This window comes from Artibeus jamaicensis, unplaced genomic scaffold, assembly GCF_021234435.1.
Source record: "Artibeus jamaicensis isolate MK-2021 breed Jamaican fruit bat unplaced genomic scaffold, CSHL_Jam_final contig_415, whole genome shotgun sequence".
NCBI classification, from domain to species: Eukaryota; Metazoa; Chordata; class Mammalia; order Chiroptera; family Phyllostomidae; genus Artibeus; species Artibeus jamaicensis.
The window spans coordinates 36,953,380-37,024,299 of NW_026521823.1; the positions used below are offsets into that span (position 1 = coordinate 36,953,380).

Consider the following 70,920-nt stretch of genomic DNA (forward strand, 5'->3'; position numbering starts at 1 on the left):
TGGAAATCCTCGGGACCCTCTGGTGAAGCTGAGAACAGAGAGGCAGCCCCGCTTCAGAGGCTGTGGGCTGATCGCTACCTGAGCTGTCTCCGGGACAGGAAGTAATACTTTCAGAGTTTTAGCCCCAAAACCTCAGAAACTTTTTGATGATGCACTAAATGTCAAGTATATTGTCGACAGGAGGGAAGAAAAAAACCAGGTATCAGGCTGTGTGACTGAGATGACTGGAGATACTGGGTAATATCACAGGAAGTCATGCTGTCGAAATACAGAGAGGGCAGCAGCCAGGGGACCACACCTTCCAACAGCCTGCGAACGGGGCTTCCACGTGCGCCTTCCCAGCAGGAGCTGGAGGTGGGGGGGCAGGCAGGTGCGGCATTTTGGCTGTGCATCGCCAAGCCCAGCGTTGAACTGAACAACTGCCTCATGGTAGAGGCTCCATCCATGGCTGCTGGGCGAACAAAACACTCACAAGCCACCGCGCTTCCTGCCTGCAAACGCCGAGCCACTGCTGAAAAAGCCAGCAGAGCTGTTCCAGGACACGCCCGCGTCTTTGAAAATAAAAGGGTCTCATTTCATCTGCTCACCGTCAGGACAGGTGCCGCGGCAGCATTTTCTGCTTTGAACCTCTCCCAGTGGGCACGTGCTCCGCCACATGGTGACTGGAGAGCCCCTTGTCACTCACTAAGGAGGAAGCCCAGCCACGCCTACAGGGAGCCCAGGGCTCCCAGGGGGCTTGGAAGGACGACTGTGGGCCCCTGCCCTACTGCCACCACTCACTGGGCTACCATGTCCCCACTGCCCCTGAGGAGGGACAGACTCTCGCAGCTTTCCTGGGCTGTCCCCTGCCTCCCACCTCCATGCTGAGCACAGGAACCACGGTGGCCGGGATGTGGCTTTCTTACAGGACCTCTCTGTGCCTGCTGAGTGGCTCTCAAGCATCCCTGGTGTTACAAGTCCCTGAGGGATCTCCAGCCTCGTGTGGGGACCTTGGGCCGGGGCCATGAGTGTGACAGAGCTGCATGTGCTCCGGGGGAGCGGCAGCCACCTGTGCTCTTGTCTGCGTCCCTCAGGGTGGCAGTGAGGCCACCGCCTGCCGGACACGCCCCATCCCACAGGGTGCACCTCCTACCGGGTGCTGTGTACTCCTTCAAGTTTTCACCCATGAAGCAGGTTTTTCAGCCCTGTTATAGACGGAGGGGACTGTGGTTTAGAGAAGGTCTGGGACCTGTGTGCAGACCCACATCGGGCACGCGGGGTCCAGTGGCCCACAGGCCTGGGTCTGTCTCCCTGCCACACCCACAGTGTCGCCTTCGCTGCTGCCGGCACCTCGGGGCTCCCCAGACACGGGGTTTGCTCTGCTCCAGCCAGGGCAGCCCAGGCGACCTGCGGTGGTGGGTCCCCCACCTGCCAGGCAGGCACGTGAGAGCCAGGCCTAGTCTAGGTTTGGGATAAAAGAAAAAACGGATCCCTTTTGTTTTATTTTGTTTCCTTTCCGGGGTCTTTGCTAATCAGCTTTTATGAGGCCTGTGCTTTTCTGTTGTCATTTGTGTCCAAAAGGCACTTGATATTAAATGCCGATGTCCGAAGTTCGGTTGGACCGGCCTGCAATCCCAAGCTCGTTTGAGTTGGGAATGTTACTTTCTGACGACAGGAAGGATTGCAAGGTTGACTTTGCATTTGTTTCCTTATGTTTTCCAGTCATGCCTCTGTCGTCTTTGCTTCCTGGGATAATCAGCCAAGTCTTGGGCAACTTTGAAATGATTTCCCGCAGCCCAGGCAGATCTCGGGGTCAAACGTTAAGAGCAGCAAAACCGTCAGCAGCCTGGTGCCGAGACAGCCGGAGGCAGGAGTGCCGGGTCCCGCTGGGTCTTATCTGAGGGCGGCCCCAGGGGGGTGGGCAGGAAGCCTGTGCCTGGGCGTCCCCAGAGCTCCCTGTGAGTCTCCCCTCCTGAGGAGGCCAGAACCTAGGGCTCCTCTATTTCCACTTTGGCTCCTTACAACCTTTTCTGGGACCACCCACAACTGCTGAGCCATTTTTGGCCCAGGAAGCTCAGCCACGCCTGTCCCCTCAGCCGTGCCTCCTTCTCCACCTGCTCTAGCCTCCGACGAAGTGGCCTGTGTGACCCGGATGGTTTCTCCGGGGTTAACATCACCGACCTCGTTGGTGGCCCACGGGCTGTACTCCAGTTCAACGGTTCAAGAAATTGTGTAGCTAAAAGGTAAACGGATGAAGACATTCTAGTTAATTAGTGAGGAAAAAGTTAAAAGGTTAGAGGAATCCCCTCGGCTTTTAATTTTTTAACTGAGCAACCGGATCAGTGTCCCTCCTACAGGCAGTGATGCTGCCCCTAAACAACCCCTGGGAGCGTGGTCCCCACGCACCCCAGGCTGCCCCACGTACCTGAACTCCAAACACCTGCGGGCTGCCCTGCCGTGCCCCGCAGTCAGAACCACAGCCACCTGAACAAGGAAGAGGCCCCGAGGCCGCCCCCAGGTTCCCCAGCCATCTCCTTGCCTTTCAGGTTTAAAGCAAGCTCCTCAGTGAGTTAACTGCTAGCCATTTCTAGAAGACTGAGTTGTTGGCATCTTCAACTCAATTCAACCTTGTCTTTCCAACTCTGCCCTGGCCCCTGTGTTCCTGTCGCAGGTGTCTGCCCTTGCTCTCCGCACCCCCCCCCCCGGCCGCCCCTGACCCACCATCGATTCAGAGACCTTGAAGCCACCTTCCTCCTGTGCCCCTCCTCGCTTCCTCCTTTCCATCCCCACTGGCCTGGCCTTCAGGCCCCAGCATCCTCCCTGGCTCATGGCGAGGCTCCTAACGGTGGTGCTGTGCGTGTTTCTCTGCAGCCAGGCCTCCCAGTGTCGTCCTGAGACGCAGGTCAGATTCCAGCACCCTCCCCGACCTCAGCGGCATGGGTCCGCACCTGGTTTGCGTGGCCTCCCAGGCTCGGCCCCTGCTCCGCCCTGGACTCTGTCACACTGCAGGTTCTCCTGACTCCTGGTCGGCTGGCCTGTGCGTTTCCCTCACCCTGCAGCTCTAGGAAATCTGGCCCATCAGCACGAATCGGCTCTGCGAGGCCTTCTTGGGCTCACGAAACCCATGAACTGCCCTGGCCCCTGTGCCCACTGGTACTGCTCTCTCCCTCTTTAGTCGCCTCTGCTGTGCGTTACTGTTAGTCTCTCCAGGGCCCGGCTTGGAGGCTCCCGGGAGGGAAGGGGCTGTGCCCGCTCAGGGCGCGCCTGCGTGTGGGCTGCGCAGTTCTGTGTGCAAATAGGCCTGCCCCTGGCTTTGCTAATTTCGATACAACGTGCGGGAGGCCTTGATCTCCCCTTAAAGGGTGTTGGGGTTTCCCTAGAAACTGTCACTTCAAAGCCATTCAGAAAAAAAAAATAGAGCTAAATTAGGCAACATTGTTTACTTCTTAAGAAGATGCTTTGGTGTTCCTTCCTGCACCTGTCAGAAGCCTCCAGTTCTGCAACAGAGCTGTTAAAAGCCCGCCCGGAGGGTGTGTGAGTGTGCCCAGGCGGGGGTGGGGAAATGTGGGGTGGGGGCTGACCTCCGCAGGACCGCTGCCACTGCACTCCAGCCTCGGGGAAGGGGTGATGGATCCCGAGTGGATGCCCAGGCACCCCTTTCTGAACTTGTTGGCCCGGGGAGGCTGTTTGTGAGTCTTCCACCCAGAGGGTCGTCTTCTTCTAGTTCCCAGCAGGTCTGCTGCCTTCTGCAAATGACCACACAATCCTTCTGCTCCCGAACTGTCGGCAATGAGTGCCCTGGGCTGCTTGCCACCCGAGCGGGAATCTTCCCCTTGACCCTCCACTCTGGGTGTGCACATTTTCACAAGGGCCCTTTGTGGTAGTCCTTCAAATGACCTTGAATAACACTGCCCCCTGCACCCTTTCTGGCTGCCACAGGAAGAGGCATGGCCATTCTGAATCCAGGACCTTGAAACCAGTTTAGACTCAGCAGGGAAAGTAAACAGAGGGGTGAGGTGTCTGCCCTTGAGTTCTCGCGGTTATTATGCACCCGGCTCTGGCGGTCGTGGGTGAAGCCTTCAGGACTTGGGTGTGCAGTAGTCGGTCAACTGATTAAACAAGAGGGCTTTATGGGGCCCCACACAAGGGCCCGTGTCTCCTAGGCCTATTATACGGAGGGAAAAACTGAGTGACCACAGAGAACTTGCACTTGACTGGAGCCAAACACGACCTGGGCTGCCCCACAGGTCCTTCTGGATCTGAATTATGGAGCCTTCTTGCTGCCCCCAGCAAAGGAAAACTGTCTCCTGTGGTCAGTGGATTTTTACTGCTTCCTCCCTTTACTTCCTCGACTCTGGCGGATCTGAGTTCTGGCCTGGCCACTCCCGTGGGGCCTACAGTCACGGAACTGCGGGCCCTGGGGGAGAGACCAGAAGGACTGCGGAGCAGCCTAGTCGGGCTTTCTGGGTGACAGGGCACAGAAGGACAGGGCCTGTGTCCTTTTCTCAGCCATTATGTATCAGTCGGAAGGCGTGTGTCTTAACGCGTGGCTGCATGTCAGGAGAGGGGCCCCGACAAACAGTCTTCATTCACCGGGCTCTGCCGCCAGCTCCCTCACCGGGTGCCCCGGGGGCCGGTGAGAAGGGCAGGGGCGCCACCAGGGAGGCCTGTCCCGGGGCTTTCTCCCCGCAGCGCTGTTCCCAGCGCTTGCCAAGTCCCACGAGTCAGCGAGCTGGGGAGGCGTTTTTCAAAGCAAGGCCTTTGCCCTCCTTGGCAGGCTCCTCAAAGCTGCCTGGCTCCCCCTGCGCCCGGGGCACCGCAGAAGGCGCTTTTTGTTCCCGCGTCTCAATGGGGACATCCTCAGGGAGCCTTGGAGAGGCCGTGCGAGCCCAGGACACTGGAGGCAGGGCCACTTGGGTGGGCGGCAGGGGGGCGGGGCCAGGCGGGGGGCGGGGCCAGGCGGGGGGGGCGGGGAGGGGAGCTGCCCTTGGGGAGGGCGGGGGAGGGAAGGCGGCTGGAAAACACGGGCGCAGCTCACGGGAATCAGGCTTAGGAACTGGGACACATGGCCGGCCGGGAGGTACTTTCAGAGGCTGGAGCGCAGAGAGCTCGTCCTTTATACTTTCCTGTTGTTAAATTTTCATATTTTTAGTCGCACTGCAGTGTTTGATATACAGATGGTACCTCAGGTCTGTGGGGACAGGTGCTGAGGAATAGACAGGAAGAGAATTTGCCTTGGGATTTGGTGACTCCAAGACACAGTGTGTTTTTTTTAAGAAAATAACTGCCAAACCTCAACTGATAATTTTTCACAGGAAGGCACGTTGGCCATCAGCCCTGAAACAAAGGCCCCCTGTGTCTCGTGTGAGTGTGATTAATACCCACGTTCGTCTGGGAAACCTTGAGTGAAGGCCCACGAAACACAATCCAATGCAAGCGCCACTTCTGCTCATAGAAACCCAGACTCCTGCCACCGGGACGCTGCCCCAGGCCCCTCCCACTCTGTCTCTGGTCAACGCCTTCAATCGAAATCTCCTAGTAGGGCGCCTGGTGTCTCTCTAATTCAGTTACGTTCCTCTGAAGCTGCCTTGACTTAGGCTGTTCGTAACAACTGATTGTAAAACACCATTGAACTAGTTGGGGGTTTGTATGTATGTTTTCTTTTCTTTTTTTAAACTTTTTTTTGGTTGTTGTTCAAGCACACTCGTCTCCATTCCCTCCCCACCCCAACCTGTATGTTTTCTATAAATAAAAAGTGAATTTCATTTGGAGCTGCTGAAAGGTGAATTAACAATTTATTCCCTAAGTCCAGCAAGAATGTGGAAGAAGAAAATGAGTAATTTTTCTCTTGAATAATTCTTGGTAAACTTCTTTCCCCTGCCTCCAAAAAAAAAAAAATCAACAAACTAAACTAAATAACAGTGAGAATTGACCTTTGCAGTACTGTGCTTAGACCAGTTTGTACGAAGTTCATACCTGGTTTTATGACCCATCTGGTCCCCATTGTTGACGTGCATTTGAACATTATCGTTTAAACAGGCCATTCCCAAGGAAAGCCGGAGTCGTTTGCTTTGCAGCGCACGCACACAGCAGGCTGTACAGCTGGTGCGCAAGCAAAACAGAGGTTCTTGAAAGACATGCACCTTCCTTCCGGAGGCAGATATTTCAGGATTGGGGAAGCGGGGCTTCCGGTTCTCACAGCCGCTGAGATGGAGGCACCGGGCCCCGCCGTCGGAGGGCGCGGAGCCTGCACTGGGGGGCGGCAGCTGTTTCGCGCGCCGCGCCCCCTGCTACTGTGCGAGGCAGGCACAGCCAGAGGCTGAATGTGGACAGGACATGATGTGGGTGGGCCGGGATCTGGAGCCCGTGATACCGCGCGTTTGCAGCACAGCCAGGGGAGTGTGGGGGCTTCCCCTCCCCCTCTGCCCACCCCCACGGCGCCAGTTTTCCACAGGTGCCCCGGTTTCACCTCTGTCCTCTCGTACACCTCGTTCTGGAAATGTTGTTTATGTGAGGTGTTCTCCTTTCTACATTCCACGAAAGCCCAGTGACGGGTGGGTAAAGCTTGCTTTTTGTTTATTCCCCCCTCCCCCACTCAGTTCCCCTGCATCTGCGCTCCACCCCTTTCTGCATCCGGGCTCCTGTGGCCTAGGAAGCCTAGTGAATGAATGAAAGGGATTTGAACATTTAATTCATCCAGAAATGCTCTTGTGTCGTAACTGCGGCCTCTGCCACACATTTATGTGTTTAAAGAGATCCATGAACGGAAAACACCCCAACAACCCAGGAACTACCCATGTAAACAAAGCAATCATAACAATGAAGGTGCCAAAATAGTCCTAAGGAAGGAAAAAACCCAATAACATAACAACACAAAGTTTATGTTTTTTTGGAGGGGGTAGGCATAAATGGAGAGAAAATGGAGGGTGGGATTATAAGATCATTAATTTTCTTATCTTTCTTAGTTGGGAGATAATAGATACTATTTGATATCTGAAATTAAGAAATAGATGTTTAAGCATCTTGTTGAAAATAGAACTATTGCCACTATTAGAACTAAAATTGAGACCATACAGGAAAAGAAACCAAAGGGAATATAAATGAAACATTAAAAATGAAAAATATATGATAGTATTGTGATCATGTCTAATAATAAATGTAAATGAGATCAACTTATTTACTAGAAGAAATAAATAAGCTCATGGAATGGGTAAAAAAGCTTACACACAACTATTTGTTGTCTTTAAAAAATGTACGTATGTATATATGGTCTTTCTGGGAAAAGTCCAGCCATGGTTAATATAACAAGAACGGTTTGCACAACATCGATGTAACCTGGCAGCCAAGGAGAGTGGACTGGAATGCACATGCGTGAACAGTGACGACTTCACTGTACTGGTCAGTGGGGGCAGTAGATGCCATTGAGTGAGCATGTGTACTGTGTGGCTGTCACATTCAAAATGACTGAACAAGTACAGCAATGAACCTGCATCAAATTTTATGTTAACCTTGAACATTCCTCCCTGGAAACTACTTGGATGATTCAGAAGGCCACCACTGTGGGCAACTGGTGATTGACATCCTGACAATGTGTCTGCTCGTGCATCACGTCTCGTACAGAGGTTTTTAAAGAAATATCAAATCACCCAGGTAAGTCAGCCCCCTACAGCCCCGATTTGACGCCCTGTGACTTCTGGCTTTTCCCAAAACTAAAATCACTTTTGAAAGGGAAGAGATTTTAGACCGTTGACAAAATTCAGGAAAACATGATGGGGCAGCTGATGTCGACTGGGAGAACTGTGTGAGGTCCCAAGGCGCCTGCTGTAAAGGGGACTGAGGTGTCACTGTCCTGAGTACAATGTTTCTTACATCTTGTACCAACTTCAATACATGCCTGCATTTTTTTATAGTACATGGCTGGATATTTTCTGGTTTTGTACCTAAAACCAAGTGACTGAGAGTCAGAGAGAGTGCCTGCACTCCCAGAAATCTCTCATGGTGGAATTCCAGGCACAGTGACTTCTGGGTGGGACGGATATTTTTGGACTGAGTTTCCTTGGCCTCTAAAATCAGCCTGTGTGGTTGCCAGCTCCTGCGGCCCGCCCTGTGTGCATCAGAGTTTGCTCTAGATTGCTGAGCAGTGGCTGTGCCTGGCTGTGTTTAATACCAGGCATTGCAGAGGACCGCATGAGGACACGCTTTACAATGTGGTGGGTGGGTGAGAAGCACTCTTATCATCGGCCCCTCAGGGCAGAGCGACTCTGGGGAAGTCGTCAGAAGGCTGCTGTGACTATTTTGGGGCTTTGGGTGTGCGTGCTACTTGATACCTCTGAGCATAGCATTCGTGTTGAATGGGACAAGGCTCGCGTTATTGAAGTTCCCCTCTGTGTCACGATTTCTGGGAGGCAAAGTGAGACAGGCCCAGATTAGAATTCCAGCTCTTCCACTTCCCCGCTGGAAGAACCTGGGAAAAGCACCGATACCCTCTGACCCTTAGTGACCTCATCTGTATGATTCATTCCTTCAACAATTATTGGCTGAAAGCTTACTATATGGCAGTCTCTATTCTGGATGCAGCGGACACAAAATCTCTGCATTCATGGAGCTTATATACATATAAACTTTTCAGTTGCCATTGGCATACAATATTAGTGTCAGGCATGTGACGGAGTTGTTATACAGTTATGTAACCTACAAAGTGTTCCCCTGAATAAGTCTAGTACTCACCTGGCAGCACCTGTAGTTGTCACAATATTACTGACTGTATGTCCTATGCTGTACTTGACACCCTGTGACTGTTTTTATAACTGGCAATCGGCACATCTTCATCCCCTCCCCTTTTTCACCCGCTCCCTGGTTCAACCCCCAAACAGGGCTCCTCCCATTTGGTAGCCACCAATTTGTTCTCCATATCTATGAGTTTGGTTTTGCTTTCTGTGTTCATTTTTTTTTAAGTTCTATGTATAAGTGAAATCATATGATTTCGTCTCGGATGTAGTTCACTGAGCATGATACCCTCTAGGTCTGTCCATGTTGTTGTGAATGGTAAGATCTCATTCTTTTTTTGGTTGACTAATATTCCGTCGTTTATATGTGCCACGGCTTCTTTATCCACTCGCCTATTAATGGATGAATCGGGTTGCTTCCATACCTTGGCCATTGCTGCCATGAACACAGGGGTACATGTATCTTTTTAAATCAGTGTTTTTGGTTTCTTTGGGTGAACGCCCAGAAGTGGAACTGCCGGGTCACATGGTAGCTCTACTTTTAATGTTTTGAGGACTCTCCATGCTGTTTCCACATCACGATGCTTCTGTGTGAGTGGACTGGGACAGAAGGGAAGCAGCAACAGCGCACATCCGGAACAAAAATAAACTCAGACTGAATGTAAGCTGTAATTGAGAAACAAAATTTAATTTACAAATAACAATGGTCAGCAAATGAATTCATAATACACGGGGGGATGAGTGATACGAAAAAGCCAGGTGTGTCGGCAGAGAGAAGGATGGCGATGCGTGTGCGTGTGCGTGTGTGCACACGGTGCTGTTTTGGAAAGCAGGTTCCAGGAAGTTTGCCTGAGGAGGGGCCTGCGATCCCCCAATCCACTGGAACAGTGACCTGAGGAAGAGCAGAGACCTGGGGAAAGGCTTCCTGGTGGAGGGGACAGGGCAGAGACCGACGTGGGGGGGAAGACAGCTGCAACGGGGCCAGTGGGGGGAGCAGTAGGACTTGGGGACACAGCTGCTGGAAGCCGCGTTCAATGGTCTGCATCGTGGTGGGGACTTTGGATCTGTCCCAAGTCCTGGTTCTAGCCAGCTTGGAACTCGTGGAGGGCTTTGAATGGAGCAGGGACACAACCTGATTGGTAGTTTAAAAGCATTGCTTTGGCTTGTGAGTTGAGAGTAGACTGGATCGTCAGACATGTCGGCACACGCACACGCATGCACACACACACACATGAGAGGTGTTGGCGCCAGTCAGGAAAGGCACTGGAGTTTTCAAGCAGTGTCCAGCAGTGGAGATGGCAGGACATGGTTGACTCCGGGTCTGTTTTAAAGGCGGCGTTGACACGACTTCCAGGGTGTTGGATGAGGGAAAAGAATAAATGGAGTCAAGGGTGACCCCAGGTTTTGTCGTCTGAGCACCAGCCAGCGCAGAGCTGCTCTGGGCTGGGGCAGGGGAGGAGCCGGCGGAGGGTGGAGCATTCTGTGTCCGCCACAGAAAGTGCCTGTTGAGTTTGCAAGTGGGGGTGTGGAGTTGGGAGTTGGAGGGAAGACATGGGGACTCAGGGGTGGAGTTGGGAAGGAGATAGAGAGATGAAGGAAGTAAAACCTTGGGGTCAGGTGGCATCGGACCCGGGACGACAGGGCTAGAGAGTAGCTGCGCCCTGTGCCCTTGGTCCCTGGACACTGAGGGGTCGGAGGGATGAGGAGGGACCGGTCCTGGAGCAGTGAGTGGGGTTGCAGGGAAGACAAGACAGGGTGGGTGGGAGGGCGGGGACACTGAGGGAAGAGAAATTCAAAGGGGGTGCCTTCTGCTGTGTCAGAAGAGGCCGCCGGTGGTCGAGTGAGATGACGTGGACCTGGCGATGTTGTAAGTGGGGACGATGTCTGAATAATGTTGGAATGGGCCCCGCCCAAACCTGGGAAAGGGGGCCCCTGGGAGGGGCCTCCTCCTCTGTCCTTCTCTGTTTCTGCTGCCCCGTAGCCAATTGCTTAGCAAGTTCTGACGGCTCTACTTTCTTTTCAAACTTTTAAAAACTGTATCTAAAACCTTTGCACGTTCCCTGAGATATAACTGACCTGTAACAGTGTATTGGTGTAAAACGTACGACACGATGACTAGACTGAGGCATGTACTGTGGCATGGTGCCCACGGTCTATTTGGTGAGCATCCGTCATCTCTCATAGTTAACGTTTGAGATCTACTCTCTTAGCAGGTTTTCAACATGAAAAACCGTGTCTGTTAACTGCTCTCAGGATGTTGCCCAAACGGGACCCTTAGGCATTACTCCCAGCAGGGCTGCTTTTGCATTAATTAAACATCAGCTGACGCCAGCAAATTAGACTCCAGCCTGTAAATGCCTCAAGGTCGCAAAGTCAAAGCCAACGCACAGTCAGTCCCAAACCAGGCTCCGAGCTGCAGCTGCTCAGTAACGTCCTTGCTTTGCTCCCCCCTCTTCTCTGTGAACATGTCTCCCCAGCACCTTGGGAGGGGTCCTCCGAACTACTTCCAGGTAGATTTTTGCTAAAATTATTGTTGTGTTGGTTTCAGTGTGTCTTTTTTAACTTTAAATGTGTAATGTGTATTATATGTTTCCATTCCCATTTCTCCCCCTCACTCTCTGCCCCCCATGTCAGTGTGTCTCCAATGCTCCTCTAACCTGAGTGGTATTTACTTCCTGTTTGGTTCACTTATTGGTCTCTTCATTGGTCACCCTGTCCCCAAGAGCAAGCTTTTCAACCTGTCAGATCATATTAGTCCCTTTCACTCAAAACACACGTACGTGCACACACACGCACTCGTCCACCTTCCCCTGGGCCTCCGGGCCCCACGCAGCCTGCACCTTGCTGGCCTGCCCTCCCCACTCCGGTCTTTTTTCTGCTCACTCCGCCTGAGCCGTTCTGACCTTCCTGTCTTTGAGCACCGGGCTCCATCCTGGCTCTTTCTCTTACCTGTCTCAGGAAGGCCCCGCCTCCAGGTTCTGACTTGGCTGGCTCCTTCTGGTTTTTTTTTTTTTTTTTTGCGTAGAAATGGAAGAATTGCATGGAGTCCACCCTGATGTCCACGGGCCCTTTGAGGGGACTTCATTCTGCCCTGGCCTTCCCTCTCGTCTGGTACCATCTGGGGCCCCATCAGGGAGACTGAAGGAATGAAAGTGCAGGCACGGTCAGTGTGCTCCTTAATCTCCTCGTTTCATTTGTCTCCTCAGTCTCAGAGTTCCTTCTTTTTTCTTCCTTCCTTCCTTCCTTCCTTCCTTCCTTCCTTCCTTCCTTCCTTCCTTCCTTCCTTCCTTCCTTCCTTCCTTCCCTTTCCTGCCTGGTTCCAAATTGAGTTCCAAGAATCAGTCCATCTGACAAAGACTGTCAAATATGATTTATTGCAAAGAGTGCCTTTTCTCCTTGGGGAAGTTAAATTTGGGCTGTGTGTTGCTGCTGCTGTAGATTCCTGCATTGGTGGGAACCTTTGTGAGCTGCCTCCAGCCTTGTGATCGATTTCTGTCCCTCCAAGGTGACAAGGGCTCGTGTCAGGGAGCAGGCTGCCGAGTCAGCTGCGTGTGGAGAGCTGATGTGCCGTCTTCACCGTGGAGTCGAGGCTGGCTTCTGACTCAGAGGGGCCTCCTGACGACGATTTCCCTGAGTTTCAGAAAGACACGGAGCAGCTCCTAGAAGCTGGGAGGGACCCTTGTCAACATCTAGCCTAGTATGGAAACATTTTCTTTTTTTAAAAACAGATTTTATGTATTCATTTTTAGAGAGAAGGGAAGGGAGGGAGAAAGAAAGGGAGAGAAACATTGATGTTTGTGAGAGATACATTATAATCGGTTGCCTCTCGCACGCCCCCAACTAGGGACCTGGCTGCACACCAGAAACGTGCCCTGGCGACCTTTGGGTTTGCAAGCCAGTGTTCAATCCACTGAGTCACACCAGCCAGGGCATAAAATTTCTTTGATAAATATATGAAAAGGGAGCTTTTTGCTCTACAGGTGTGCGGAAGGTCATCTCCTTCCTTGGGCTTCTGTGAAATAATGCTCACCTACTGGTAGGGCTCAGCGCCACCGCAGGACTGGGGCCAGCCCTATGGGCCGTGGTAGAACCAGACCCCGCCCTCCACCCAGGGGGAGGCAGCTGGAAGCACTGTAAGGCCAAAGAGGAAGAAAGAAGAGGGGAGACCAGCGCAGGGAGAGAGTGGGGAGGGTGCTGGACGGGAAGGGCTGGGGGGAGCAGAGGGGCAGGGAGGCCTTTGCCCCATGAATTTCAGATCCCAAAGCACAACCTGCCTCAGGATGGAGAGAGCTTTGGCAAGAGCCTGGCTCTTGAAGATCTAAGATAGTAGCTGCCTGCCTCTTGGCATTTTAGGCTACATTTCTTTGCTCTCTTATCGTCTTCATTGCACAACCAACAATGGGCTATTGACGGAGCTGTCACAGCCGGGAGGGTTCTCAGAGGAAGGCCAGCCAAGGCTCCAGCACCCACCCCCAGCTTTTGCTCCAGATCCTGAGTGGGGCTCCGTAGGTCAGAAACAGGAACCTTGGAGTTTTCCTCCTCCTCACTTCTCAGCCTCGGGGCAGCTGGAGGGGTGTGTGCATGTGTGCGTGTGAGCCTGCGCTTGTGCCTGGAGGTGTGAGTGTGTGCGTGCATGTGTGTCCAGGCGTTGGCGGCGGGCACCTGTGAGAGGATCGGCTGTGGAACTGCGGACAGTCTCCTTGTGGAGTAGCTGATTCCGGAGGCCAAATTCAAAGAAGAAGAGTTTCTTGGAAGCGACAGCGGATGCTCTGCTGTCTCCGGAAGGTGGTCCTAGAAGTGACCGGCAGGTGGTTAGAGGCCACCGAGTGGCCAAAGCACTTTCTAGCTGTTGAGTAGCCTGACAGGTGGCTGGTTTAAGAATCATTATTATTTAAAAAATTGACAGTGATACAATCTTTATTACAGGATATGTTTATGAAATCGCTGTCTGTAGTCTTGGAAACAATGTGCTGGAAGGAGCCTGATTTCAGAGTTTTGGTGTTTGCCACTAAAGTACAGGTGACAAACACGAGGCCCGCGGCCTGAATCCCGCCCTCCACCTGTTTTATCTGGCACGGCACCTGGTTTCTACCCAGTGGCAGCGCTGACTTCCTTGCCCCTAGTTAAGGAGTGGTTACGTTTATACAGTCCTGTAATTACACCCGGCCCTTTGGAAGCAAAGTCGAGGCTGATGTGGCCCCCGGTGAAGATGAGTTTGACACCCCTGCTCCAGGGGAACAGCGGGAGTGTGATGCAGCGCTCCCCTTCATTCAGTTTTGAGAATCTGAAGTACCTGCAAATTCCCAAGACTACCTTTACTGCAGATCAGAACAGGAAGTTTGATAACCAACACCTTCCTAAGAAATGTCTTATAAATTAAAACACATTTAAAATAGCTTTAAAAGCATTCTTTATCACTAATCCAGCATCTGTTTTTTGTATCATATTCTCTTATGCTTAAGAATTCTGATGGAACTATGGGAAACCTCTCATTCATGCAATCTACAAGGATAACATTCAAGTTGAAGAGGAAAAAAATCACACTCTTCTTATTCCTTTAAGCATTCATATATAATCATCTGCTTCATAGATGAGGAGACCCGGGAAGTTTCCCACACATCAGATATGTATTTTCAGTTCATCGGGAGCACCTGGTATCTACAGCTAATTTGTAATTAGATGGCATTTCAGTAAAACCAGAAGGAGCCTTGCAAGTTCCTCTAGACAACAGCGCTCAGTGGTCTCAGGACAGTCAGTAGTTAATGCGGGTTAACACCAGAGGTGATCATTTTATATTAAGTTATATGTAATTCCATTGAAATTCTTCACCCAAGTATAACAGTCTGTCCACCAGCCAAAAAATAACATAAAATAAAATAAATAAAATAAAATAAAATTCCAAAAACCAAAACACGGACCCATTTAAAAATATGAGTTATTTTTTTAATGTAACAGAGTCCATAGGCTACTCTTGGAAACAGGATCTTGTTCAGTCCAATCCCTTCGTTTGGCGACTTCTTGCATCACGCCCCGGGCCAGGTCTTCTGCGTGTTGTTCTAAGAGCTCCCCAACACATAGGCCGTGTGGTAGAGGCAGTGAAAGACGGCTAGAAGGTAAAGGCCAGTGTGCACCACCCTTCCTCCTGACAGCATGCTAGCGATCCTCGTGAGATGGGAAACACAGGTGGTGAGCCCCGGGACCACCACAGCTCGCCGCTGGGCGAGCAAGCCCAGACTGTGCATAGGAAGGGGCAGCACGGGAGGAGCCCAGCGACGCCCCAAGGTGAAGAGATGGAACTGGGTGCCCAGGAAGTACAAGCTCACCAGGCAGCGGCCACAGCACAGAGGACGAGAGGAAGGCACTGCAGAGCGAGAGAGGGACGTTTGGAGAGCTGCAGACCTACACAAGACCAAGGCGAGAACCACATGAGGGATTAGCGGGGACAGGGTCCACGACACTCAGCAGGGCTGGGAATAGCGCCCGTCTCCACCAAGCAGGAAAGTCTCCTCCTGCGTGAGGTGCTGGGGAAAGGACGCAGAAGGGTCTTGCCTTGGACTTCAACACAATTCATAGCTTCTTCTAGTGGAAAGACATTGTTTAGAGAATGAAAAGACAAGCCAGGGAGTGGGAGAAAAATATTTGTAAAGCATATGTTTAATAAAGGACTTGTGTAAAGAATGAAGAACTCTCACATTGAATGTTTAAAAAAAAACAACCCCATTAAAAAATAACAGGCAAATGATTTTAACAGATGCCTCACTAAAAAAGATGCTCAACATCGTTGGCCATGCAGGCAATGCAAATAAAACCACGGTGCGGCACCACTGCCTCCGCTTCGGGCGGCTCAAATTAGGAAGCGTGATGCCACCAAGAGCTGGCAGAGATGGGGACGCGTCAGACCCTCGTGCCCTGCTGGTGGGGATGCAGAAAGACGTGAGCCCTTCGGAAAATGGCAGCTTCTTAAGCATCAAGTGTACACTTACCACCACGTGCGAGAGCTCACCCAGGCCCAGGTGTTCAGTCGGGAGAACACACAGTGGTTACCACCGGGGTGTGGGATGTGGGGGTGATCGATGGGATTCGGGGGGTCAAAGATGTGGTGACGGAAGGAAACTAGCTTTTGGGCTTTTGGACGGTGAGCACACAATGTACAGATGATGTATTATGGAATTATATATTCGAAAGTTATATCTCATTAAACCAAAGTCATCCCAGTGCAATTAATTAAAAAAAAAAAAAGAACCTGGTGTTAGTCACACCCTTTCGGCTGCCAGGTGACGCATCCTCGGGGTTGGGGATCAGGGTGTGGACACCACTCGTGCACACACGCCCGAAACTTGTCAGCCGTACACTTTCCTGCGTGCACTTCGTGGCGGGTCAGTTACGTGTCCATGAAGCTGTTTTAAAAACATCCCCAAACTGAGCCTCGTCAATGACTTAATTAAAAAACGCCAGCAGAGTCGGATCCTGGCGGCAGCTAGCGGCTCTCGTCTTTTCGGGGTCCCCCTGTCATCTCCTTTTCGCTTCTGGTGTGGGTGTCGCGATGGAGTCGTCAGCGTGTTCAGTGACACGAAGGTGCGTGGGCCCTTGACCCCAGAGGGGGTGAAGAAGCACCCGAAGGCTGTGCTGAGCGAAGACCGGGAGAGCCTGGTGCTGGTGGAGGGCGTCCGAGCCTGTGACGTGGGCCAGACCAAGGAGCGCAAGAAGGAGGGCCTCGTGTTGGTCTTCCAGTCCCTGAAGAACAAAATGACCTACGTCGAGAAGAAGCTGACGACTGCTCCAAGGAGGCCGAGGGCCCTGCCTTCCAGCAGGAAGGCCACGGGGTGGGGGGTTGCCATCTCCCTAGAGGGCAAGCCACTGTGAGCCCCTCCAGCCCCCTGCCTGGGGCATCTGGCAGCTTAGACCTGCCTCTGGGGTTACAGGCTGCCCCCTTCCTGCCAGAGTGAAGGGGCTGCGGGCATCCCAGTAGGGGAGAGCAGTCTCTCACCCAGTTGCCAAACAGCCCCCCGCCCCTGACGGTTCTGGCCTTCCCAAACCACTTTTGATCTTCTGATTCCTCTGGGGTTGAGGCAGACCAAGCACCCACAGGCACCCGCTTTGGGGGAGCCTGTATTTTATTAACGACACCCCAGTTCCTCACCTGTTCCTCCCCTTTCCCATGCTGCCAACTTCTAACTGCAACAGTGCCTCTGTGCTTGTCAGTTTAGTTCCTGTATAAATGGAATATTGTGGAGAAGCCCTCCCATGCCCCCTGGTTCTCCTCCCCTTTTCCACCTGGTGGTGACCACTCAGGGAAGCAGGACCAGTAAGGGACTATCAATAAAAAACAAAACAAAACAGAACAGCGAAAATGCAACAGGTGCCTGCTGCCTTCTCTCAGCTCGCCAGCTGTCTTTGGACTCTTCCCAGTCATTGCCGAGATGAGCAAAGATTGCTCTGGAAAGTTAGGGCTCCTCGAAGGGAATGTGCCTCGGTTTCCGGGTGCGGATGTGGGGTGTGCTCGCCAGTCTGCCCCTTGCATGTTTATGCTGACGGATCAAGGTAAAGGGCGATGTGATAGTCAGTGAAGGGTGGCGGTGTGTTCTACACCCGGTCCCCTGGTCCACAGGTATTTGTTCCAGTGGGCTTTTCCGGTCATACGTCCTGCTTCCCCTGGGCCACCACTGACAGACCCTGGAGTCAGAGCAGCTGAAGGAGCGGCTCCTGGTCGTATCATCAGGAAGAAAAGAGTAAGGGCATGAGGCATCAGTTTTCTGTCCCCAAACCTTGTGATCACTCCATGGCCATGTCCACGGGAGGAGGTCAGGAGCCCGAGGGTGTGGTGCCCGGCCGAGAGAGAGGGGTCTCCGTAAAGCCCTCCCAGAAGTCACCTCCTTCTCGGGTGACTCCTGGGGGGCCGCTGTCAGCAGGAGGGCCCTGCAGACACCTCTGCCTGCAACCAGCTCGATTTCTGGAGAAGAGGGAAGGATCCTACCCGTGTGTTCAAGTCTGCATGTGGCAGAGATTTAGAAACTTGCCAGCTCGCTTTCTTTTGTTTTTTTTAAATGGAGATATAATGTGCATATAACATTATATCAGTTTCAGGAGCACAACATAATGATATTTTTTTATTGTTGTTCAAGTACAGTTGTCCCCCTCCCACCCTCAATCCTACCCCCCTTGGCTTTGTCCATGGGTCCTTGATACATGTTCTTTGACGGCCCTTCCCCATTTTCCCTGGTTCTGTTTTGCTTGCTTGTTTGTTTTGTTGATTAGTTTCCACTTACAGGTGTAAGTATTGCACAATGTTCACTCAGTAAGTTTAGTTAACAGCTACCGTCACACATAGTTACGAATAGTTACGAATTTTGTTTTTCTTGGGGCGAGAGCTTCTAAGGTCTACTCTCTCAGCAACTTTCAAACAGGAGCACACAGTCAGTAACTACGGCCACCCTGCTGCACACTTCATCCCCAGGACTTATTTTATAACTGGAAGTTTGCACCTTTTGACTCCCTTCCCCCAACCCCTCCCCTTTTTGTAACGTATTCTCTTTATCTTTCTCCCCTGCTTCCTTCCTCCCTCCCTCCCTCCTGCCTTCTTTCCTTCCTTCTTTCTTTTGTTGTTATTTATCTTTTCCGTTGTCACAGGCGGGCTGTCGTGAACTACACTACCTAGAAGGCAGTGAGGAGGGGACTTGTGACTCTGAGGTCAATGTGGCAGCTGAAGCTGTGACGTGAATTCGGAGAATGACTCCACCAGACCCGGTGAGCCGGCCGCGCCCTCCCTCCCAGCTGCCTCCCTGTGCGTGAGCGAGCACGATGGCACTTCTTTGTGCCGGGGAAGGAGTGCTTTGTCGGCTCCACCCCAAACTCAGTAGCTTTCAGGAGATGAGAACCTCTTTGGTTCTGGCCCTAAAATTCATTTGACAGACATGCCCGTGTTCTCTTCCCTTTGCAGAGGAACTTGTGCTCCCCTGGGCGGGGGGAAGGACATACCTTTTCCTGTTGAGAAATGGCCGCTGTCCACTCCCTGTGTTTTAGGGCCGTCCTGGCTGCAGCTGCCACTCTGATCTTGGTCGCCCGCAGCTGGAATAGCTTTCTTGCTCCCTGGCAGGTGGAGGGAGAGAGGGAGGGTGTGTGTGTATGTGAGCTCGCAGGCTGGGAGGCTGGAGCCGAGAGGGGGCGTAACAAAGTTCCTTGAGTAAAAGGCTCCACTGTGGTCTGCCTGGACTGGTAGACCCTGGCAGCTGCGAGGCGACTGGCCATGCACGTCCTGGGTCCCTAGGCTGATGTCCCTGTGAGGAGGGAGGCCCAGCAACCTTCCCTCCACTCCCCACCTGGATACCCTGCCTGGGGGCAGAGAGACCCTGTATTGGCTTATGCATGAGGCGTATACACCATACGTGTCTTCATGTGCGGAAGGAAGGGATTCTGGCTGGAAAACGTTCTTTCGTGAACAGAGACAGCACTTGTAAAGGAGATGGCACGGTTGGCCAAACTACGGCTCCAGAAGAAAATAGAACAGAGAGGCTGCAAGGAACCCGCGTTCCAACATCGGCAGGTATGAAACGTTCAGGAACTTGCATGCGAACGTCTTATTGCCAGAGCAGAATTGAATTAAGCTGGGTCTGGGGTGGTGAGCATGGGACCGGAGCTTGCTGATGGGCGTGACCGCTCTGACGTTCGCACGAGAAGCCAGGCAGAGTGTGACCTGCGAACATCAGGGACCTAGGGGCGGGGCTTCTGCTTTCAAAAATTGATGCTGGAACTTACCTGCTACGAGTCTCGGAGGTGCCAAGGAGCTGTCAGAAAAGAAACGGAATCTCCTTCCGTTCCACAACTCGACCACGGGCAGAGCAGGAATTAAGTCTATTTAAAAATATTTGTTGAGCAGACGACTGTCCTAAGCATCCAGGGAGGGGACGGCCCCGCCTGTCTCACACACAGGGTCTGCAGTCTGCAGGTGTGAGTGCGCCCGGCCAGGCCCACAGGCGGTGGGAGCGGACGCCGCGTGGGGGTGTCAGAGGGCTGCTGGAGCCCCGGCCTGTGTGGCTCAGTCGTTGGGGCATCGTCCCGCAGACCGAAGGGAGGGCTGTGGATTTGATTTCCGGTCGGAACACATGTGGGCTGGGCTGGGCCTGGAAGTTCTTCCTCCGATCACCAAAGCGCACCAAAGTGCACGCTTTCCTAGTGGCCGTTTGCCTGGAGTTGCCTCCCCTCGCCACTTCCTGTGAGACTGGAGGAAATAGCGTTGCCTCTAGCTGTGCAGGGCCATTATAATAGAAGCTCATTCCCATTCCCCAAACCTGGGGTTAAAACTGGCTTCAAAGGAGAAGACCATTGTCCCCAGCCTGTGCCTGAGAAGTGGAGTCAGCTCATGCTGCACAAAGATGGGAATGCAGCCGGTCCAGTATGGAGCCCACGGGCCGCAGTCAGAGTTTGTGCGGGCCTCTCTTTAGTTGGAGGGGTCACGGCACAGGGAACAGGGCTCCACTTCCTGCTTCAAACTGGGTCACGAAGGACAGGGCTGCCAGGCCTCCAGTCTGTACGGGGAGGAAATGAAAACTTGTGCGTAGTTGGGCGGTTGCCTGATTCCTCCTGTGGCCGGGGAACCACCCCAAGGCCAGGGCGCTGGGACGGCCCAGGGACTCCCTGGGCTGCCAGGACGGCGGCTCCCTGCCTGAGCACTGGCCCGGAGTCAGGCCCGTTTGCCTTTCACAGAGTGGCCTCTGAATTCTTCAAATACGTTCCGACGGGCATCTGGCCAGGAGATGTGATTTCAGTGGCGGAGGGGCCTCTGATCGAGAGTGCTTTCTGAAAACGCTGGGTTGGGTATTTCAAAAGTGATTCCCTGGACGCTTATTTATACACGACTCTGGCTTTCTGTGTGTGAAAGGCTTGTGGCAAGTGTGTCAAACGAGGACAACCAAACCACCAAGGCCTTTTCCCTGAAGATCACAGTAGCAGAGTTCAAGGCTATGAAAATGCAATCTTCTAAGACAATGTGGCCGTTGTTTTAAGATAGTCTCCTTTACATTTTCTTTAAAAAATATATATGTGTGTATATATGTGTGTGTGTATATATGCGTGTGTGCGTTTTTGGTTGAGGATAGCGGGAGACAAAAATTAGGTAAAAATTCACACTGAATTCAGAATCTGTGGTCACATCTACCTGCATCCTACTTTCCTGAAATACCTAATTTTCTTTACCAGGTTACAACAGAGAGTTTCAGAGCTGAGTATCTTTCCGAGAAAGATATACTGAAATACTTTAAAAATGTATTTCAGAACCCCAGGGAATATGAGAAGAACAGCCAGTGCAAGCGACCCCTCGTCCTTTGCTCAAGTAACTATCTTTGGCCAAGGTTTTTCGGAGTAGTTGTTTCTTCCACTGTATTATTTAGTGATTGTTCTTGTGTCCTTGATTTAATGAGTCGATTGTGTAAGTTTCTAGTATTTTAATGCCTCTCATCCACACAGGAAGGAAGAGTACACAAACCCAAGGCAATATAGGTGATGTCCACGGTTCAGTTTTATGTGTCATTTGCCTTTGGTGGTGATGAGGTGCTTTGTTCTAGGCATTTGGGCACTAAAATACTCTTATGTCCATATTCCAACTTGTGATAAAAAAAACGTGGTGTAACGAAGGGAGGAAATTGACCCTTAGATAAAAATCTCTTCCAACCCAGTGTTTTGGTGCTTATCTGTAAGGTTAATTTAGCCACTGGGAAATGTTCAGTTATTTCAGTGTGATTCCTTTATCAGCCCCACGTCAGGGCCACGGCTATGGCCATGACAGAGTTCTACGACGCTTCCGCGGCCTGGGGAGAACTGGATGCTGGTCTCGTCCTCACCAGTCATTCAGGAATGAGGCCGGAAGGCACCTGCTGTTTGCACATGAGAAACAGGTGCAGGTGTGGGGAGACATGGCGGTACCCACTGAACCAAGCAAAGGTCCGACGGGAGAGGGACCTGGCGTCTTCTGTCTCAGGGCTCTGCGGGTCCTGGGCAAGCCCTCGAAGACCTCCACGGCACTTCGGAGAGACGCTGGGTCTGTCCTGGGCGTCCCCATTTGGGGCTGCATAATTGTATGCTGTTGGCTTCATGGGCTCGATGAGACCTGGCTGGTGTCATTGTTCCTACCAGAATGGGTGCTGGCTGCACGTGACAAGGGGAGCCTGAGCCGTGGTGGTGACTGTGTCCGAACAGGCGACCTCTGCTTTGGGATGACGTCAGCCTGGCTTGTGTCATTCACGCCATCAGCTTGCAGTCATGCCTCCTCTCCTCGGGCTGGACCCTTATCACAGTGACCGGTGAGAATGGCACCTCGGAAGATGGTTGTGACATCTTTTGGAACTAGGATACGCTCCCTTTTTTGTAGGAAAATATCTCTAAATATTTTATGATCCCATGTTCATGGCTTTTCTTTTTTTTTAATTCATAACTTAGTCATGAAGGATGGTCTAGCTGATTGAACTGAAATGTCAGAGCCATGTGGGGCCTCTCGCACATCAGCGATGGGACCTCCAGGCCCCCAAACAGCAGACTTTGGCCATTGCAGAGGCTACACCAATTGTCTCCTTTCGTCCGGGTGTGCATTTCCTCGTTGTCAGCAACACCCCACCTGCCGAGGCATTTCCCTGAGAAACTACAGGTGCTCTTTAACTTACATCCCCTCACATTGAAAATATTAAGCTGAAAAATGCACTTAACACAGCGAGGCCTACCGAACACCCTAGCTTGGCCTAGACGACCCGAAACAAGCTCGGAACTCTCCATCAGCCTGCGGTGGGGAAGATCATCTCGTTGCTGCTGCCCAGCACTTCGAGAGAGTATCATCTAGCATGTCACTAGCCCAGGAGAAGATCGAAATTCAAAGTTTGAAGTATGGTTTCTATTAAACGTACACTACTTTCACATAAAGTCAAAAAATTGTAGTCGAACCATCCTACGCTGGGGACTATCTGTAGTGTGTTGCAGTGTAGAGTCTAGATCCCAAACTCCATATAAAGTAGGAAATCTGTGGCTGTTCTAGCAGTGGGCATGAACTTGGGACCTGTGGGCCATGTGGCGGTGTTTTAGGCATTGTCACCAGGCAGGTGATGCACTTATACTCTGTAAGCACTTCCCACCTGCTTCTCTTCTACAGCCTCAGCGTCACCTGTTTGTGTGGTCTGCCAAGTTCCTACAGGTCCCTTGGGGTCCTTGTCAGATTCATGGGCTCCTAGCCCAGGCTTTGACAGAAGTTACGTCTCTCTGCCTACTTTGACCTTGTTTCCGGCACAGTTGAGTCAGAGCTAATTCAGTGTTTCTGGTCCTGGTGGGAGAATGTTCCCTTTGTTTCCAGGTGCAGCTGTAGAATCCAGGCCGCACTGTCCCATCAACGGCTGCCGGAGCCCGGGCTCTACCGCTGTTCTTCAGACCTCGGCCCAGGGGCGTCCCTGAACTCACCTTCCTATGGTGTGGTTCCCTTTAATTCCCACAGACGGTTCTTGGGTTCCTCACCCTCTACCCCCCTCTCTAGGCCTGGGTCATTTGCCCTTCGTCTCCTGTCTAGCTTCCTCCTAGATAATCTGTGGCTCCTTAAAACTAATACTGGCAAAACCTTGTGGTTGACAGGTGCTTTGTGTGAGGTCGTTCTTGTCTATGACTGCAAAGGGTGCGCACTCCAGGCGTACAGCTGGAAAAGTTGAGGTTTGGTTGATACTTATTAAGTATCAACTGCAGAAAAGACCCCTCGCTGGAGCTTCCACCTGTGCTCCTCCTCATGGCACCGGGGTGAGGTAGGGATCATCACTGCCCAGCGAAGAAAAAACAAACCCGGACTATTTAGAGAAGTGTTAAGTTCGTGCATCTGGTGAGCGGATGAGCACTGGCCAGGATTCACAGACCAAAGCACGGTCTTAGCACAAGTTCAAGGGTCAGGGTGACACAGACAATATACCTCTTTGTCCAGATCCAACTGGAGGCAGCTTCTAGGGCGTCAGTGCCTGGGCAGGTCCTACTGAGTGAGGGATAGTGGGCAGCAGAGCCTTTTGGTCTGGGTTGCATGTCGCAAGGCACACTGACCGTTAGTCACTGCTGGGGGCTGATTTGGGGAGAGGGGCAGCGTGATTCGTCACCGCAGAGTTCATTGCATGTGCAAATCGATCTCTCCCAGATGGCCTTGTCTCTCTGGGAGGTGGAAACAGAGAGACGCAGGCTGGGTGGTGGTGGTGAGGGGGGCCGAAGGCACTGAGGCTTCCCGGAGGCTCTCTCCGGGGTGGAAATCTGAGGTGGGGAGGGAGAGGCAGTTAGGGGTTTGTCCCTCAGGAGGATCTAGGCATATTTGGAGTCTGTTATTCCTTTAATCAGGACTCTTGTTCTGCGCACAGAAGGCGAAGGGAGGAAGGAGGCAGGCAAGGGATGGTGGTAATACTGAAATCAATTTCAGGTGCCATAGGACATAACCAAACCTTCTCAGTTACCATGTATTGCGGAGGGCAATTTTTTGGAAGTTTTCTGTGTGTATCAGTGACTAGGACTTGAAAATTTTTTGAATTTCTCGAGTCTTCTAGAGTTCTAGACACTCATTTAATCTTCATGAATGTTTACTGAATAGACAGCATAAAGACGTGAATAAATGAGATTTCCCTCCCTAATTTCTGAATTCCTTTGGCTCTGTGCTCCTTCTCAGCAAACATGCACCCAGCTCCTGCTACGTGGGACGGACGTCTGTGATCAGGGCAGATGAGAACCTTGTTCTCCTGGGCTTGCGTTGTGGAGGTGCAGAGAAAGAGGATGCACCTACCAAACCACTGAGCAAGACTGTGATGAGTGCCCAAGTGAATAGAAAGTGATGGGCTGGGGTCGCTGCTCTTCAGCTTGGACAGTCAGGAGGGCTCTGAACACACAGGATGCGAGCTGAGGTCTGTGGTCGGAGGAGCCAGCTGGGCGCGGACTTGGAGAAGCCTGAAGGGTGAAGGCACCTGTGAGACGAAGCCGTCTCAGGAACCCGTGTGCGCTGAATGTACTGATGTCACCCCTGTTAGTTTGCCAGGGCTGCTGTGACAAAGTGCAGCACACAGAATGGCCTGAACAACAGAAACGCATTGTCTTCGTCCTGGAGGTCGGAAGGCTGAGGCCAAGGTCAATGTTGGTTCTTTCTGAGGGCTGTGAGGGAGAATCTGTCCATGCCTCTCTCCTGCCTCTGAGGGCTTCCTAGTGATCTTTGGCGCTCCTTCCCATGTGGGTCTCTGCCTTCATCTTTTACTTTGTTCTCCCCACATGCACACCCATGTCCGATCTCCCCTTGTCATCAGAGCGCCAGTCATCGGGGGGAGGGTCCACCCATAGGACTTCATTTTGCCTTGATCACATCTGCAGAGACCCTCTCTCTAAGACAATCACATTCGGAGGTCCTAAGGGTTAGTACCTTTTTTGCAGAGGTACAATTCAACCCATAACATCACAACTAATGTTGGTGCTGAGTCGTCTTTGTTGTATGTGCTCACTTGGGTTTGTTTGGGTTTTCTCCTCTCCTTGATTAGGTAGCAAACCCTCCAACTATGCAAGTTAATCATTGTTCCTCATGGATCTTTCTAGCTCCTCACGGGCTTAGTTCCTAGATGATAAAGAAGCGGTAAAAAGCTGCCGACCCACTCAGTGTTCATTCCCCTAAACCGGGAGACCCCTTCATGATGGGCGCAGTGCGGTTTCACCCCCAGGCTGGGAGATTGCCTTCCCTGTTAGGACGGTGCTCCCCACTCACCTCTCCAGTGGGTTTTGGGAAGAAGCCCAGAGAATTCCAAGTATTTGAGAGGGGGCTGGGTGATTGGACTTGTCTTAAAAAAAATTAAATATAGCCTTCGTTTCCTCTTTGGAACACTCTGACCAAAACAAACCGATTAGGCCGTGCACATGGTCACAATAACAGGTGGTTGGAGAGGTCCCCTGTGGCCGGTTGGCCTCCTTGGGGCCCAGGAGGGAAGCGGCCCCGTGGTCCAGCCCCTCACGCGGGCCGGCTGCACACAGGGGAGCCAGTGGGGCATGTCTGCAGCTGGCCGGGGCCAGCCCTTGACTCACGGAATGACTAACAGGGAAGTGCGGACAATGCTGAGAACAATGCAGGGCCAAGGACTGTTGCTGAAAGGAAGTGAGACTTGTCAGGGCCTTTGCCCCCGGCTGCCCTCGGGGCCGCGCTTGGTGAAGCGTGCCCTCTCCTCCAGGTCTGCGTGGGGTCAGTCACTCACTCAGCTGGAATGAAGGGCCCTCTGGTCTTTTAAATAATGTCCCTTCTGTGGAAAGCACAGCTGGCTGGGCACAGGTGACCTGCCTGTGTGACCTTGGTTGTCACATGACCTTGGTCGTTACATGACCTTGGTCAAGCCGCCCGACCATGAGGAGCTGCAGGTGAGATGGCAGACAGCAAGGCACAGCTTTGCTCCGGTGGTTCGGAAAACCAGACAGTGGGGGGATGTGACTGCCCAGTAGTAGGTGGTCTGTGAACCATCACTGGGGCTCCTTGCCTGGTTCTCATACTTGTATGTGTCATCAAAGTAAATGACACTAAGGAAAAGGTTGACTCGGGAAACAGCAGGGAAGAGCCTGGGAGGGGAGCAGCGGACTCAGAAGGACGAAGGTTCTTGGAGGGGATTGGTCCTAAGCAGGGCCTGGACTTGCCTCCTCCATGCAGGGCCCAGCTCTGGGCGGCCACAGAAGCCACCCCTCGTGGGCAGCCGCTGGGATGTGCTTGAATGACAGAGAGGTTTCTGAACATTTTTTATTTAGCTCACTTGGAGTGTGCGTCACGTCAGCTGTGAGCGGTTCTCTCTAACGGTTCACAGACGTAGACTGGATTCGGGGTGGACCGAACCCCGTGGGCCCGCCCTGTTCTTTCTGGGATCCTCTCGGCTTTGTTCCCTAGACTGTAGTTGGTGTCCTCTGGATGGGGGAGCAGTGCCCGCCACCCCGTCCACCAGCACCTGCCCCCAAGGAGGGGCAGTTGCCGACGCAGCTCTCTCACAAAGACGATGATACCTTTTTTCTGGACAAGCCAGCAAACATCTCCATGTTTCTTATTTCTAATTTAGATACCTGTAACTCCAAGGGTAAGGAGACAGGATTGCCTTAAGGACCCAGGGACAGGGAGAGGGGCCCAGGAGCTGAACAGGATCCATGTTTGTGAAGTTGGGGGGCAGGACTGAGTGCCCCAGAGCAGAGCCTCGGCTGGGACGCGGGCTTCTGGGTCCTCGCTTCAGTGCGCCGTTCCCCCCTTAGCGAGGACACAGGCCAGGAAATTAAAGGAGGTGGAGACAAATAGTATCACAGCTGAGCTAGAGATTGACCCCGGTTCAGGATTAACTTCAGTGGGGGTCAGTTAAGGGGCTAAGTTTCCCTATGACGTCATATTAGATAAGTATTAAGGGCATCTTTGTGTTCAGGAGAGAGCCCCAAGCACGGCCCAGCATGTGGTTTAATGCTCATGTTGAAATTCTTAATCATTGTGAACATCGCACTGGGGCTTGCAAAGTGTGTACCTGGTCCTTGTCTGGTGTGGGGTGCACAGGTATTGCCGACGTGCACACTGTTCAGAAAGGGAGGCTGAGCAGGTTAGAGGACTGTTTTATGGGGACCCTGCTGGGAACAGCTAACTCCAGCCCCGAGGGGCTGCACCTTGCAAACCAGTGTTTACTCTGAATTCAATGGAATGTGCCCCTTCTGAGGGGGGACAATCCGTAACTGCCCCATGCCTTCTGTGATGAGCCCCTCAACCCTCTTTGTACCCACGAGAACTGGGGCCCAGGCTGGGCCCAGCGGGGCCCGAGTGTGGAGTCTAGTCATCCTTCCTGGAGTGGTTTGAGTGGAGGAGGGAGGGTTCCGCCCAGGGACGCTGGGATGGGGGGAATATCATGCTGAGAGGTGGCTTCTGGGCTCAGTGTCCCCAAGGTCTCTGCCACTTGAACTTCTACAGCTCTGTGTTGTTACTTTTATATTGCTTGGCTAGAATCAAGAAGCACTTGATCTTTGTTGAGTTCAGTTCTACTTGGTCTGAATTAAATTGCCCTTATTTTCAACAGCAAGTAAATGGTGGAGGCTCCTTTTGAAATGGGGCCTTGTCCTAGATTCCCTTTGGGTTACAATGGAATTGCAGTAAAATCTAACATCCACTGTCACCGCAGCCCCTCCACCTTGTCAAGAGCTGTGTTCATGCTTCAGGTCCATCTTCTGCACTGATTAAACGTTCAGATGCTGGCCTTTGAGACAGGTATGCCCCCTTGGTAACACGATATACCGATGGCTGGATAATTACATAAACTCTGGGTAGCCTCAATTTCTAACATATGTGCGCCTCCCCTCGTGGGGCCCGGGACAATACTTCCAATGCAACAATTCCGAGAAGTGTTACTCAAATGGCAGTCTCTGAGGAATTTCCCCAGTTTCATGGGAGTTGCGGGATATAGTGAACTTGAACGCTCAATTGGAAAACAGACACGAGAGATTTTAGAAATGGAAGGATTTGGTATATCAAACTACCTCCAAAGATTTAGACCTAAAAAGAAAACCTTCAAAATAAAAATTAAAAATTATTAAATTTACAATTCAAATTTAGAGACATGGAATTAGACCAATAGTCCCTCCTCTTCTCCGTCCCCTTTCCCTTCCCCTTTTCCTCCTCCCCCTCTCCTCTTCCTCTTCTTCTTCTTATCTGGAGGTTGGGCAATTCCAGATGAGGATTTTTCTTTGACTATGAGAGAGGAGAAAAATAAGTGTCTGGGGAAGGGTGGGTACTTACGACCTTGCCTCTAGGCCCCTGGAGTGACGTTTGGGGACTTGTGCTGAAGTGACTGGTTGTTCACAGTGAAGACAGCACAGGACGAAGCGCCGCCCTGGCCGGGTGGCTGGGTTGGTTGGAGCGCCATTCCCTCCGTGGGAGGTTTTGGGTTCGATCTCCTGTCAGGGCACATACCTAGGTCTCCAGTTCACTCCCAAGTCCGGGCATATACTGGGGGCAACCGATGTTTCTCTCTTCCTCTCTCCCTTCTTCTCTCTCTAAAATCCATAAACATATCCACAAGCAAGAAATTTTTTTTTAAAAGAACAAAGCACAAAACAGGAGGAAAAGAATGAAGAGAAAAGAGACCCTTTTCACTCTCAGATTCACTCTTCAGAGAATTACTATGCTTTTTGTATGGCTGACTTATCACTGTCTGGAAAGGTCAAGTTTATGAGCAAAAGGCATTGTTTCAGATACTATCTTCACATCTCCAAACAATGTCATAAAACCCCCACAGGGCTGGGCCTGGGGATTTCAGAGCCCACGTCGAAGTTTAATTACTAGATTTTAAACCTGCTTTTCTCACGATGGTTCCAGATCTCGGCTAGCGGGGTGTTGTCTCGAAGTGCTCTCTTTAAGGGTGCTGATGCCACACCTGTCCAGAGGGCCCGAAATCGGAGCCTGTCCCACACCGGGATGTACAGCCCCTTCTTCCCAAGTGGCACCCTTCACACAGCTCGCCCGTGGTCTGTTCCCTTCTGCATCTGTGGAGACCTGGGAGCATCGCCAGGCGGGAGTCATCAGTCAACAAGAGATGTGCTGCCTTCCGTAACAGCCGCCTGTGCACCGCTCGCCCCCGAGAACCGCGTCCGCAGTCCCCGGACCCAGAGGTCCGCACAAGACAGAGTGCTCAGCCGACCTGCTGCATTGGCCCCTCGCTTGGCCTCATCTTTTAATCTGGAGGCGGGCAGCCCGCCTTTTCACTTATGCTTTCTACCTTCACGAAACTGGTCTTAATCACAGACCATACACCCACTTGGGTGGAGTGTCGCGGTTCTCACTAGACATGGCAACAGCACTGGGCTCTGTTCGAGTCAGCAAGTTCCAGGATGGGTGCTGGGAGCTGGGTTTATCGTCTCTGGAATCAGGAACGTGGAATCACCATTTCAAGTGTCTTTGAGCAACAAGTTCAAGGGAATCACCAGTTCAAGTGTCTTGGAGCGACAAGATCTGCAGAGCATTCTAAGATCTGTAGGGCAGTCTAAGGCGTGACAGCATGGAGTTTTAGAAGCGTAAGGACCAAATCGGTTGAGAGTATGTAAATATACACCACGGGATGAACTAAAGCAGGGGTGCCTACATCAAACCAGAACACAGAGTAAATGCCGCTGCATCTAGAGCATAGGTCTGGGGTCGAGCCCAGGATGCCTCGCCAGGGCTCGGGTGATTCTGAAATTCTAGGTGGATGTAGTGGAGAGTGGACGTGCTTCCTCTGGCTTATCAGATGCACCTTGGCCCCTCTCCATCCCCCACTGGTCCATGCTCACTTACCCTTCCTCATAGTCAACCTCTTTCTGGGAGGAGCTAGTAGATGCCTTAGCTCTGGCCTCCACTTGTGGTTATTCAGAACTCCGTCTCGGAGAACGTAGTTTCCCGGCCTTGAGTAATCATCATCATTTTCTGTTCCCCTCTCTAGCCATTTCTGTTCCATTTCCTACTGCACTAGTTGGCATAACACCGGAAGTCAGAAGACCCAGTATCAGCTTAGTGTCCGGGCACTCTGTAAAGTATCCATGCGATGCCTCGACAGCTGTGCCGAGAGGAGTGAGCTTCTAGACCCCCTGGTTTTATGCTGCATGGAAAGCTACCCACTAGGTTGAAGGTGACTGGAAGGTGTTTTACAATCAATCACTGGCAAACCCTTCACTCCATGTTCTTCTCATCTTTATCCTTTTCTCTTTTCTATGGTTCTTTCCTCTTTCCCATCGTTCACTGGTCTCCTCACTGCAGCAGCTGGAGTTCCCAGCTGCCTCTTCTGTAACAAATGCTGCTCAACTGGGCTCTGCTCTTTGAGCCCACATTCTTACCACACATGCCTGGTGTGAGTTCCACCAACAGATTCTGCTCCTGGGGTTTATGAGCCGAGTGGAGGTGCAGATGGAAGAGCATCCAGCACACGTCCTTATCTAACTTGTCCGTCCTTATCGGAGTTGGCGTAGGGAGGTGGTTGGGGCTGCCCTGCGATGCCACCCGTCAGCGAGTGGCCAGGTCCGACCGTGTGACTGTCATGAAGTGGCCAGGCTGAGTGACGAGGCACCTGGCCCATCTCACGGACCTGTCTCACCCAGCCATCCGGCTCAGGACACTTTTTCAGCCTGGACAGTTGCTCGAGGGTGATGACAATTTAGATACAATTCTTGTTCACAGATTCTGTAAATCAACCGAAGTAAATTCCAGACTTACTGCCAGAAGTGAGAGCTCATTAGAAATGCTGCGGAGGCTGGGACGGTCCTGAGCACGTGGCGGGGAATCAAAACTCCCTGGGAAGCCTGGTGCTTGAGGGGCACCTAGACCCGTCTTTAAGTAAAATCTCCTTTGAGGTCCACTTAGCATTTTGTAATGCATTGATTTGCAAATTTGCTTTATTGTCCATGTAATGAAAGTGATGGGAGGTTTATTTTTTATCAGCAACTATGAATCGAGTTGGATAATTTTCTTCCAGACAGGAGAGTATCAGGTAAGGATGAGATTTGGTGCATGCAGAATAGGGTCGATCTGTCTCAAAGACCCTGTTTCCTGGGGTTTTCCACAGCCAGCCTCCATGGTCTGTTAATTTGGATGGAGTCTGGAAATGCCCATAGTATCGAACTGATGGAACGGTCAGTCCTTTCAAAGGGCATCTTCATGGGAACAGTGACGACCACATTGCTTTCCTTGGTGTAAACCCTTAGCAATGGAAAGAAGCCATAAGACCACGCTCGTGTTGCAGGAGCACTTAGCTTGCGTTAAAACCGTGATCTGCTGTGGAAAAGGCACAGTGGTACCTGTTTAATGCTCAGGACCCTTTGTCAGGGGAGGATCCTTCTCTAGGCCTGGGGCTCAGGAAACTCAACAGGGAAGCTCCAGTGCCCCTATTGAATTGCTTGGCAAGCCTGTGGTCGGGCCTGGCAGGCTTCCAAGTCGGGCCTGGCCCCGTCTGACCTCCCTAGCCTGTGCGAGCTGGCACGCTCAGAGTACTGGATGGCATGAATGGTCCGCGGCAAGCGCCACCTGAGACACCAATCAACTCGATGCCAAAGGCTGATCTCTTCCACGTGAAGCACCTGACGTCACTTGCTGCACTGACCTCCCGGGTGCACCCCAGAACCCCTTTTTCCCAGGATCCCTGTCGGTTCCTTTTTTGACGTAGGGCTCAGGGACCTCTTTAACTTCTGAACTCTATGTTTTTGGCTGATGATTTATTTTTTTCTTCTCATATAGGCCTCAGCATCGAATAGATTGCCTGCCTGGAGTTCTCTAGTTTGAGATGGTAACATACTTCGTTTTTCTTGACCCCTGGATCTGGTTTCGGAAGTGTTTGCGTGAGACGCAGGAGAGCTGTTTAGATTTTTACTCCTTCCGAGCATAGGGAAATACGACTGCTAGAATCTCACAAATAGCTCATGATTTCCCAGTTCCCTCTGGGGGAGGCCACTGTGATTTTTGTGAATGATACCTGTCCTGCTCCAACCCCTTCGGGGCGAGCCAAATACTCATTCAGAAAAGCAGACAGTCAACTTGAGCGATTCCCCAGTATAATAAAAAAGGCGAGCTGTTTTCTCCTCTTTTCCTTTTCTTTTCTTCAGCCTTCTCCTTCCCTTGGAGTTGGGGTCCGGCCTGCGTCTCATGTCCCCGTGGTCTGGTAGGCCATTGTGGAAGGTCTCATTGTCTATGGGGAATGGGGCAGTGGGGACAGTAGCAGGTAAATGGTCATGGATGGCCACAGGACACTGGAGAACATGAGGAAGGGGCTGTGAGAGCGAGTAATTTTTAATCTGAGGTGTTGCCACAACTGACTGTTGCCCTGACCTGCTCTGAAGGAAGCATACAGGTTCTCTCCAGAATGCACTAGAAGATGTCCGCACACTTGTGCGTCTTGGGGCCGGCGGCCCTGGCTTTGACTCTCATGTCCACCTGTTATTTGTTTCCACATGTCCCAGGGCAAGTCTCTGAGCTTCTAGAAGCTTTAGTAGCCTGTGTCTTTAAAATGTGAATGACAATCCTCTTTTTATGGGTGGTTGTGGAGATTCAATGAGATGAGTGTGTATAGCGTACTCGGCCCAGGGCAAACCCTGGGAAATCCTCAGTGGATGGTAGGAGCCCAAATGATCACAGCGTTGTTGCTGTGAAGAGGAAATCGAGTGACACTGTACACAGGCACTTGTACGTGGGGTTCAGCCATGTTTCCTTGACGGTCACCACACCATAAAATGCTGCTTCGGCACCAGCAGAAGTGTCCAAAAAACTGCAGCATTTGAAGTGTGGTGTCGGTCAATTGGAGGTGAATGAAACGGTGAGGGTGCATCTACACAGGGGACTGGTCAGTTCTGGGGATCTGGGAGCCAGCGGCCAATAGCCGTGGCTCCAAACGTGCGCCACTGTGGCTGCTTCGTGGCCCAGTTTCAGGGCCTTTGAATTTGTGGAACAGAGTGTGTCTGAGGGACACAGCGCCTGCTTGCCACTGTAGTGTGTTTCTTCCGTCGTTGACCGGCTGGTGTGCGGCCTCACGCTTCATCCCCTACAGCCTCGTGACGGCTTGGACCTTCAGCAGGACGTCTTGGAGAGTGGCTTTCTGAGGAAGATGTCCGGGCTGGGAAGAGCTCTGTGCTCAGCTGAGTGGCGCTTCTTCACTCACCCCCAGGAAAGGGAGCCGAGGATGGGCAAGGAGTGGTGGCCCTGGAAGTGGAAGGACAGCTGGGAATCTGGGATCCAGGGCTGAAGACTGTCCAGACTCCAGAGAAAACCGAGGAGCAGGAAGAGGCCTGGAGGAGGGTCAGAGAGAAAACAAGCAGTTTACAGTCCTTACGAGGAAGAGCGAGGCCCCACGTCACCAAGGTCGTGAGCTGCAAAGGGCAAGCAGGAAGGCTCTGGAGCTTACAGTTCACCTTTTAGCTGAACGTTGGGCTAGTTGGGGAAACTTCCAGTGCCTCTTCCTTTGTAAAGTAGGAATAATAAGGATTCCTTGCTCACTGGGCCACTGAGAGGAGCTCGGCGGTGTAGATGGTGGAGTACCGGGTGTGGCTGCTGAGTGCGCTGTGCCTGTTGGAAATGTCAGCTGTTACCGTGTTTACAGAAATGAGGCCAGCAGGTGCAGAACTGGAACAGGGAGGCTTCCTGATGGTTGTCAGTCAGCAGGAGAGGGAGTCAGGGAGCTGCTGTCAATCAGCTAGTCCAACTCAACGCTTCATAGAATGACAAATGAAGAATTAAAATACAGATTGGAAATAAATAAGAGATAAAAGAATAAATGAGGATTTAAGTACAATCAGATTTTAAAACTTGTAGCTCTATCCCAAGCTACAAGTCATCTCTAGAGGTTGGTCATCTCTAAACATTTCACTAAGGCTGTTCAGCTGCAGGTCCTACAAAAAGGGAACATAGGGGAAGGTCCCAGGCTATTGACAGGTAGAAATGAGTACAATTCAGCCCTTTCTTTCTGAAGATAACTGCTGTCAGTAAACACAGATGTTAATTTTATTAAATGAATGTTAAAAGACAGACTTTAATAAGCTTACACAAAGTCAAAAATCCGCGGAATCTCCTTGTATAAGGAGCAAAGGAGTCCTGAAGAACTGGATTTTTTTTAAGGAGAAAAAAGTAGGACACAACAAAATATTTTCTTTGGTTGCAATGAAACTGAGAGAGGAGGAAGAAAACAATTTAATGTAAGAAAAAGGTGCAATAAAAATGTGAATATGGGGAGAAAAAAGAAGAGAAAGCAAAGAAACTGGGGCAGATTCCCAAGTAGCATGCACCGTGGTGACAAAGCCTTGGAAGAATGAGGGCAAACTAACCAAAGCACCTCCGAAGGCTCTGCTTGTAGAAGACATGAAAGAACAAGAGAGGGTCGGCAGAACCTTAGCTTTCTTTTTTATTAGACAAGGATGAAGAGACAAAAATAATGCCATCAAAAGAACAGATAATGGCTCTGGCTGGTGTAGTTCAATGGGTTGAGTGCTGGCCCGTGAACTGAAAGGTCGCTGGTTCAATTCCCAGTCAGGGCACATGCCTGGGTTGCAAGCCAGGCCCCCCAGTTGCGGGTGTGCGAGAAGCAACTGATCGCTGTATCTCTCACACATCAATGTTTCTCTCCGTCTCTTTCTCCCTCCTTTCTTCTCTCTATAAAAAGTAAATAAATGAAAGCTTAAAAAAACATATGTTTGATGCGCCTTAGAAAAATCTTTACATTAAAGAAAAGAACAGAAACTAGGAATGAAGGCATAAACCTGGAGGGTGGAGAACATAGGCGTGAAGGAGGGTGGTCCAGATGGGTGAGGGGTATTCAAGTCGGAAGGCCTGGTGTGCTTGCATTTCAGGGTATGCAAATGAGGATGTCAGAGACATTTCATGAGTGCATTTGTGCAATCAGGGAGGAGCCCTGATTTGTAAAAAGCTGCCACGCCCATACACACCTGTGCACATTGGTACATGCACACACACACACACACGGATGTAGGCAACGAATCTTAAACGATAGTCTCCGAATATAGCAGCAAGCATCTTGAATAAAATACCGGGGAGGGTACAGTTTCTCTCACTGAGGATGGGCATCTCTGTGTGGCTAAGGCTCTCTCTAGTTCTACAGAGGGACCGACCTCGTCAGTGAGGCTCGTAACGTGTTGGGCTTCAGAGAGACCCTGAGCCTGTCCAAAAGGATGATGCATAAACGGAGCCCCATGACCAGACCAGCGACCATGTGTGTTTGTCCTGTGTTCTGAACACAACCCCTTTTCATGCATCCTGGGCTCTCTCTGTGTCTAATGTGCCATCGTTTTCCCAGCTTAGTTTCACAGCGGAGTGCATTTGAAGAGACATCAATTTCATGCCTTGTACGATTATTTACCTCTCTTACAACAGGTACCAGAAACTTTGGTGAGATTTGAGGTGAATTTTGACTCAGCAATAATATTTCTACGGGCTCTCAACCGTAACCTAAATACCCTTGCGTCACTTCCAAAGCCACCTTTGGAGGAGCACCTTTTATGAGTCAGTTGTGTGGATGAGTTTGTTATTTAAAAAGGCAAACTGGGAACAGGTAAACACTAAGAATGTTTAATGTTGGGCGGGATGGCAAAAAATGTTTAATGACAGATACTATTTTTAAAAATTTTTAATTGTTGTTCAAGTACAGTTTTCTGCCTTTTACCCCCACCCCAGCCCAACCCCCCAGCCCTCCCCACCTCCCTCCCATTTCCACCCCCCTTGTTATCGTCCATGTGTCCTGCAAACCCTAAAAAAAAAGGTCCTATTGTCTGTACCTTTGCTGATTGTTTAATGAAATTTCTTATGGAGAAGTTATCTGCAGATATCCTCACCCATCATCATCAGTGAAACTGGTATGATTTCCTTACTATACGGAACGAAACAGGTCAAACGTTTGGCAAAGTTGATATGCTCTTCAGTTTTAGAAAAGGCCGGGAGCCTTTTCTTGATGCACAAGGTGACTACAGACCTGATCATTCACTGAGCTATGTGACAATGGTTTCTGCATCTGTCCTCCATGCAGAAAGGGATGCTCTTTGCTTTCTCAGAGGGAATGGGAACCCCTCTCAGGTGGGATGTCGTAACCCCCAAACTCACACTGTGGCCTGCACAGAGTGGTGCTTAACACTCGTTGGGGGGATTGAAATAGTCACTTAGCATTTTCCCGACTCTAGGCTAGTCTCTGGCTCTCGCGTTTGCCTTCACCGCCCAAGGAAGGCCCCTCAGGAAGCGACAGTGGGGTGGGGACCGAGGGAGGGCTGCTGACCGAGTGGAGGAGACATTCACTCAAACCACATCTGACAAACCAGAAAAGTAAGGTTGCCTCGAACAACTCGCTTTTATCTGCCTGGAGTGTATGAGAACATACGTGTTCAGTGTGTTCCTCAGGGCGCTCTGAGCTTCGGTCCCCAAGCTCCTGCCACAGGCGCCCGGGACATCTGACCAGGCCTGGAGGGGGACGTAGCGTGTGTCCATAAGGAAGAGTGATTAAGGAGTCGCCACCGTCCCCACCACTTTTTCCATCTGTTGCTGCTGCAAAGAGTCTGGAGGGAGAAGCCATCCCCGGCCAAAATGACGTGGGCGGATGCAGATGGACTCTCAGGTACTCGTGTTCTGAGGATGGTTGGGATTTGCCAAAAAAGCTGTGCCCTTGGCTGCCAATCACAGGAAAGAAGCAGAGTCTTCCTGGCCTCAGGGCACTGCCCTCTGTGTGGTCGGGAATACACTCCTCTCCTGTTAGAACAACGGGGTCTGTCTCGGCGGGAAGGTGCTTTTCAGGGCAGGCTTCGTTCTTATCCATGTGTCAGGCTGAGGGGAACATGACCACTTCATTTCATTTCATTTCATTTTATCTTTAGTAGCTGTTTTTAGAGAGTGGTTATATTGATGAATATCATGAGACATACTCACTAATTTTTCCGAAGGCTGTGAATTAGTTTGTATCTATCTCTCTTTGAGTATATGAAGTGTTTACTAATCGTAGGGCCTGGCTTAAAAGTTATTTTTTTCAAAGCTTAATTTTGGTTGATGCATAAACTGTATTTAATACATGGTATCCTTCAGCGCACAGATAATTTGTGCTGCAAGCATTTGTCAAGGTTCATATTCTATTCTTCTCACACAGTGAACTGTTTACCATCTGTGAAGAAGATGGGGTAGCTGTCCACCAAGCCAATTTCTCATTTTTCCTGGTGACACAGCTACACTATTTTTCTCAGAAGAGGCCATCTAGTCCTAGACAAAAGGATGTGGGCAGAGATTACGTGTGCCGTTCTCGGGCCGGTGCGGGAGAGCGATCCTCCGCCTCCTCCCCCTCCCACCTGTCTGACAAAGGTGAGCTTTACCCAGAGTGAGGGGCGGCTGATGGCTTGGTACCTGCTGACACTTGCTGAAGGGTCTGCTTTGCTAAGGGACCCAGAGAAGGCGAGAGTGACAGTTATTCACAGGGAGATGTCGGTGTTTCTCAGAGTTGAGGGTGCCAGGAGCCACGCGTGAAATTACTGTTGAGTGAAAGCATCCCTTTGTGCTGCCCTGGAAAAAGAGGCGAGATGCCTTTTCTAAGTAGGGACGGGGCGCTTCACCTGCCACAGGGTGCTCGGGAGCAGATCTGCTTGCAAGGGAGCTGTGCTCTGGATGCTGCTGGCCTAGATCCGAGAGACAAAGTTCCTAGCTGCACACACACCCTGGACCACCTCCCCCGCCTCCCACCATGGGGTGCCTGCCAAGAGCTGTCTTTGGCTCCATCCTTCACTGACACTCAAGCAAAATGGTTCTTGCCGGGCCAGCAGGTGCAACATACTTTCTCTTTTCAGATCTTCAGGCATTTTCTCCTTCGGGGACTTCCTGGGACTGTGATGTACCCAGAGGGCTCCATTATGTGGCTCAGCTTAGGCGGGGAAACCTTCGTGGTGGGGGATTTACTGTTTCTGTAGCTCAGAGACTGACACGTCCAACCAAATTTGAGACTGAGTGGATAGACTTGTAGAGACCGGTCAGATTGCTAAATGTGGTGACCAGTATCCACTAGTGGAAGACTTGTGAATTAATTTGTATCTCTTTCCGAATATTTAAATTATTTCCTGTCTGTGGAGCCCGTCTTGGGACTGGATTATCCAGACAATGTTCCAAATGCCGTTTTCTTCTTGCCAGTGCCGGCAGGCAAGCTCGGAGCCCCCCTTCCTCCGGTTTTCGTGAGCTTTTTACTTTGTAAAAATAGACACCAAATCAAGGTCCAACCAATCTACTTGTACCAACCTACAACCGTTAGGACAGAAGACTAGGCATTTAAATTCCTATTTTAATAATGAGTTAAAACGAGAACACTTTTATTCAAAGACGTCTATGCGTCGGGGTAACACGGGGGTGTTTTTGCATTATTTGGCACAGTCCATCTGGAATTTTCCAGGATCGCAGGTTTCCAGTTGCAGGGGATGGCAGAACGCTGCTGGATGGGGTCTGTCTTCTTGTATGGAAGTAGATAGTTTACTGAAGAAAGGGGTGGCCGTCTAAACTCTGCTGTTGTCTGTCTCTAACTTCCTGAGGTTCCCAGACGGAAGGGACAAATCCATTCAGCAGTTTAAGGATCCAGGACTAAGAGCACTGATACGGGGTTTCTGACCAGCGAGACACCTCTCCGCACCCACAGGCCTGCAGGGGTAGACAGGACGGTTGCCATGGTGCACTAATGATGCTGTTTGCCATAGAACGGAATGCCAGCCTGCTGAGCACGCACAAGGTCAGCCTTGGGGGGTTGGGAGGAAGACAATGGCAGAGGTGGTCAGGAACCCCTCACTGAGCACGCTTCTGTCCTGGGCTTCCGGGTCCTCCCAGAGGCCAGGAGGAGGGACGGCGGGGGTCGTTTGCTTACTCAGTTTGCATGTGAGCATATGTGTGTTCACATGTGTGCACACACGCAACAGCATTGTGGCCAGTGTTGGGTATTTGAGGGGTGGTGTGAATGGCAGGCCCATGTTCAGTGGTTTGCAGCTTGGCCCCTTCTGCAACCCTGGCCATCGTTAGCTGTGTTGAGTCGTGTATTTCTTTCTGTGTCAGTGTGTCAGTGTGTCTGTCTGTCTGTCTCTCTCTCACACCCCCGTGGAGAAGCGTAGCTGGCCACCAAGGAGGAAGTGAAGCAGGTTACAGCTGAAGGTTGCACCCTGCCCTGCACCCCGTGGGTGAGCCCTGACTACATTTTCTCTGGGGACAGCCCGGAACATACACACAGTGAGCAAACCGTCTCAGTGGGCCTCGGGATTTCTAGAACCTCAAAAAAAAAAAACCCAAAACCTTGAAAAGTGTGCTTTCCTCTCCGAACGCCTGCACAGCTCTGCAGACCCCCGGCTTGGGTGGCCTGGGTGGCCTGGGTGGCCTGGGTGGCCCGGGTGGCCTGGGCAGGGGCTCTGGCCCGTGTGCTCAGTGAGCTGGGCAGCCTCAGCGGCTCTCGGGAGGCCTTCCTGTGCTTCCTGACCCTCATGTCTCTCCCTCTTCTTCCTGCAGGGGCCGGAAAACAGAGAACGGCTCTGGCGTCTGGTCTCCTTCTGTCCGAGGGCCTATGGGCGAGGCCCTTTCCAGGCCATGTAACCAAGCAGAAGCCCCCAGGGGCTCTTAAACTCAGGCTTTGCCAGACCAAGAATTCCTCGTCTGCCGCCAGTCTGATGTTCGTCATGGTGAGTGGCGTGTTCAGGAGCCCCGTGACAGGTCTAATGGTGGATGCATTTGGAATGTTCTCTAAAATGCCCCTGCAATGGGAGGAAAACACACGTGTCCAGGAGGAGTCCTGTGTGCAAACCCGCAGCGGGCAGAGGTCACACTCACGCTGCTGAACAGCTGAGTGCTTATACCCTGTTCTGTTGGCAGGCAGCGGTCTCTGGTGCCGGGGCATGCTTTCTCCTCATTAGCCCCACGCCCTTAATTAAAATGAACAGGAATAATGGGAATCAGGGAGGCTGGTGGCTTGCAGAACCCGGAGTTAATGGGAGCGGGGAAGGCAGACGGTGGAGAAGTTGATTCACTCTGATAGCGAATAAACTGCGTCCTTCCATGAGCCTCCTAGGAGTTACTTTGCTTTAAGTGAAGTGTATGATGAATCACTGCCACCCTGCTGCGGCACCACCAATGGGGACCTTCTGGTGGCCAGAGCCCCGGTTCGACGCGGTGACCATTCTACCGCGGGTGTGTGCAGGTGTGTGCACGTCTATGCACCGGGGGCTGTGGTCCACAGCCAGCGTGACCACGTGTGATCACCGTTGGCAGGTTTGCCCCAAGGCCCCCCTGCTCACGGCCTCCGCCTGAGCACGCTGCACTTGTGAGGCCCCCGTGCCCCCTCACCTGTCCCCTGAATCATGTTAAAGGGAAAACTGCACTGAGGGAAGGGGGGGGCGAGTCCGGCAAACTGTTTCCCAGCAGAAGAGAAATTTTCACTCTGTGAGAAAAAAAACAAAAAAAAAAAGCGGTGGCTGATGGGTCTCCTGCTGATTCTATTCCCCTGGGAAATTTCTCTAATTTTTGCTGCTCAGTTAAGCATTGAATGTCACTGTGTCAAATCTCCCTACTGTTCCCAGGGCTGCATGTGACTCTGAGAGCAGTTGAGACACCTGTATGTTGTCCCCAGGCGTAGGGGGTGGGGGAGGGGCTGGGGGAGCGCATGGTGTCTGTCTGGAGGGTGGCTGGTTCCTATGGTGCAGAGCAGCTGCTGGGCCGCGGGGGAGCACAGCTGGAAGCAGGAGCGATTCCATGTGTCCCAAGCAGCTGGGCGCACGCTTCTGCTGCTTAGAGGACGTCGGAGCAGCACTCGAGGGGGTGGAGGTGGTGGCGAGGGAGGGATGGCATCTCCAGCTGGACTCCGTCTCACTCTGTAGCGCTGTGTGCCCACTCACCCCCCTGTCCCCTCAGGACGGTGTGCCCCAGAGACGTAGTCCTGGGTGGTGCAAGGGAAGAACCCCAACTTACAAGCCAAGATGTCTGGGTTTCGGTCCACACACGGGTGACCTAGCTGCAATATCATGCTGACAAAGGTCCCTGTGTGTCCTAGGGCACGTGGACAGAGGACACCAGCTGGGGTGGAGGGGCTCGGCTCCCGGGGGAGGGCCGTGTCTGGGGAGCTAGATTCCGTTTTGCGTGCCACACTCGAGGGGTGGGGCGGTGAAGATAAGTCAAAACAGGCTCAGAGGCAGGTGACCGGGCAGGGAGGATGTGAAACCAAGTCGCATCAGGAACTCACGGGGCGGGGCCGGGGGCGGGGAGGCGGGGTCGAAGGCCCCCTCGGGTCCTGCAGAGGTGTTTGAGGGGAAGGCACTGGCCGGACAGCTGTGGGGGGCAGGGGTGAGGAGAATCCGAGTCTTCTGGGGAGGCCCTAGGCGGGCTGGGGACCCCGGCAGGCATGACCGAAAAAGACATGTGAGTTGCTCATAAGGAAGTTACCTTAATAGCTGCAAAAGTTCAAGGATACTTTATTTGATTCTTTTTTCAGTTGTTATTCTATTACAGTCGTTCCAGTTTTTCCCACTTTGCCCTCCTCACACAGCCCACCCCCCACTCCCACAGTCCATCCCCACACCGCTGTCTGTGCCCATGGGTCCTTCACACACTTTAGATTGTGTTTTGGGGTAATCACACCGGATGCTACGACTCTGATTGAGAGCATGGCGATCTTCGTGCAGTGGTGTGTAAATGGACGGCAGGGGCGTTGGCACGTGATTTTTAGGACAGAATCCTGCCTTTTTGGTGATGGCAGGCTGCAGCCACTGGTTCCATACCTGCTCCTAAACTTCCTGCTACTTTTGAACTACGGGTGTAATCAATGCTGAGGTCCATTTCCCTCTCCTTCCCCACCCCTGCCCAGTTTCCTCCCACTCCTGGCCCTGCTCCTGGCACCCAGTGGGACCCACCCCACTGGCCACTGGTCCCACTGAAAATCTGTGGTGGGTCTCTGTGGTGGAGCTGGGGGTAGAGCCGAAAATACTGAAAGGATTCACGTCTTTATCTGTGTTTTAGAGGAATCGGCGTGGTCTTCTATAACCACCAAGTTTTGGTGATCATTCTGCACTCGCCTACGTGTCAAGTGGCTTCATCAGAATGTTGTTCTCACAACTTATCAGGCACACACTAGTCAAGTACATTATCAGAAACTCAAGTCTCACTGGGGTCGTTGAACGTGGCTATTTCATTTTGTTATTGGCTTATCTCTTTTTTAAGTTACTCTTATCTTTCAAACACAGTTGACAGTCCGTATGGTATCGGTTGCAGGTGTACAGCAAAGGGACACTTACATAACTTATGAAGTAGTCCCTGCCCCCAGAAGCCCAGCACTCACCTGGCCCCAGACACACTCAGGATCACATTACTGACTGTAGTCCCCAAGCTGTACTTTATATCCCTGTGGCTAGTTTGTAGCTGGCAGTTTGCACCCCCCTTTTCTCCCAGTCCCCTAGCCTTCCTTCCCAAAGCCCTGTGCCTAACCCACTCTTACTGCCCTTCCCCTCTCAGCTGAAACACCCCTTCCAGGGGCTGGCTTCACTTTAGTGGTGCCCTGAGTGGAAGCAGGCTCTGTCACATACCTCGTGTCAACCACCGCCCTTAGGTGGCTGTCTGGGGGTCCCTGTTACTCTGTGTCTCCGCCTCGAACTGTGTGCTCCAGGGGGGAAGGTGCTGGGTCTGCTCAGTTCTCTGCTCTGGCCCCAGGCTCTGCTGCTTGGGGGCCTGGTATGTTGGAGGAGCTCAGCACATATTTGATGAGAGAGTGGGAGTCAGGAGAGGCTCACAGTGGGAAGGAGGGGGTCACTGAAATTCAAGCCAGCGTTCCAGGTCACAGCTGCGGCTGATAAAGACTGTGGCTGATGCGTCTGGGCTGGTAATCTGGGGGCTTGTGGACCCCTGTGGACCCTGAAGCTCCTCGCAGCTGGTAGATGACTTTCCTCGAAGGAATGTTGATCAGTGGGCAGAGTCTCCCGGGGCGGGCCCTCTCTCTGGCACCGTCATCCACAACGTATCCTTCCAGTGAGTCAGAACCACCTCTGGGCATTTAAAATGCAGATGTTGCCCCCTCCCCGGCCTCTACGCCGCTGTACAAATTGAAACATACCCCGAATCAGAATTTCTGGGGAAGTTCCTGACATCGCTACCTTTCAGGTAGAAAAAAATAGGTCAGCTTTCGAAGGGCAAAGAGAAGGATTTTATTTCTTCTTGCACAAACACATGGACGTTCTCTGGCTTCCTTTTACTCTCATCCTCCCCCACGCCTGCCCTTTCGTGTTGTCTTTGTGGAGAAGGTCTTACCCGAATCTCCGGAGACAGACGGAGAGACAGCCCCGACCCGGGAAAAGGCAGGCCTGGCCCTCAGTCCTTCCCGGAGGCGGTGGGTGGCGCGGCCTCACAGACCCGGCAGCACACACTGAGGCCCGTGGCCCGCTGGGGGGAGGCTTCTTGTAAAGCAGGGCCTTTGGGAGCCCCTGGGACGAACTGGCTGCTACTGTCACAGCCGAGTTGCACGCTGCTCCCCTTTTTAAGCTTCTGGAAAGAATTCTGTCAAAGCAACATGAGGTGGCACAGATGTCGTAACTCTTCAAGTCTTTCTGAGCATGTGACACCCTTCTTTGGTTCTCAAGATGAGCATCAAGTCTTCGTCTCCCTGAGCCACTCAAGGGACGCGCAAGTCGGCCCTGGGCGGGGCCCTGTCTCCGGCCCCCTCGATGAGTGGACCCACAGCCAGCGTACAAGTTGCTTGTCCACCTCACTCAGTCCCACTGGGTTAGGGACACTGGTGGCAGGTGTTGCAGCCCAACCCTTTCACTTAGGAGAACACATAGTGCAACCAAGTTGGCAGGCGACTTGCAGGCGGGAAGCAGAGGTAGCCCTGACCTTGGAGCTGCGGTGGAGTGGTCGGGTTCAGGGCTTGGTCTGAAGGCAGAGCCCACGGCGTCTGCTGGACGCGAGGTAGCGAAGTAACAAGTTATTGGAGGAGTGACGCCAGGTCTAGGGTGGGACACATCTGGGCAAGTTCCGTGGCCACGGACACTTCTGGAGGCTCAAATTTGGGTGGCTCCTGGCAGCAGGCAGGCCGTCAGGAGTAAGCACCTTCTGTCCAGCGGCTGCAGGACATCCCTCAGTCAGTTATCTCTCTGAAGGGGGTTTACTTGTTGTCCTTTGCCCTACACCAGCAGCATGTCCTGTTGCCTTTAGGCCAAAGTCCAGGCCAGCCTAGCGGCATTCGGGACCTCTGCTCACCTCGTCGGCCCGTCTCCAGCCCCCCACCCCGCCACCCCAGGACAACACAGTCTCGTACCCCTGCCTGGCTTCATGCTCCCTACCCCCTTCTCTGCCTCTCAAGAGCCTTTGGAAGAGTTAAAATTCTGCCTCCTCCAAGTTCACTCTCCATATTTTCAACAATGAAATTATTTCTCCACCAGAGCTTGATCTGGACATTCGGTCTAGTCTCTGTTTAATTTTTCTCTTTGTCTTTAAATGGATATAATACTAGTTATATATGGTACATATTGTTTTTTGTGTGACAGCCATATAGCACTCTACTATGGCTTTTATTCATGCAAGGCCTCCATTACTAGATTATATGCTGTATCCCAGTCTAACCCAGACTTTTAGACCCTCAGTACGTGATTTGAATCATACGATGAATAAAGGTGGAACGGGGTTAAGAGAACAGTTCTAAAGCATCGAATGTCACTAACTACAGCTACTGCGGGTATAAGGGGGAAACAGTAAAGTGCTTGTAAAGGCATGGAAATAGGGTAGCTTCTGTTTCAGATGAAGCCAGCACTCTGCAAATAATCCAGTATCTATTTCCCAGCCTCCTTTGCAGTTAGCGCGGTCATGCAACTAGCTCTGGTCAATGAAATGTGCGTGGGAAGCCAGCCCTCACTCTGGCAGACTCTTCGCCTCCCTACTGCTCCTGCTGCAGTGATCCTGAAGCCACCTGCTGATGTGCGGATCATGGAATAAGTGGAACCCGGATCTGGGTTGACCAGTTGGACGGGGACCCTACCACCTCACATTGGACTTTGCAAGATAATGCAGTAAATTGTTGTTGTGCTACACCAGTGAGATTTTGATTTATTTGTTGCCTCAGCATGGCCTGTCCCACCCTGACTACAACGTTTTGAAGAAATCTGCATGGGAGGGCTGTGATCAGCCACCCGAGAGAACACGGTCGGAAGTGGTCTACCTGTAGGCTTTGCAGGCATTGGACGTCACATTCTAGGTGATTGAGAGGAATCATGGAGACGGAAACAGAATATGATTGGAAACAAACAAATGACAGAAATCTAATCTGTTGTGATATACTATGTTTCAGAAGGGGGATGTATATAAAAGGGAGATTAGGCACCAGAAGTCAGTAATGACCTTGAGAGAGGATGTCCTGGCTGAATGGCGCAGAGCAGCATGTGGGCCTTAGGGAAGATGGAACCACACTGTGGATGCGCCAGGCTTCGGGGCCAGATGCCATTCCAAGTTTGGATTGCGTGCTTCCTGCTCCTGCAGTGAAACCATGCTTTCGGTGGGACCTCCTGATAAAATTTCACTCGCCATAAGTTTATTCAAAAGGAGGGAAGGCCCTCACATGCTATCCTGTCTGTTAGCTGATTTTATCGATAGATCATTCCCTTTGCAAATTAATTCTCTGGCCACACAAGTTACTTGTAGCATCTTCCGTAAGGCAGTTAGCGGACACAGGACAGATGGAGCCACTCTCAGTGTGCTGTGGAAGTGCGGCCCAGCCCCGAGTCCTCCTGGGAGTCTTCGGGTAGCCCGTGGGCAGCAGTCGAGCCTGATCTCAGGCATTGCTCAGCTTCATCTCAAAGCACCACTGTGAGATGCTGTGCGTGGTACCGTGAGGGATGCTTATAGCAACAGAACTGGTTGGGAAACCTGCGAGCTTTGTACGGATGAGACAGTGAGTCACTGCATTAAGGTCAAAGTCCCCAGACACACCATTAGAGAATTTTCTCCTTGAAATAAGTTGACTGTTTAATTGAAAAATTCATAGACCCAACCATAAAGTGAACATAAGAATTTCCCAGTGAATTTGAAGAACAGGAGTCACGTAAACATACGATAACCCTGCCATTTTTTTCAGAAACCTCAAATTAAAAAAAATTGTGGATTATCTACAGTATGTGTATCTGCAGCTGTTGGTTTGAAAGCTACCAGCAAACCCATACTCATGTCAGTAGTCATTGCCAAGTACAGCTAACGAGAGAATCCTCCCTTGGAGGTTTTCAGTTCTCTCTGTTCTCATTTCGAGTTCCAGATTTGAAATGTTGCTTAGGTTTTCATAGCCCAAACACCAAGCCCAAAGCTACAAAGAGAAAAGAAAACTGTTAATTTTTAATCATAAAAATAATAAATATGTAAATAAGAATTTCTGAAAATATAGCAATATAAAAAGTAGAAAGTAGGAATCTTTCCATTTCTGAGGTCCAGGAAAAGCCACTGTTTGGCAAGTGTCATTCCAGTCTCCTCCTTCTGTGTACCCAGCCGTCCATTCTATCGTTACAGAAATGGGGTGATTTTATGCAGACTGTCTTACGATGTGCTCGCCCCTCCCTTAGCAACACATCTAGGCGTCGTTTTCACTTCCATGCATACTCGTATTTACTGGTAGCTGCAGAATATTTCATTTTATGTGTGTATTATAATTTATCTAGCCAGTTCTTCTTGGTGCTTATGTGGGCTGTTTTTAAATGTTCACATTTATAAACAACCCAGAAATGAATGTTCTTTTACATTCAGGGGTGGGCAAAAGTACGTTTACTGTTGTGAGTCCGAGAAACACAGAGTTTATTCTTGTTTTATTATTTATTAGTTATTGCATTATTTTAAACACAAACAGCTTTAAACCTACTTTTGCCCCGCCCTATATATCTTTGGGTAGTACATGATATCACTGTGGTTAAAGTTCTAGATAAGATATTACTTGGTCAAAAGATTTCCTTATTGTACATTTTAATAGATTTGGCCAAAATGTTTGAACTAGTTTTAAACTACTTTGTAGATAAAGGTGTATGTTAGTTGTTGGGGCCTCTATTTCTCTTGATTTGTTTGCATTGTGTTGGACATCGAATTACATTTTTGAACCTTTTGCTTTTCTGTTTGCTCTCAGACAACCATCTCTAAACGTCTTATGCACTTGGCTTTGCCGGCTGCCTTGTGAGGTGTGTCACGTTGCTGTTTGGCCACATTACGTAGATGTAGTTAGTTATGTTCAAATCTGCTCATTGTTTTTCAAAGTGGCTTTGTTGACAATGTTCCGGGGCAGTGACTTGAGCCAAACGACACCCGTATTTGGTCTGTGAGGCTTTTCATCCTGTGCGCATATGAAATTGTTCCTTGGCTGCGCTGTTGTGTCTGAGATTCGAAGAGTCAGTCCCCCATGGTCTCCCCCTCCCTGTGACAGCCGTGTGGGGGTCGAGCCAGACTCTTGCTATGCTGCTGGCCATTTGACCTGCTCTGGGGTGTTCTCAGCCGCATCGCTGACCAACGCAGTGACTCACGCGGGGCCCGGTGGCCATGTGGGGGCTGCTGCAGAGGAGGCTCCTTCCTCAATGTCATCGTGCCCGTTAACCCCGTGACACTAACCATATGGAGAGCAAGGCGTCGGGTTTCTCCCCGGACATTCCTAGAGAAGCGCGTAGCACTTAGAAAGCTGGTGGGAAGACAAGTCCTGGGCGGGAGGGAGCCAGCCCCATCGAATTCATTGAATTTTCCTTTTAGTTAACCATGCTCAAAGGTGCAGAGGGTAGTTTACACTACATTTAATGAGATATGTAGAACTCAAGCTTGAATCCAAGACTTGTGATCTTGTTAGTGCTCTCCCCACTGAGGGAGGGACAGCATCCTGGCAGCTCCCAGGATGCTGTCCCCTGGCTGCATGCAGGAGGCCTGGATTCAGCATCCACAGCAAAGTGTCAGGGTCCAGTGACGGGAAACCCAGTGGGGGTACTATCGAGTGAGAAACTGGAGTGAAACTGAGGCAGAGAGAATGGGTCGCTGAGCCAGGGATGGAAAAACCAAGGACATCAAGGCAGCCAGGGCTTGCCTGCCGGATGCCAGTTCCTTCGGCCACTCTGAGCCCTGCCCACGAGAAGCGGGAGGAAGCTGCTGCCATGCTCGGGTTCATCAGGGTTCCTCGGGCCCTGGTCATGGCAGAGGCTTGCGGGGGAAGGTGGCCTCATACCTCCAGGGCGCAGGGGCCACAACAAGCAGAGCTGGTGTGCGGGCTTCCATCTCACCCACGGGACTGCCCTTCTCAGGACACTTTCCTGCCGTCCTCGCTTCACCTCCGCACTGCCCACGGAGTGCAGGGTGTGCAGCACCAATGACGCTGGGCCATGCTGGATTCAGGGACATGCTCTGAGCCCACTGGACGAGGTTCTCTCCTGCCACGTTGGACTCACTCAGCTTAGCATTGAAATGTACTGCTCAAGTGATGGACTTCTGCTTCCAGTGACAGTCTGAACTAAGTTTGGGATGCTGCATGACCTCTGTCCCCTTCAAATTGAACACCCGTTCATTGCTCTAGTTACATTGTGAAATCATCGGTCGATAAGGACACCTTTTCTCCATTATATTCCCTGAGAGTCCACTTAACATGGAGATCTCGGATCAAGATCCTAACCAGTTGACTGGGAGTTGCCCTCTCCCGCTCCCTTCCCCCACACATTTCCCTACCCCAGCCCACCTGCCTTGGATTAGTGCCTCACAGCTTTCATGAAGGCTGATAACAAAATATGTTTGTAAAGAACGAAGGCTTTTTCTTTTTTTTAAGCAGAGCTCTGGTTAACCAAGTTTATTTTCAGTTGCAGCAGAGAAGAACCAGAGAAGGCACAGGCCTGGCTGCTTAAATTCTTTCTCTAAAATGAATGTGTTCATTGTTTTCCATGAGAAGATCCTGAGGGTGATGGAGTGGGAGAGAGGCCATGGAGTGCTGCTGTTCAGGTAAGATGTCCAGTTGTTACGGGGATTTAGGGAAAGCAAAGAAAGTGCTGCGTTAAAAGATGAGGGGCATTTTTTGCATGTGATGCTGTGCCTTTTCCAGTCTTGTTTATCTCTGGGTCCTTGTTTTTATTTCATAGGACTTAAAGGTAGATCATTTATACTAAATATATAGCAATAAATATTGGGTGGGAACTCAAGGGCTTACTTGGCCAAAGGTGAGACATAATTAACATCAATAAGAATAATTACTATGATAGATGGAAATAATTCAAGTATGTTTAAATTGGTGAGTTTATAAGGAAATTTTACCTAAGAAAAAGAAGATAAAAAAGATGAACAGTAAAAGGACAGCAAACTCACAGTTATTAAGAACCACACCTAAAACAAAAGCAAACTAAGAGGATAGCTAGATCAGGAGCAGAAACATAGAAATGAAGATCACATGGAGGGTTAGCAACAGGGGAGTGGGAGGAGGAGAAGGGGGGAGGAGGTACATAAAATAAGTAGCATAGGTGGTAGGTAGAAAATAGATGGGGAGGGCAGGGCAAGAATAGTAGGGGAAATATAGAATCTAAAGAACTTGAGACACGTGGTCATAAACTAAAGGGAGGGAATGGTGGGGGAGGGGTGTGCAGGGTGGAGGGGAATGAAGGGGGAAATAGAACAACTGTAATGGCATAATCAATAAAATATATTTTAAAAAAGTAAAAATGAATTGGTCATCATCAGAGAATGCCAAGAAACAAACTCATGATTTGAGAACTGATAAGCAAGGGGGAAGAATCAAGCACTGATTTTCCTTTCCAAATAGGAATCGCACCATAACACAGCCCAGCAGGAGAGAGGGAAACATGCCAACTAATAATTGAAGAAGGAAGGAATATCACCATTTTGTAACCAGTAATGAATTGTTGGATCTAGGTATTAAACATGAATGAATACGAATATCACAAAACTAGAGACAACCAGATATTTTATACACTCACCACGAGTGGACAAACATCGAACCCCTATAACATAGTCTTCATAAAAAATATCTGAGAATGATTAAGCTTCTAGATGCAGCCACCGATTAGTCAGAAATACAAAGGACAGGGAAACATGTTAAATTACATCATGGAACTACATTCACTAAAATCCAGATTCTGGGAAAAATCCATGGGAAAAACAGTGCTTTTCCAGTGTTTTCACCAAATATGTCACAAGAAAACAAGAGGCCTACACAAGGGACCTAGAAGATCAAAGGAGATTCAAAGGCACCAATCAATTGTAATGGGTGAAACTTCTTTAGATGCTATTTTGTTAAAGTATCCTATTTTTTAAAAAAAACTGAAAAAATGCTTATGACATTTATGAGATCAGGAAATTTGAACAGTAAGGAAATATTATTTTGTTACATGCAATACTGGTTTTGTGGTTATGTTAGAATCTTATTTGTAGGTATGTGTTGAAATATTTACAGAAATGATACGAGGTCTGGAATTTTCTTTAAAAGCACAGGGTGAGGGGAGCAAGCTGTCAGGACAGAGGGGAAGCCAGACAGACTGTGGGTGATGGTTGTTAGGGCCAGGCAATATACACAGAGGAGATTATTGTGCTGTTTTGTCTCTTTGAGGTATACTCAAAACTCTACATGATGAAGTGTTTGTTTTTAAATAGAGAAATGCAAACGCTGCCTCAGTGTTTATGTTGAGGAGTTAATGTTGTTTTTTAAGTTTGTTAGTGATATTTGGAATTTACATGGTTAAAAAAGAAAAAGATTTTTGGGTCTGCTTCAAAAGAATTGGTATTTATGGGGGCAAAAATGAAATTAAAGTGGCCATCATTGTATAAGTTTGAAAATTTCCTAAGTGAAAGGTGACAGACAGAAGGTGGATGAGACTATAATTAAAACAAAAAGGATTATGGCATAGATTACTGTGCAAATGTCTCGTGTCTATGACTAAATCGAAGGAAAGTCAAATGTTCACTTTTATTATTAATATTCTTCTTGTTAAAGTTTTGGGTCATCAAAAGCAAAACCTGAGCACAAATTCACTTAGAGGTGAATAAAAATAGAAATCTGTTGACATTAAAGAATTCTTCTTTGTGGCAATCCTATAATAAAACAAGGAATTTCTCAGACCCGTTCCCTCCCTCTGTATTGCTTGAAGGTCACTAATACTATTGTGTGTGAGTAGCCAAAGAAGAGATTGTCTAGTGTAATTTGTATAAGCTGAACTGCACATTGCACCAATTTTTATAGTTAAACTTGAAATTTACCAGAGTTAGACCTTGAAATTTATATGTGAAAAATAGGTCAAGTCACATATTACCAAAGAGAAAAGGTACCCATTTACTTAAACTTTAAAATGAGATAGAATGTTTTTATCAAAATGGTAGGAGGTCCAAAAATGACTTGATTATATAAGGTCTCAGGTTCTGGACACTGAAAAATAGATTGAGAGGGTGGTGAGGAGAAATTTGGCAAAGTCAAGGTCAAAACCTGTGGCATTCAAATGTGTCTGAAGTAATGGGTGTTGTGGATTGCTTGCTCAATTTTCATTTCACTGTTCTTCTAGACAGAAATGTTGGTTACCTAAAAGTATGCCTATCCTGACTGTTCTGGCTCATTGGATAGTGGATTGAGTGCCAGCCTGCGACCTGAAAGGTCGCCAGTTCAATTCCAGTCAGGGCACTTGCCTGGGTTGCAGGCTGGGTCCCCCACTGGGGGTGTGTGAGAGGCATCACACCAATTAATGCATCTCTTGCACATTGATGTTTCTCTCCCTCTCTTTCTCCCTCCCTTCCCCTCTCTCTAAAAGTAAATAAATAACATCTTTAAAAGTGATGGATGCCCGATTCCCTTGCAGCTAGGATTCTGAGTGAGAATTTACTTCTGCTGATTATGTATCTTACGGGTTACATGTGAAGGCTAGAGTGAAGCGAAGACATCTTAATTTCCTTCTCAGTGAGGTGGTCCTGCAGCAGTGCTACATACAGTGTGCTTTCTTCAAGTTCCTGGGTTTCGAGAAACAGTTGCAAAGCTGAGCATCTGTGGAGGCTCCTGGACTCTGGCCTCCTGGTACCTGGAGCTATGGGAGTGGATCTTGAACCCATAGCTTTAGTAGGAGCCTTAGGTTAGCAGCTGGCCTGATAAATTTGTTTGCATTGTTCTGGAAGTCACTATTGTAGGTGCCACCCAGAATTTGTCTGTCAGCCCTCCCGAAGAGTCTGTAAGCACCCAGTTCCCTGCATGAAATTTTTGTGTTTAAGATACTTAAAATGATATTGTTTCCTGCTTTGTATCTAGTGGAAACAAGCAGCATTTCAGTTTTTAGCCTTTTACAAATGAATCTTAGGCCTGCCAAAATTCACCTTTCTTTGCTCACAGGCAATTACCAAACCTCCCACGTCTCTCCCCATCATTCCCATGTTCCGTTCTCTTGGTTCCTTCACTGTTTCTTGCCAGGAGACCACACATTTTTAGGTATCAGCAGTCAGAGAGGGACCAAGACTCGAGAGTAGCCAGCTGGAAAAGACGGCAGGGTGCCCATCCTCAATTACCTCTAGGTTCGGTTGCAGATTCAGCTGTCTTGGAACCCTGCCAGCCTCTCTCCCCCCACATCTATTATCACAATAATTCTAACATGTAGTTTTTTTTAATCTCTCTTCCAAGACAAGGTGCCTGAAGCACAGAGACATTAAATCACTTGTCCAATATTGGTGATTAAGGGAAGAATCAGGATTGAATCTCAATTTCGTCTGACTATCCAGTGAACCTTGGACAACGCACTGGGCTAGGCATAGAGTAGGCATCACAGTCTAGTTCTGTCTTCCTGCCAAGGCTTGAGTGGGAGTTGCACAGGAAACAGAATGATTTCTTTTCTCCTGCGCTGGTGATAACAATCTTCCTGCCTTTCTGTTGGTTGGTAGGAGAGAGCCAAGGGAGAGGGTATGGGAAAAACCCCATAAAAAAGGAGGTGAACAACAGAGACACAGGGCAGTGGAGGCGAGCTGGGGGTGCTGCTGCTGCGGTGGTGGCGGAGCTGGGTGGCACCAGCACTTTTGAGGTCCTGGTGAAAGGGTGGGTGGTGACAGGCCTGGGTGGGCTTCGTGGTGACAGTTTGTCTGCTGCTGGTGCTTAGAAGGAAGGAAGCTGATGAAAAGCTACTCAAAGAACCGTAGCACCGCTGCTCCCTGAGCTGGCCATTCCTGCTCACGCATTTCCTCCTGCAGCGAACCGCCCTCTACTGTGAAGGGGGGTGCTCCTTTCCGGCCCCCCAGACCCCAGACAGCTCGGCCAGGCTGCAGGCCTTGGTTGGAGCTCAGATGCCAGTCTTTCCCTGGGAGTAACGCACCTTCCTTCTACCACCTCAGGCCTCCTGAGTTCCATTCTGTCACTGTGCCGACTCCAAGGAGGCAGCATGCGAGGTGATCTGCCCCAGCTGGAGCAGGTGCCTGGGGACCCGAATGCACAGTTTGGGATTCCAGACCCGCCACTTGCTGTCTGTGCCATTCTCCTGTGATTCCGTAACCGATGTGAGCCTCTGTTTTCCTCATCTCTAAACCTCACAGGGTTAGACTATGGCTGATTGGGCCAATTATCCAAAACGTGGCAGATACTAAATACATGCTATCCGTTATATTAGCTACATACACCCTAAATCGTAGGAGGCAAACAAGGCCCACGGCCGAATCCAGCCCTCCACCTTGTTTTATCTGGCCTGGCACCTTGCTTCCACCCAGCAGCAGCACCTAGCTCCTTGCCCCTAGTTAAGGAGTAGTTCCATTTATACAGTCCTAAAGTCACATCGACCCTTTGAAGGCAACTGTGGGGCTGATGTGGTCCCCCGTGAAAAGGAGTTTGACACCCCTGCTCTAAATGGGATCAATGCATCACTTCATTCAGGGAAGCTGATGAGGAACTGGCGAGTGTCAAAGTGTGTTATTTTCATTGATCAGGATAAATTTTCCACTTAGATACTCCCTTCCAAACTCACGCAAAGTTGTCCAGTTCCTCACAAGTGAAGTATTGTTTTTTGACTTAGCAAGGGCATGGCATATTCTGAACCACTTACTGTCCAGTGTACAAACAAAACAAAATAATAACAAAGTTTTTTAGGGCTTGCTGATTCTGTTCTGAGGTGTCCGCTCACAGTCTGATCCAGCTGTGGATGCCCACTCCAAATAATCCACAGACGAAAAGGGTTTCCTCTTAAGAAGAGCTCATCTACCTGATTAGTCATATTGAAACAATTCCTGATTGTGCCTTTGCAGAGTGTCAAATATTTGTAAACATTATTCTGAATAGCTCAGGTGCCATTAGATGTAGAGATGTTGCAGAAATTTTATTTTGTCCCTCCCATTTTCATAAATGTTGGTGTTGTATATAACAATAATTTACACAGAGTGTAGAGCTTAAACTGTGTATTTTATAGAGGAGAGGAGGGAATAATCAGCACTTTATAGATCTCCTCATTTCCATCCGTAGATCATCTCACAGAGTACCTGGGTCTGAAACTCTCTGATCTTGAATATATGCAAAAATCTACGCTGCTGGAAGTGGAAATGAAGATATTTAAGTGGGGTGTTTCATTCAGAGAGCTCACGCGATGCTTGACTCATAGTTAACACTCGATACTTCCATTTCCTCTTGGGCATTTACTCGTGCCTTTGTTGGATGATCCTAACTTGCACTGTGTTCAGAAACTGTATTTTTGCAAGGAGCTCTTATGTTTCCTTTCTTGAAATCCATTGGCTCTTGAGACCTCATCATGATGTAACCTGGACATGATGTAACCTCATGGGCATAGGAGTTACGTGAAGTTGAGAAGACTGGGTGGAAATCAATGTTCTTGGTACCCACAGAAAAGAAGATATTACCAACCACCAGCAACAAGGCATGTTTTGGGTCTGTTCACTTTGAGGTTGGGAGTCAGATCTTCTCTTGGTCTTCTCTTTACTATTCACCTAGTACTTTGTTAACTTATTTAAAACGTCTAAGTAGTAGTCAGACAACCTCATTTGTCTCCAGTCCCCATTTATGAGATGATGATCGGGCCTACCTGACAGGTGTGTCATACCTATCAAAGCATAAATACTTACGGAGGATTTATTTTAGCAAGAGATAAAAAGTGTATAAGACGTGGCCTCTACTTTTGTAAAATTGACTGTCTAGCCTTGGAGACCAAAGGGAAAGAAAAAATACTGAAAAAATTGTTTTTTAGTTCAAGGATTAGCTGCTGATGCCAGGCGACGCGGTTGCTGTTCTGCCATGAAGCTCGTCGCACAGCTGGCTCCCGGCGGTCCACTCCGTCCCCCTCACAGCCCAGGGCTCGAGAAGCTGCACATTCGGCTTGAGATGTTGACGCAAGAAACACTCAAACCTGTTGAGAACTTGTATAAGAATTTATGTGAGGCAAACATATGCTGTGAAGCAGAAGCTCAAACGCTCCCCGAAATAACAGTTTGCAGCTCCTTTTATGCACTTGGAATTAAGGGAGGCCCTGGTTGGCGGAGCTCAGTGGATGGAGTGCCGGCCTGTGGACCGAAATGTCATGGGTTTGTGTCCCACTCAGGGCACGTGCCTGGGTTGTGGGCCAGGTCCCAGGTTGGGGGCGTGGGAGAGGTGACTGATCAATGTTTCTCTCTCACACTGATGTTTCTCTCCTTCTCTTTCTCCCTCCCTTCCCCTGTCTCTCCAAGTAAATAAATAAATTCTTAAAAAAAAATAAATTAAGGAGGGAAATAAGGAAGATTATGTGAAGGCAAGAGGAAGCCACTTGGGTGTGGGGTTATGAAATAGTTAAAATCCTGTGCTCTCTTGGAGGTGGCCGTGTGAAGATGGGATTACAGGGTAGTTAAAATATATGCTCTTTTGAGGGGCCTGAAAGAGGGCATTTCAAAGGTGTATTAACCTGGGTGCTTGGAAACAGTGGACAGGGCTTGCTTAAGGCAAAGATAAGCCTTTCAGTAAAGAGGTTCTATGCCTGGGGTGTGACTGCCTACCCTGCCCAGATAGGAATTGGCGGTCAGGTCACCCTGTGGGGTTACTTTCCACAGAAGCCCTTTTTTCGTCCACAAGAAGCCAACCTTTCCAGATAAAGCATCATCATTCTTTGTTATAGATACACATGTGGCCTGCTCTCCCCACCAGAAATTTCAGATTGGCTCTGAAGGTCCTTAGGAGAAAAATGAGAAGTGATACTGGATTCTACTCTGAGATTTGAGCTTTGGGTCTTGACTTGCATTTAATGATGGGTTTCTGGAAAGCCTTCTGTTCCCCAGCCTGCAGCACGGTATTGCTCTTCATGGTCCCATGAAGGAGAAACTCAGCCACTGACAGGAAGGAGCTTGGGGTTTCTGCACAGGTAGTAGTAGCACACTGGAGTCAGGACGCAAGTGTGCAGACTGAGCCCCTGAGCGGTGAGATGAGAAAACCCACAAAGCCCTCGGAGGCAGGAATGGCAGGTGTTTCAATGCCTCGTTCTAGAAGCAGAGTGTGAGGAGACGACCTGGAGCCCACACGAACTGCTCCAGCAAAAAGGCGAGGTGGACTGTCCTTGAGCTGACTCTGAATGACGGGCTGTGGAACCAGAGCACACAGGGTATTGTGTAGTTGTTGATAGGTCCTAGTTTTCTACCAGGTGGTTTCAGACAGTCTGGCTGGCTCTCAGTGAACAAGGAAAGGGGATTGGCAGGAACCGAAGGGTGCAGAGTAACTTCTCCTACGTGAGCTCTCCAGGAAGCAACTGGGAAGAAGAGAACCCCCAGGGGCTGACTCCCTAGATGGCACCTTCACTGCTTTGTAGTTGGGGGCCCTGAAGAGGTGTCTGCATATTAAACAAAACAAAACAAAAAACTGAGTGACTAAAGGCTGTCCAGACGAAGGGTCACATGGTGTAAATGCCACTCTGCCCTTCTCACACCATGACAAACATCACCAACTCATTGGGGCACGTTGTCCTGCTGAGAGACCTCACTCTGGCCTTTTGGTTGGAAAAAAAATTAGACATCCTAAGACAGCAAGAGACTAGTGTCAACAAAAAGGTGTCCCTCTCCTTTTATTTCAGTCGACGGTGGTAGTCATGAAGTCTCTTAATTCACGTTGATCTCGGTGACTTCATTCTGACTCAGAAACTGGAATGATTACTATTTTTTTCCATATTGAGATGAAGGTTAATTTTTCAAGGACAGACTCCTACTAACCAAGCTTTAGAAACCGATGTTGTGATGTAGTAAGACATATATTTGGTCTTTGTTCCCCTAGTTCCTGGCACAGAGCTCCTAACACTCTTGGTTTCCTGAGTGATAGGAATGCCTTTTATTATTCGTCAAAGCTTCTCCTGAGCATACCTGAGTTTATTCTAATGAGGTGATTTAAGGGGCATCCCTGGATAACGCAGAACAGAACAGGTAACTAGGAAAGCCAAGTGATTAGAGGCTTGAGGCTTGCAGCCTCTCCCAGGAAGTGGAGTGTGAGGGCAGCTGGAGAGTCAAGTTTTTTAAAATTTAAAAATATTTTAAAATTTATATCGGAACAATAAAACCAATTATATGTCAACACATATTCTAATTGTAGTATTCTATTATACAAGGGTAGCATGATTTGTTTTTTTTTTCTTTTTTGACTTAATCTTTATTGTATTTTTTCCCCACAGATTCCCATAGTTCCATAAAAACTCTTGAACAACGAGGTCTGACCAGCTTCCAGGAAGCTGGCCTGGACAGCACAGGGAGGTTCGCCGCCCCTCCCCCATGCCTTGCCCCGTGCCTTTCTTCCCCCTGGCTGTTTCTGAGTTGTATCCTTAACGATAAATCAGTAAACGTAAGTAAATGCTCCCCTGAGCTCTGTTAGCCATTCCAGCAAATTACAGAATCCAAGAAGGAGGTCATAGAACCTGATCTATAGCAGGTGGGCCAGACATGCCCCTGACAACCTGGGTTTGCAGCTGGCCTCTGAAAGTGGGGGGCATTCCCAAGGGGCTGAGTCTTTAACCTGGGGGCTTGATGCTATCTCCAGGTAGACAGTGCCAGGACTGAGGTGAATCTGTGCACCCCACTAGTGGGTGTCACCTGAGAATTGGAGATTTGCCGCAGGAAGATCTCTCACAGATCTGGTGTCAGAACATTGAGAGTTGGAGGGAAAATGCACTTCCATTGCAGATGTATAAACGGAAAGGCCACTTTATCAGGGCTCATGGATGACTATTCTTGCACAAGTTCGAAGAGGGCCTCGCCTTCCTGTAGAGTTGAATTGTAACCGGAAACTTTCTGGAGAAGGTTGTGCCCACGAAAGAACACTCAAACCTGCAAAAGATTTTTATAAGACCTTATCTGAGTCGAAACTGATGACAATTTCCCAGAAGCATGGTCGAAAAATGCTTTGGAGAGTAATTAAGGAGGTAATGTAAAGAAAATGACGGGAAGGTGGAGAAAGCAACCAGGAGGTCAGATTTCAGGACAGTTCGGATGACGTCAGGGTTTAGAAGGAGGGGCGTGAAAGGGAGCGGTTGGAAGGTGTGCCAACCTAGACAAACCAAACCACGGGCTGCCTTAAGGCAAAGATAAGGCTTTCACTAAAGAAGTTGTGTGACTGCAGTGTGACCGCCCAGCACGACCTGCCCGGGTAGGAATCTATGATCAGATCACCCGTGAGGTTCCTTCGCCTAGAACCCGTTTTTCATCCACACGTGGAACCGAAACTGAAAGAGTCATACGTGTACATTCACCGTTCATTTACTATCCGATCATTCTACCTTGGAGACAAAGTGTCTCATCTCATAGGGCCTACGTGGCAATAAAAGGGACTGAAGGTAAATAGGAAACAATGAACAAACAAGGTAATTCAAATACTATTACGAGGTACGAAGAGCGTAAAGCAGGGCACTGTGGCAGTGAATCAGACGTTTCATTTGTTCCCACATTCTTGGCTGACCGGTCTTTCTACACTCCGTGAATTCCTGACTCCAGAGGCAGAATAACTGAGACCTTGGCCCAGGACATGACTCCCTGGGGCAGTGCTTTAACGGGGGCTTTGCCAGCCAGTCTGAGGGCGCTCCTTGCTCACAGTCTTCCTTCAGAGCGAGCCGCACACCTGGTGCTGGGGAGCAGCATGGGGCACTGACCAAGAGCACGCGCTCCGCCGCTGGAGCAGGGACCGGGATGCGCACTGGGTGTTACTCCTTCAACAAATGTTCGTCGAACATGTATTATGTACCAGATACTGCACTGGCCTAAACAGCAATGGTGAACCACATGACGTCCTTGCTCTCATGCAGCCCGGGTGGCAGGCCAGGTTGCAGGTTGGGGGTCCATCCCTTCCCCTTTTTCTGAAAGTAAGTAAATCTAAAAAAATTAAAATAAAAGGGGTAAGAAGTACTATGAAGAAGAATGAAAGCAGTGGACTGGGAATAGAGTCCTGGAGTGGTTGCTATTCTGAGAAGGGTAACTTGGGCACAGTCTTCCCTAGGCAGTGACACCGGGGACCTGAATGAAATGAGGGGGCCAGCCATGAGGATGTTTGAGAGAACGGTCCAGGCGGTGGGAAGGCCAAGTGCGCAGGGTCCGAGCTGAGAGCACGCCTGGCGTGTCTGAGGATCAGCCAGGGGGCTCCGAGCTGGAGCGGGGTGGGCCCGGGGGAGCGGATGTGAAGTGGGGTGGGACACGGAGACTGAAGCCGGATCGGGCAGCGCCCTGTTGGTCACGGTAAGGATTTCCTATTGCGCAGTAGTACCCCCCTTCATCTGCAGGGGGTATGTTCCGAGACCCCAGGGGGTGCCCGAAACCACAGGTCACACCGAACCCGATGAGAGCCCCTGCTTTCCTGCACATGCCCACCTTGTCACTTGAAAGAGGCACTTTACAGCTTCTCCTTGGCACATCGAGTCACTAGCACCCTTACTCTCACACTTTGGGTTCACGATGAAGTAAAATAAGGGTGACTTCCACACAAGCCCTGCCACCCTGGGATGGCTGATCAGCAAATGTTAGGCCCGGAATTAGATAAAAGTAGCCAAGAGGAACCCGAGGCAGGCTCCAGACTGTCTCAGCAAGGAAGATAGAAAGTACAGAAAGTACAAAGAGTGCTGAACAAGATAAACCGCCTTGTGCATGACCTTGTCTTTGCAGAAAAGTATCCATTGTTGCAAGCAGAGAACATAGCCATGTGTGTTCTCTTGAGATAGCCAATTGCTAACAGCTACGTCTGCTTCTGTGTTTGCTTGCTTGCTCACCCCAATAAAAACCCCAGGCTGTAAGCGCCAGGCGCGACTCTCATCTGCAGCCATTTTGGCACCGTGTCTCCGGAGACACCCCGAGAGTTCGCCCCTGTGCAGGTAAAAACTTTGAAACTTTGGCCAATAAAGTTCCATCATAAACTCCTGAAGGCTTCCGACATTTGTTGCTCGCATTGGGGTATGTTACACAAACCAAGAGAGCCACTGGGTGACTAACGGCAGAACAGAGACGTTGGACAAAGGGAGGGTTCACAGCCTGGGCAGGACGGAGCTGGACGGCATGAGATTTCCTCGTGCTGCTCAGAACGGCGTGCGGTTTAGGACTTCTGAATTGTTTATTTCTGGGATTTTCCATGTAATATTTTTAGACTGCAGGTGAGCAGGGGTAACTGAAACCGTGGGAAGAGAAACTACAGATAAAGGGACGATTGCACCCCAGGTCAACTGGGAAGTCGTCGGAGGCTCTGACTCAGGAGTGACTCTGCCTTAGTGATATTTTTAAAGGAACCACCTTGACTCCTGGGTGGGGATAGATGTCGGGGCCACAGTGGAGGCAGGCTGGCCAGAAAGGAAGTTGAGGCTGTTACCAGACAGGAACTGAGCCCAGAGCAGGTCTGCCTCGGGCCAGCCAGTAGTGTGTGGGCTCTTGACTTTGTGCGGGAAGGATGTCACAACGGGAGTCCAGGTGATTTATAGGATTGTTAAAGCTGCAATCAGTGAAACGAGGAAGGGCTTAAGCAGGAAAATGCAACAGGACAGAGCGTAGGTGGGGCTGCTTTGGCTCTCTAGAAGAAGTCGGAGAAAAGGGGCCCAGGAGACAGGTTCGGGGAGTAGCCTGGGATGAGCTGCTGCCGCCAGTTGCTCCCCTGGTTACCAGCCTTGTGGGGACCCCGCACACCTGAGAGGGAAGGAAGGTGTGGCGTGCTCCCTCCAGGGAGGGCACATCCTTGGTCCTTCATTTTGAGGGTTTTAAAGGCTGGGGGTTTAGGAGGCCTTAGGGGAGGATCTCAATGGATTATTCACCGGCTTTATGCTGATGCGCCAAAGTGAGATTTATTCTCTTAACTTTATCCATCCTTGGGTGCGGTTGGCCCAAATGGCGCTAACTGGATTTCTACCGTCTACCTCCCTGAGCAGGGTGACTTAAGCTTTTCACTCTTAAAGGTCCTTTGGTTTGGGGAAGACAGGATTTTTTGATTTACTGACGGCTATAAACTGCCTGGCCATTTACCTACCTAATCAGTCCCAGTCTCCCAATTCCACTTGTCCAGGTTTACTAGCCTGTCTCAAGGCAGCCACGAACAACGTGGTTTGGACTACTGCAGCACTGCTGGAGGCACCAAGAAGCAGTTGGATTCTGCTTTTATACAAGGTGGCACCCACATGGGACTGTGGCTAATAATGCTGCTTTCATGTAGCATGGGGATAGCCATCTGGCCTGGAAGTCCCCCCAACTATGACCTCTGCTTCCATTCAAGGTCTCTGCCAACCCAGCTGCCTCTCCCACCTCTGCTTGTCATCACTGAGGCACAGGAAGCCTCCGGGTCCTCAACGGGCAATGCACCAGCTGCGGAAATCCGGGGCGCTGCCACCAGCTCCCCATCTCTGTGCGCCCACCCCACCTTCACCCCCTGCCATGGCTCCTGATCCAGGTGGGAAATAGCAGGCTGATCTGGAAGCCCCCAGAGTGTGCTGCTCAGCCTGATGTTTTTGGACTCTCTATACCTACTCTGACACATGGGAAGTTCCACCTCCTTTGAGAGCCTCTGGGGGTTTGGGAACCACAGCCTTTGACTCCTAATTTCTGCATCTCAGAAATCCTCTCCAGGTAACATACCCTCTTTCCAGGAGGACACCTCCCTCAGGTGAAGTTCATGAATTGGCTGCAAATGTTAAGAAAGAGATAAAGGGATTTAGAAAAATCCTCTTTACTCTTAAAAAATACATATTGTATTGATTATGCTATTACAGTTGTCCCATTCCCCCCCTTTATTCCCTTCTGCCCTGCATACTGCCTCCCACCCACATTTCCCCCCATTTAGTTCATGTCCATGGGTCGTACATATAAGTTCTTTGGCTTCTACATTTCCCATACTATTCTTAACCTTTCCTTGTCTATTTTCTACCTACCACTTATGCTACTTATTCCCTGTACCTTTCTCCCCTCTATCCCTCTCCCACTCCCTGTTGCTAACCCTCCATGTGATCTCCATTTCAGTGATTCTGTTCCTGTTCTAGTTGTTTGCTTAGTTTGTTTTTGTTTTTGTTTTTTTAGGTTCAGTTGTTAATAACTGTGAGTTTATTGTCATTTTACTGTTCATATTTTTGATTCTTCTTTTTCTTAGGTAAGTCCCTTTAACATTTCATATAATAAGGCCTTGGTGATAATGAATTCCTTTAACTTGACCTTATCTGGGAAGCACTTTATTTGCCCATCCATTCTAAATGATAGCTTTGCTGAATAGAGTAATCTTGGATGGAGGTCCTTGCCTTTCATGACGTTGAATACTTCTTTCCAGCCTCTTCTTGCCTGCAAGATTTCTTTGGAGAAATCAGCTGATAGTCTTATTATGGAAACTTCTTTGCAGGTAATTGTCTCCTTTTCTCTTGCTGCTTTTAAGATTCTCTCCTTATCTTTCATCTTGGATAATGTAATTATGATGTGCCTTGGTGTGTGCTTCCTAGGGTCCAACTTCTTTGGGACTCTGAGTTTCCTGGACTTCATGGAAGTCTATTTCCTTTGCCAGACTGGGGATGTCCTCCTTCATTATTCATTCAAATAAGTTTACAACTTCTTGCTGTTCCTCTTCTCCTTTTGGCACTCCTATGATTCAGATGTTGGAATGTTTACAGTTGTCCTGTAGGTTCCTAAGCCTCTCCTCATTTTATTGAATTCTTGTTTCTTCATTCTGTTCTGGTTGAATGTTTATTTCTTCCTTCTGCTCCAAATCATTGATTTGAGTCCCAGTTTCCTTCCGGTCACTGTTGGTTCCCTGTACATTTTTCTTTATTTCACTTTCCATAGCCTTCATTTTTTTCTTCTAATTTGCGATCATATTCAACCAATTCTGTGAGCATCCTGATTACCAGCATTTTGAACTCTGCATCTGATCGGTTGGCTAGCTCTTCATCGCTTAGTTGTATTTTTTCTGGAGCTTTGATGTGTTCTTTCATTTAGGCCGTTTTTGTTTTGTCTCATCGCACTTGTTAGTAAGGAGCAGAGCCTCACGTGTTCACTGGGGGGGGGGCAAACATGTCACTGTGTTGTGATGCTGTCTGTCGGGCAAGGGTCTGAGAGGGAACAGTGCTGCTTGCTCTGCTCTCCACCAGATTTCAGTCACTTCCCCCACTTCCCACAAGCAAAGTGGGCCCTTCTGGTGCTGATTCCCAGGTGGGTGGTTTGTGTATGTTCTAAAACCCCGGGGGTCTCCTCAATGAACTCTCCTGTGGGGCTGGGAGTTTCTCCTGCCTCCTCAACCCCCACAGGTGTTTTTAGTCAGAGGTTTGAGGCTTTATTTCCCCACTGGAGCCCTGGGTTGTGGGTCTGTCTCACTCCCCAGTTGTTCCTTCTGGTTTATTCTCACGAGAATGTGGGACCCCTGGTCTGACAGCCGCTGCTTCACCTTGAGTCCTCTCTACCTAGCTGTCTGTCTCCACCCCTCCTGCCGGTCTGGGTGAGTGTGTCTTCTTTAACTCCTTGGTTGTCAGACTTCCATACAGTTTGATTTTCTGTCATTTCTGGTTGTTGTTTGTGTTTAAATTTGTTGTTGTCCTTCTTTTGGTTGTGTGAGGAGGCACAGTGTGTCTACCTATACCTCTATCTTGGCTGGAAGTTGTCCTTTTTACTCTTGACAAAGCTCTTCCATGGATTTAATAATCTTACTATGGAGATTAAAAGTGGAAAGTTCAGCCTTTTTTTTTTATCATTCTTACATTAACAGACTAATATTCTTCCCTTCCACACTCCCCCTGTCCACTAGGAAGGTCCTTCACAGGGAAATGCAAACAAGAGAAACACAGTGCTAGATTCCAAAGCATTTCTTCTCTCCCGTGATCGAACCACTTTGAGCATCTTCTTTAGATTTTCCAGGTAAAGGCGCCCAGGCCCCGGGAGCTGTCCCCACGGGGGTGGGGCATGGTGCTCACTGTCTCCTCTGCTGTGAGCTGGGCGGGTGCCAGGCCCACCCTTTCCCGGGTTGTTTGGCTGAGGAGGTTTGGGAAAACCTCCAGAGAAAATTGTTAAAATGAATCAGAAACAGGTTATCGCTGGCATGTGGAAGAGCTGCAGGTGTGGAAATAGGCAGCCAAGTATTTAGATGGAGATTTCTGAACATTCAAAGGGAGTCATCAATAAAAACACAGTGAGTACAAGTCTGGGACCTTCAAGCACAGTATGGGGACAGTCCGCAGGAAGAGCAGTAGCCCAGACTCCTGGGGTAACCAGGCCATCCCTGCTTTCAGCACGGGGTGGCCTCTTGTCCCACAGGGCTGGAGGTGAGTTCAGACAGTGGTGAGGTGCAGAAGGTCAGGCTTTCACACCAATTCAAAAGAACCTATGCAGCCCGATGTTCACAGCAGCGCAATAGCCGAGTGCTGGAAGCAACCTAAGTGCCCATCAGTAAATGAGTGGATCAGAAAACTGTGGTACATTCACACAGTGGAATACTACACAGCAGAAAGAAAGTAGACTCCTACTTTCTCCTAGTCTTTGCAACAGCATTGATGGAACTGGAGAACATAAAGCTAAATGAAATAAGCCAGGCTGTGAGGAACAAATACCACATGATCTCACCTAAAAGTGCAACCTAATCAACAAAAGAAACAAGCGAGCAAAATATAACCGAGACATCGAAATAACAAACTGACAGTAACCAGAGGGGAGGGAGGAGGAAGATAATGGGGGAAAATAGGGGAAGGGTCATCAAGGAACATGTATAAAGGACCCATGGACAAAGTCAAAGAGGGGTAGGATCCAGGGTGGGAGGTGGAGATGGGTGGGCTGGGGGGCAGTGATGGGGGGAAATGGAGACAACTGTACTTGAACAACAGTAAAAAAACAAAAAAGAAGCTGAGGCTTTCGGGCCATGCACTGAAGGGACCACATGCTGAACCTGACCGTGGAGGGGGACCTGCGTGGCAGCCTCACACACTCAGAAACCCAAAGTAACCACGTCGGTGGACTGAAATGAAACTTCTTCACCAAAAGCAAGTCAAGGCCAGTAGTCATGTCCCAAGCTGGACAGGGTCCCCTCGACTCCTTTCTTTGAACTGTCAGAAAACTCCACCTAAATATATGGCTGCCTATTTCCACACTTGAAGCTCTTCCTGGCCAAAGGTCAATCTTTAACCTTGACTGGGCCCGTTGTCTTTTTGCGTCTATGATAACACACCTTTGGAATGTCAAGGTAACTTCCTTTTTCTGGACCTTTCCGGGGTGCGAGGACACCAGCAGGTCCCTTCAGTGTTATTATTATCAAGTTAATTGCTCACTGTCCTAGATCCACAAATGTAAAAGCAGTGTGAATCTATCCCTTTTACCTTTTTATCCAGTCCCAGAGCCTCCAGCCCCTGCCCCTCCCTGACCCCCACTTTCCTTTCTCCTGCCTCCCGTCGATCACCAGTGAATTTCATGTGACCCTCTTACAACTTGCCACTATACTGATTCTAATGTCTAAAATAAGTGGTAAAACTGACATTTTCGGGAGCATTTTCTCCATCTTTTGAGATTTTTGTTTCCCGGCAATTGTCATCAGTTGGGCTCAAATAAACTCATAATAATTCTTACAGGTGTGAACGTTTATTACATTGACAACTGCCACTCATGTCTTGTGCCATTAAATTCTGAGACTTGGTCTCTCTATCAGTAAAATAGGAATTATACTGCAATAACTTCTGCGCAAACTATGCCACAGGCCTCCTGGCCTATAAAAGAGCTGAGTAAGTTCCCAAGTTGGGACAAATGAGAAATGGGAGGAGGAAGTTATCCCGAAGGTGGAGAAGTCACGAGTCAAGTTTTCCCCGACACCTCTGCCCAGGGCACCTGCCTGGGTCCAAGGGTTGAAAGGGCTGTCGTGTCAAACCAGAAGCAGGGCTCTCTGGCAACGAGCTGGAAGCTGTGTGTGGTGTGGTGGCCTCCCGAGAGAGCTGGTGGGTCAGCTGAGGGAGGATGTCCCGGGGTGGAAGTTTGCTGTTAGCAGTAGGCACCGCAAAGTCGTACAAGTCATGATCACAGCCGGTTTGGAATACGGCGGTTTTGAGCCGCGGTGCACAGGACGCCAACTGTCCGATGAAGCAGGGCCCACACTAGTACTAGAGACCTGTGAGAGGAGCAAATGTATTACTACTGGAGTATTTCTCTATTCAGGGCAACCTTACAATTTATCCAACAGAGCCTTTGGGAGAAATTAGGGTTGTTTTTAAGAGGCTTGCCTTAACACAGTGGGACACTCATTTATTTTATTCCTTACACATTTACAACTGGAAAATGCTACCACTGTGGAATTATTAAGCAGTTTAAAGGAATGATTAATTTCTTAAAATGTATTTTTGAGAGCGCCTTTTCTTATTTTCTTTCACATTAAAAAATTTGCCCGCTTGGAAGTTAATGTTTTGTGTGTGTGTGTGTGTGTGTGTGTGTGTGTGTGTGTGTAAAAACTGGCATGAATGTGGCAGGCTGACCTTCAGCTCCGGGGGAGGAGGAAGTGCAGTGAGGGGCAGCTGTGATGGGTGGGAGGGAGGCGGAATGAGTCAGTGCCTTTGCCACACCCTCCTCTGTGCAGAGGCGTGACCCAAGGCCATCCACCCAACTCTGTATCAGAGAAGGACATCCTGCAGCAGTGGCCCGTGGTGATGACTGCATGAGCAGTTCCTCTTTTGAACACTAATGCTCCCGTAGCTGTGGGAACCACAGCAGCTTTTGCACTCCTCCCTCCACTGCCGATGAACCGGGGAGAACTGTGTTTTCTCTTTACTCCGTAGGAGAGTAATGCCTCGAATTGGGGCCTCCTTCTGTGTCCGAGTGGGTTGGGTCACAGTCCAGGAGGCGTCCCAGTGTGAACTCTCTCCATCAGTGGGAGAGGCTCTTGTCCACCTGCCAGTCCTCTCTGAAACTGTGGCCGAAGACGGCAGGTTTGGCTGCCCAGCACCACGAAAGCTAGACCTGTGAGGCAGGTGTTGGTGTGAAAGGAGGTTTATTCAGGTACCTCCTGACCTGGGAGAACAGTGGACTCCCATCTCAAATCCCATCCCCTGCTTCCTGCTCAAGCCTGCAGCTCTTACAGGGACAGGGAGAAGGCTTTATTTTCTATTGAATTATCCCGCTGGCTTCTGGTGCACTGGGGTCCTGTTGATCCATCTTTCCAGCTTTCATGGTGCTCAGTGTAGGAACCTCCCCCAGCTCTATCTGGGCCAGGGTGGGGGGAGACTTTGTGCCACTATGAATGACTGTCTACAGTAACAAAACTTTTCCTACCTAATGAACTAAAAGGTGAGCCTCTGCTTCCACATTTCTGAGAGAGACAGAGACAGAGAGAGAGAGAGAGAGAGATCTTCCTTGGAAGTTCTTACAGAGGATCTGAGAGTAAACACATGAATTCTCTCACCAAAACCCTCCTCGCCCTGGTCATAAGTAACCTCCTCATTGCCAGTCCCCGCAGAAACTCCCCAACACATTCCCTCACATGGTTGACACGACCTGGTACTTGAACATCTTCCCTTGAACCTTCAGCACAGCACTCTGCCTTGGCTCCCTGGCCACCTTTCACACTGTGCCTTGAGGTCAATGGCTTCCTACATCTGTCCCATAAATACAGCCACTGGTTTTCAGAGTCCCACTTTTGTTCTTCTTCTCACTCCTCAATTGTTTTCCAGCAATTTCATCCAATCGCAGAGCCTGTGTTTGTACATTTTAACAAGCTTTCCTGGTGTGGTGACTCCCAAGCAGTTTGGAGACCCTCTGGACTTCTTACTCCATCTTGTTCTTCGCTTCCCCATCCACAAAGTGGGGGAACAATGGTACCTGGTCTATTGGTAGGGTCAGGTGGGTTCAGAGATGTAAAGCACTTAGAACAGCACCTGGCACATGGATTCACATGTCTAGTTGTTAAGTAAAGGAGGCCTAATAGGAAACAAGTTGTCAAAGGAACATTGAAGCCTTTTGCAGAGATAGCTGTTCCCCAGGGTTCAGTCACCCCTTCTTCCAGAATCCTCACGTAGTCACGCAGCATTCCTTGCAACCAGGTGTGGCCGTGTAGGTAGGTTCTGGCAAATGAGGGTTAAGTAGAATGGTTTTGTGGCAGTATCTGGAAGCTTCCCTACACAGCAGCTAGGTTGTGTTCTTTGTCTTTTTTCTTCCTGCTGTTCTGAAGCCTTGAACTTGGGGTGATGGCTGCCGTCTTAAAACATGGGCCTGAGGACTGTCTGTCAAACTCGTGAGGAGGTTGAGCTGGAAGCACATTACATGTCAAGGACGTTGTGGAACCTGGTCTGGTGACGCCACTGGACTACCTACATTTCCACTTTCACCTAGTGGGGGAAAACTGCCTGTCTTTTTAAAGCCACTACTGTTTTGGGTCTACAAGTTGACCCTCAGCCAACATAATCTTAACTGATGCAGAGCGCTGACACCAGGGAGCGTCCATAAATTAGGCATCGAATGCCAAATTATGGTTTATTTGGTGAACATTAGCAGAACCATTGGAGATTTGGGGTAACACAATGTGAAATGCACTTTGGGAAGCTTAATTTTCCTGTCATACCATGGTGATAAAGAACTCAGGGGAGGGGAGGATAATTTGGAGACTAACAGAGAGTAGGCAGGACAGGAGACAGTGATGGTTTCAGGAAGATGTGGCGGTGACAATGGAAAGAAGAGGCTGGTGGCAGAGTCTGTGTTAAGAGAGACCCAGCTGTGCTTTGCAGATGATCAGATGTCTGGTGAAGGTGTTGGAAAGAGAAAAGATGGTCTGGAGGTTTGGAGTCTCAGGAATTTGGAGGATGGCTCAGGGGTTTGTGTGGACTGTCTCATATTGCCCCCTTCTAAACTTGGCCTCGCAATTTTTGCAGTGGCTTCATGTAGGAAGATAGCTTAAAACTGGCCACAGTGGGACTAAGGAAACACTATGGAAATCAGCCCTTGCCACAGCTCAGGACCCCTTCCTTCCCTCACAGACTCAGTTCACCAGCACGTTATGAAATTCGACTGCCCAAAACATTCAAGCCAGGAGGAGGAGCTGGTTTGGGAGACATAATGAGCTTCGCTTCAGTTGTGAGAATGTGAGGCGTTGGCTAACCACAGAATGGGTGAAGCTAGTCTCAAGGTAAGCACACGAGGACAGAAATGCTGAAGCCGTAAGGGTAATGAATCATCAAGGCAGAGAGTGTGGGCCAACAAGGAAAGGGCAGAGAATAAAGCCCTCAGGCATATCTCCATTTAGGACTTGGAAGGAGGAAGAGGACCACTGGAAACAGAACAAGCAATCAGAGAGATTGTGGGGAGAAATAAAGTTTTGTGCCATGAAAATGAGGAAAGGAGAGTGAGGGGGGGAGGGAAAGAAAATGTGGAGAAGCTGAGTGAGAGCAAACACTGGCAGATTTGGGGACTAAAAAGCCATCAGAGGGCAATGTGTACAGAGGGTATTTGCAGACACCAGATTCCTCGAAGCCTGGGTCCAAGAATATGTAGCTAATTTGTGTGGCATCCAGCCACTTCCAGTGCATTACAGGCTATAAATAAATGCACTTTGATGCCTTTTATAAAGGCAAAGTACCTTGGAGATTACTTGATTGTATCCAAAGAAACTGGGTCATTTACTAATCTTTAAAACTTCATGGAGACCGGTGCCCTCTAACTCACCATGAGAGGAAAGTGATATCGGCGCAGTGAAGATTGTGTGAGGCCGTGGGGGTGCATGTTGGCCCCTCGGCTGCCTTGTCCCCTGCTGGTGAAGGAGATAAGCCTATGTGCTGTGGAGCTGATCACGTTGCGTGGGCATCAAGCCCACCTTTTGATCCGTAGCTGGTCCTTCCAGAGTCGGTCTTCTCTTGTTTCTGCCACGGCTCTGTCCTACTAGCCTTTGCCTGCGGCAATCAATCGCAGAGTCTCTGGCAGTTCTAAGTTTGTCTCTATGTGCTACAACTGTGGCAAACTCATTCTGCAGCTCAATACACCCAGAGTTGTGTGAAAGTGCCGGAGTGACATCTCTGCTTCCTGGTGACCTGCCTCTTTTGGGAAGGTGAAGGAATGGGAGCAAAGAAGGGAAAGGAGACACCCCACTTATAGAATGGCCACCATGTCTTTATCTGTCCAACACTATTTATTGGGTGCCTGTGAGTGCCAGACCTCATATAATTCTTCCAAGAACCTTTCTGAGGGCTGGGTTAGGATCCTGACTGACAGGTGAGCATGCCTGTGCATATTCACAGGTGACCTCTAGACGACGGAATTCTCTGATGTTCTGGGTACGTGATCCTCAGTGAGTGCTGGCGTCATGACGGCCTGTGGGCTTGACCTTCAGTTGGTGTGTTTAGTTATCTTGCATTTCATGTCATTACACTGTGTCTGGGAGATGAA

The 70,920-nt window shown here is 49.9% G+C and overlaps 2 long non-coding RNA genes across 3 annotated transcripts; both read left to right on the top strand.

The window, feature by feature from the left end:
- The first annotated feature begins 3,585 nt into the window (after nt 1-3,585).
- On the top strand, nt 3,586-12,402 carry LOC128627488 (uncharacterized). Its single transcript, XR_008391673.1, has 3 exons — nt 3,586-4,291; nt 11,731-11,868; nt 12,211-12,402. It is a non-coding gene; the product is annotated as an uncharacterized LOC128627488 (long non-coding RNA).
- A 5,673-nt stretch (nt 12,403-18,075) lies between these two features.
- Nucleotides 18,076-59,688, top strand: LOC119037484 (uncharacterized). 2 transcript variants are annotated; one of them, XR_008391671.1, is made up of 9 exons: nt 18,076-18,449; nt 19,145-19,245; nt 31,921-36,784; nt 37,307-37,515; nt 38,724-38,917; nt 39,235-39,356; nt 39,679-39,848; nt 48,993-49,131; nt 55,341-59,688. It is a non-coding gene; the product is annotated as an uncharacterized LOC119037484 (long non-coding RNA). The 2 variants fall into 2 exon arrangements; XR_008391672.1 differs by lacking the exon at nt 55,341-59,688 and adding an exon at nt 49,943-50,043.
- Nucleotides 59,689-70,920: the final 11,232 nt, after the last annotated feature.